We start from the raw sequence: 72,089 nt of genomic DNA, 5'->3' as shown, positions 1-72,089 counted from the left end.
TTCCCCAGTGGGTCATCCAGCACCAAACAAATTCTTCCCTGCCCTCATTTTATAACATTAGTGCCACCTTTTCTGGATGACCAAGACGAATTACCCCTGCCAGGCTGGTGACTCTGTTCTTTGTCTACTGGTCCTTTGGCACAAGGATATCAAAGAGATTGATAGGCAGCCACAGTGTAGAGTTTAATGGGATATTTACTGCCCCCAGTGGACAGCAATGGCTCCCCTTCCATGATTCAGAAATTTCAAAACCTACAGAGCCTAGAGTTGTAGGAGCAACAAATTCCCCAAGGGATCACTCACTGAATGTGGTAGTAGCAGGGCCACTCCTACCTCCACTCCTTGGCTCCTAGACCAAGTGTTCTTTCTCCCCGGGACACAGCACTACCTAACAGTCGACAATTCAGAGTGTGTACTGAAGCCTAGAAGAGAGCTCCCCTTCCCTTGTAGAGAATCATCTCTAATCTGGTACCTATCTTGGCCATCAAAAGATCATTCTGTCACTCTCTTAGGTTGTCAGGTTTGGGGTGGTATGGTTTATAATAGGATCAATGGGTTTCATGGTCGTTTGCTTACTTATACATCTCCTTTACTGTAGAGCAGCTGCCTCGGTCTGATGCAAGGTTTTGCAGGATTCAAGGCCACTGGTCCAAACTATCTAGCCCTCAATGGTGCTGACAGAAGCCCCATGGGCAGGACAGGCAAACCCATAACCCGAAATACCAGTCTATTTCCAGCAAAATAAATATCTGCCATTTTCAGAATGGAAGAGGTTGATCTAATCAAATTCCTACCAAGTAGCTGGTTGTTTTCCTCAAGGAATGATGCTTCTTCCCAAAATCTCTTGTCTCGAATCTCTTCCTTTCGGGCCCTGAACCAATGAGCCAAGCATTAAAAGTGCTTTCCCATGCTACATATACCTCTAGAGCCATAAGCTCTGCATGCATGTACTTTGATCACAGGCTGGACCTGCTGCAGTCCCCTGCCCTGACTGCTCTGTGTCACACTCAAAACTGCTAGCTTTTCATTTTTCTTGCTCGATCAATCAGAGCACATGATAAGAAACCAATGTGGAAGTTCTTCGGACTACCAAGTATGTCTGTGCCAATCCCCCATTCAGAAACCAAAGTTAGATGACTCCCTGCGAGCCAGAAGACCTGAGTCTAAATTCCCTTTATCGCTCGGTCTTTGTACGTTCCTACCCTATCCTGTCAACTTAGAGTCTATGCCCCAAAGTCCTCAAAATATCTTAGTATTTTTCTATTCCCATTATATGAGGCTTTGGATAAGTGATAGTGGTTGCCTTTAAAGGGACTTAGAGTAACCATTCCTGAACAGAATTGCCATGGGGTTACACGGTTCTTCTCTGTGAGGACTCAACATCTTCCTCTTTTGAATGGGTCTGGACATAACAACTGCCTCAGCTTGGGGAACTGGCCAACACCTCAAGTCTTTGGACTGGAGCACTTTGCCTGCTCTATGCTGATGCTCCAGCCTTGTTTTCTTTTGTTATTGGGTGATACCTTTCCTGGCTGACAAAGTACCCTGCCCCAGGGAACACCAATTTGATTCACCACAACCAAAGCTCAGATCCGGCTCCCTGGTTCCACTCGGCTATTGCCCCTCCTTATAATAAATGCACTCACTTTGTTTCTGCCAGGTAAGCACCATCAGCTGCATCTACTTTCATAGGACCGTATCTACATTATTATCAGGGAGCCCAATTCTATAACATTCTCTTTCTAAATCAGTGTTGGCCTACGAAGGACAGCCCTCTGTATGCTTCCTAAGAAGGCTATTGCCCTTCTCATTAGGACATTGCTTTTTGTTATAGTAACTGAAGTGTCCTGAGGCTCCCCATTGACTATGGCCAATTAGTGGGGCTGGGGCCACTCTACATACTGGATTTACAACTATAGAGTAAATATAGCAGGCCCAATTGCCTGAGGCTTTTGATCTCTTCCTCTACACAAAAGTTCTGGCATTTCTTCCTTACTTACTACGGGCCAACACTCTTTCACACTTTTAAGGGCCAACCCAGTGTTAGATTAACAGCATCTGACACCTTGCCATATTAAATCCTGGATCACAGGAGCATGTTCCTGTGGCAATCAACCCTATCTTCTAGAACTTTAAATTCTTTCATCCTGAGCCAGCACCGTCGAGATCCAGTTCTATCTATGCTCTTTCAAGCAAAAGGTTCACACTCTCCCTGGATATCTTAGCTTGGGATGCCATAACAAAATTCCCATACAGCTTAAATAACAGAAACTTATTTTCTCCCTCTTCTGGAAGCTAGAAAGTTCAAGATCAGGTGCCAGCAAATTCAGTTCCCGGTGAAGAGTTCTCTTCCTGTCTTGCAGATGGCTGCCTTCTCACTGTGTCCTCACAAGGTGGAGATAAAGAGCTCTGGCTAAGTTTCCTTCTATGAGGACACCAGCCCAATCCAAGTAGGGCCCACCCTTATGACCTCATTCAACATTTTTTTACCTCCTCAAGGCCCTATCTCCAAAAACAGTCACATTAGGGGTTAAGGTTCCAACATATGGATTTTAGGGAGACACATTAAGTATGTAACACTGGTTCTTGCCCAAGGATTAAGTACTGCCTTTGGGAAAGTATTGCGGTATCAATGACTATTATCCAAATTTATGTTCTAGCCCTGCTGTGATATACCATGAAATATATTTGGTCTTTGTGCCTGGTTCCTAGCACAGAGCCCCAAAAGCCCTTATAATTTCCTCAGTGATACGAATATCTTTGGTTATTAATAAGGAGCGTTTTTTGAGCAAACCTGAATTTATGCTAATAAAGTGACTTAGGGCGGGACCCCCAGATAGCTTCAAGATGGGGCTGTTCACCAGAAAGACCAAATGATTAAAGGATTAGAACTTTCAGCCCCACCCACCAACCTCTGGGCGGAGGAAAGGGGTGTGGGGGCTGATGATTAAGCTCTGTAAAACCTCTTGAACAATAAGATTTAATGAGCTTCTGGGTTAGTGAATGCATTAAGTTGCTGGGAGGGTAAGGAGCCCAGAGAAGGCATGAAAGCTTCACATTCCCTCCAGCCCCATACCTCGCCCCGCACATCTCTTTCATCTGGCTATGGCTGAAAAATTGGTAAATGTAAGTAAATGCTTCCCTAAGGTCTATGAGCCATTCTAGCAAATTATCAATTCCAGGGAGGGGGTTGTTGGAACCTCCAATTTATAGTTGGTCAGTCAGAAGTGCAGACAACAACTGGAATTTATGCTTGGCCTCTGGGGTGGGTGGAGCATCTAGTGAAACTGAGCTTTTAACATACGGGGTCTGTGTTAATGCCAGGTACTTAGTGTCAGAATTGAGTTAAATTTGTAGGACACCCAGGCAATGTCTGCTGAGAATTGGAGAATTGCTTGGCATGAGAAAAACCCCACATATCAGAAGAGGTAGAAGTAGAATGAGGAGTGGCTTATTGTCTTGCGGACAGAACCCTCTGGATCATCCTCAAGCAAGTGGGAAGAGATAGACTTTGCCAAGGAGGACCAGTCCACTTTTACAGGCTCATACTATTAATGGGAAACCTGAGATTTTTGTTAAATGTGTCAATGTAGATGCATTCATTCTGAGTCACAGAGTCCCACTTCTTCAAGTCAGAGCCCTGATGCTGCTGTAGGTCAGTCGCAGCTTAGAACCCAACCTTCTTTGCATCTCTGCTCGTCTTACAATAGGTCCTGAGACTTGTCTTCAAGTTTTAATGCCCTTGGTTATAGGAGATGAGACTCCTTTTAGGTTCCGCCCGTGGTTGGATTCAGTTGAATTGTGTCCCTTCAAAAATCATATACTGAAATCCTAAGCCCCAGTTTCTCAGAATAGTGATGATATTTGGACATAGGACCTTTAAAGAGTCCTTTTAAGTTAAAATAAGGTCACAAGAGTGGATCCTAATCTAATATGACTGACTGGTGCTCTTATAAGAAGGGAAATTTGGACACAGACTTGTATAAAGGGAAAATGCCACATGAGTAGCCATCTACGTGTCAAGGACAGAGGCCAGGATCAATTCTTCCCTCACTGAAGGAAGCAATCTTCCCAACACCTTGATTTTGTTGCCTTTTTTTTTTTTAAGACTTATTTATTTATTTTAGAGAGAGAGCAGGGGGCAGGGAGACACAGAGGGAAAGGGAGAGAGAGAATCCCAAGCAGACTCCTCGCTGAGCAAGGAACCGAATGCAGGGCTCAATCCCACAAGCCTGAGATCAAAATCAAGAGTTGAACACTTGACTGAGCCACCCAGGTGCCCCAACCAACATCCTGATTTCTGACTTCTAGCTTTTAGAACCATGAGAAAATAAATTTCTGTTGTTGAAGCTACCCAATCTGTGAGGCTTTGTTAGAGTATACCTAGCACAGGCCCTATGGTTTTCTTACTTCACCTTCTATTTGCTGTTAATCATTATTAACCTTTTATCATCCTTCTCCAGTGCATCAGTGGCTCCCAGAAAGCAATCATCCAATACCATACTCCCTATAATTATTATTTCCCCTAAACTTTACAAATGCAATTGCTCCTGCTGGTGAGTGACCAAGCTCCAAAATCTCATTTTATAGTCTTCCTAGGACTACTTCTATTGTCAACTGCTATAGATCAAGTTCAACGGGAAATTATAAAATTTGAAGATTTTTGCATGCAGGACATTTATTGACAAGTGCTCTTGGGATCCACACACCTGTGAGAATTAAGGAAAGACAATGAGTCAGAGAAAAACGTGTGATATGGTTGCAACAAGATCTTCTAAAACTGAAGAATTGCCTTCATTAAGGCAAAGAAACCAGACCTTTTATGCTTCTATTGACCAGGCATCAGATGCAGGTTCTTCCAAAGAGAAGTGGAACCTTGAGAGAAGCAACTTTACTCAGTCAAGGGTACTTCCTGGAAAGTGAGTAACTGTGATCAGTCAGCAGATCCAGTCCTGGAGCAGGGTGGGGAAAGTGAGGGTTCGGGGTGGCACCTTAATGGTACATTACTATATCTACCCATCTACCTCATGGGTCAATCCACTCTTCTTATCCCATTTACAAACAAAACCTCTCCATTCCACTGTTCTTTCCCATCATAGAGCCTTAAGGCTTATGGAAAATGCTTGATGATCCTGGGCATGAGGATCACAAGGCCTATGCATTCTTCCAAGAAAGGGAAAGTAAATACTACTACCTAAGGAGTCTACTCCTGCCTAAGGAGCCACATTGCCAACTCCAAGCTTCCAAAGGTGGTCATGGGAATCTTATGAAGAGAGAGGTGGGGATGGGGGGTGGGCAGAAAGGAAAGAAGGAGGAGGAAGAGGGGGAGGAAGAGATAAATTTTCAGTAGTTCACACCACTATTTCGGTATAGGTTATCAGGAGGAAATATGGCACTACATTTCTGATTTTCTTCTAAAACTACTGTAGTGTGCCTAGAGTATTGGTGTCTCAAGCATCTATCTGGCTTATGCATCCTGACCTGGATCTGCTTTCTCCACACAGGGAATGATGGTTCTGCTAGGAGTTTACCTTCTGATATCTGACTAGGTATTTCCTATACCTAGAGTTGCTTACTTTTTTCCTTTTCCACAGACCTCAAGAGAGCAACAAGTAGAAGTGAATAATATTAAAACTTGTTTCTACTTTTAGGAATTTAGAAGCATCAGAATTTTTTGAAGCACTCCACATTTTGAAGCACTTGGGAATTTTTTGTTCATTCCCAAGATAGGACACGATTCCCTTAATACTTGATAGAATTAGCATACTCTTCCCAATACTATTCTCCAAAGTTATTTCAAAGTAAAATCACTCATTTCTTCCAAGGTTTGACAACTTGCTAAATTTCTTCACATTACATGCCTTCCATGGATATAAAATAATATATAAAAATTAAAATCCAGTCATGTGCTGGCATCCAAAAGTCTTCTAGCCCTTGACCCAGTTCCATTACCTTTAACTCATTCAGTTTACCTCTAGTAAGCAGAATGTTAATTGTCTCAATATCTCAATTCTTCTGAAAAAATAAAGCATATGTTTGTATATGTTTCAGCAGGAAAAATGTACCACAAATACTTTCACTAGATCGTTAGACCTTAAAATCAGGGTCGGTTCTTCTAACTTAAGTAGAAACTATAAGAAATACACATTTTTTTAACATATTAACAGATAATTGATTGATTTTTATATTATAAAAATTATATCATTATGTTTTTGTGATCCTAATAGTATATGCTTAGTGTAAAAATAGTTCATTCCAACCCTTTTGGAGGCTGTAGCAAAATACAAAATGTTTCATACAATTATTTATAAAATCATTTAATCCATAATTTGTCAGGCAAACTACTTTATCATGTCTATTAGTGTTGGAAGCAAAGATGATTTTTTAAAGTCATATTGAAAATGTATTTCTTCTTAAGAAATATTACAAATATAAATATGAAATAAAGCTGCACCGAGTGGAGGAGAATGCACTGAATCATTTCATCAAACATTTAATAAACAGCAACACTGTTCCAGGCACAGAGTGGGAAGACATAAAAAGGTGCCAATGACTCATGTGCTGACTTCCAGAAGTTACCATCTAGTGCAGATAAAAGGTACATTTGATTTTACAAGAGAGTTCCTGATAGACATTAATACTATTTTAATTATGGACCTCTTGACAAGGACAGAAAAGATAAATATTATTACCATACCTTAAAAACTTTCTCATTTAAGTTTCCATCTAATCCTACAACAACCCCATGTGATGGGCACTGTTATTTTTATTAAGTTTACCTGAGATCATGTAGCTTATAAGTGGATTAAACCCAACTGTCTCCAACGTATCTGCTCTTTCTACTATCCCAGTAGTTGGCGCACTGAAACCCACAGGTCAAATATGGTCTGCTGCCTGGTTTTGTAAATAAAGTTTTATTGGAATTCAGCCATGACTTTTTTATTTTTTTGGACATATTGCTTGTGGCTGCTTTCACTCTATAATAGCAGATTTAAGCAGCCACAGAGACAGTATCACCTGAAAAGCTGAAAATATTTATTATCTGGCTCTTTACAGAAAGTATTTGCCAGCTCCTATACTATACTACTATACCATAGTGGTTCTCAGTCGGAGGTAATGTTGCTCCCAAGGTTATTTTTGGCAATGTCTGGGGACATTTTGGTTGTCCCAGTTACTGGCATCCTAGTGGGTGGACAGCACACAGAAGAATTTTCCACAAAAAGAATTATTTGGCCCAAAATGTCAGTAGTGCTGACGATGAGAAACATCATCATCTCAAATTCTCTATTTAATGAAATTTCCATAGTCCCATTAAATAACTTAATGAAATGTACAATTTTAATTCTGCAAGACTGTCTAAATAGTTGCATTTTTCAATTTTGGAAATATGAACAAGTTTAATTACCTGCTACACCATCTAGATGAAAATATGTAGTAAATGGATGGAAACAAGGTTCATAAACTTAGGATATATGCAGGCATTTTTTAGGCCACTTTAAGTTTAGACTCTAAATATTTGCATATTTAATATAGGTTATTACATCAGGGAGTATAATCCACTAGAATTTAAAAATACTTGTTTCTTCCAAAAAGTGAACTTTAAGCTATATGTTTGCTGTTATTGTGTTGTGCAAATATAATCCATAAAACAGACCATCTAAAGACTTCTGTGTAAAGGCAGATTGAACACAATAATCTATTTTTACATACTCTCAAAAGCCAACTAAAATGACAGTACAGAGATCTTTTTGAAGATATAACCCTACAAGGATGGGAATGATAGCAGGGGAGATTGTGGCAATACCTTGGAAGCTGGGGAACAAATGGAACAGTGGTAAATGATAACAGACCTAAAAAAACAAATCTTAAAATAGCAATGAGAAAAGCTGAGAACCAACCAGATTTCACCGAAGAATTCTCTAAAGCCTTGGGAATTCGCAAAACAAGTTTGTCTAGAAAAAAGGTTGAAGCTAATACTGAAAGTACGGAGTCTTGGTTGAAAGTTTGTTAAAGGAACAATCGCAGGCTGAGGTCTTCTCAGGATTTTGTGCAAATGGATCACTGTATCTCTCCCCTCCCTGCAGAGGTAAAAGCAGAGGCTCTTTGCAGGAGGATATACCAAACTGTCACCAGCAGGACCCCTAATAACCTCCCACTTTCTTCTTCACAGGAGTGTTAGCCTTATCATTCAGAAGCAAACACTGCAAGAGCTCCAGCAGGCCTAGACCAGTTGGATGGCTAACTCACACTTGCACAGATGGACCATGCAGTGACCACTTATACCTCCTTATAATACTAAAATTTCCCAAGAGGGGCACAAACCTCACTAACATAACATACAGTGTATGTATAGTCAGGTTTCCTTAAGATACACGCATGACCTTATGCTCACCTCTACATACTATGGACAAAACTCCCCTTTCTGAATTTTTATCCTAACTCTAAATAAAAGAAATCCATTCACCATTGGGCTGTAAATAAAGTTTCCTTTGTGTGACAGCCGCACCTGGTATAGTCTCTGTTTGTAATTCCCCAAAGAGCCAACTCACATTAGTTCCGTTACAAGGAACTACATAATCAGAAGGTAAATTTTGAACTGAGAACAAGGGTGTTAGGGGGACAGATGCATATGGGATGCTGACATCTCACCTGTAACTCCCTACTTCAGTCCCATTCAACCCTCAGAATGTTGGCAAAGGTCAGGAAAAAATATTACAAACAATAAATAAGAACATTTTTTTTTATTCAAGATAAAAGAGTTTTGAGAAATTTAAAATTTGGGAATAGAAATGAAAAATTCACTAGAAGATTTGAAAGATAAAACTGAAGAAATCTCCAGCATAGAGAGGGGGGAAAAAGACACGTAAGTCATAAGCAAATGAGAAAATAAATTTAGAAGATTCAATATCTGAATGGTAACATTTCCAGAGAGAACACAAAACAGGGATGGAAAAAAAAATCAACAATAAGATAATCCAAGAGTACTGAATTCTCAGTACAATAGCTGATAAGCCCACCAAAGCACAGTCATAATTTCAGATTGGGATAAAGAGATGATCCAGAAAGCCTCCAGAAAGGGTGCACACAAAAAATCAAGTTGCATGAGAGTCAGAAATAATTTTTAAATTTCTCTTCAGCTGGAAACCAGTAGGTAAAATCATGCCTTCGGGACTGTAAAGGAAAACTCTTTCCAACCTTGAATTCAGTGCAAAGGCAAATTCTTATCATCCTTGTTAAAATATTTTCAGAAATTACAAAGTTACAAAAAGCTTTACCCCCCAAAAAATGCTCTCTTAGGAAGCAGCCTTTCTCCAATAAAACAAAATAGGAACCCAAGAGAGTCGAAGGCATGGTATCTTAGCCTGGTTTGTCCAAAAGGCAGAGCCTGAGGCAAATCGTGTGCTATTAGGAAGTACAGTGCTAGGAGCAGGAGTGAGTGGTATGAGGAGCACATTCAGGAAAGATCCAGGGGTATTTTTCAGGATATCTACTCAGGGGAACAAATGGGGAAGCAGTTGTCATTAGTTCCTGCCCAGTGGAGGTCAAAGGTTTTGCTGAGGGTGCCAGTTCTTCTTCTACAGGGCACACGCATGAGCACCAAGTGTCAGAAGAGATCAAGACCAAATGCCATTGGTCTCATAATCAATTAAAGGCTCTTAAAGAAAACATTAGGGAGACAGTCATTCACAGTCAGGATAGTGAACAATCATTCAAAGAGCATGGGTGGGTAGGTGCAGGGCAAAGTAAATGGAATTTTCTGTCACTACCTCAAAAGCTTATTTTAGGGGCACCTGGGTGGCTCAGTCGGTAAAGCATCTGCCTTCAGCTCAGATCATGATCCTGGGGTCCTGGAATCGAGCCCTGCATTGCGCTCCCTGCTCAGAGCGGAGTCTGCTTCTCCCTCTCTTCCCCACTCATACTCTCTCTTGCTATCTCTGTCTCTCTCAAATAAATAAATATTTTTTTTAAATCTTGTTCTAATTTATCCCTCAAGTATTTTTGTTTTTCCCTCAAGCATTTTAAGTACTGAGAGGCACCAGGCAACATGCAAGATCAAAGATACATATGCCTAATCTTTGGCCTTATTGCTGCCTCTCTCAGCTCTTGCCAAAATTGTAATTTCATATTATTGATAAAGTTCTTTGTTTATTGGCAGGAATGGCCTCTGTTTTCATTCCTTACTCTATTTCCTGTATCCAGCAAGGCACTTGAAATACAGTAGTGGTCAAGTCATACTTAGTTAATGAATGAGCAGATGAATGAATAAATAAACAAGAGGATAAATGGTCAGCAATGAACTTGGGTGAGATGGACAATGTGTAAGATTGAGTGAGCGCCAATCAAACTACTTCCCATAGTTCCCACCTCCAGCTCTTTCCTGCAATGGTTTTCTACATATTCCAAAAGTCATTCTATGTTCCCTATGGCTAAATAATTAACTCTGGGGAGTAGTGACAATGTGTCAACCTTCTGAATCCCTCAGAATGCCTCAGAATACCTAGTGTAAGACTGGTCAGAGACCAGACATAGAGACCAAACGTAGACCACCTGCTGTGTGATGAGTACAGTCAATCCAGCAGCCCCTGCATACGCACTCCCACCCCTAGGCATGAACATTAAACTGCAATGCCTGACTGTGAGGGGGGATGAGGGTGTTCATGACATCCCTCTGACACTCTAAGCCCACTGACCTCACAAGGAAACCTGGAAAAGAGGAAAGATCTAAATTTAATTCTGCCACATTTATTCCAAAAGAATTCAAGAGGGACGCCTGGGTGGTTCAGCAATTGAGCGTCTGCCTTTGGCTCAGGCGTGACCCTGGGGTCCTGGGATCGAGTCCTTCATTGGGCACCCCGCATGGAGCCTGCTTCTCCCTCTGCCTGTGTCTCTGCCTCTCTCTCTGTGTCTCTCATGTATAAGTAAATAAAAATCCTTAAAAAATAATATAAAGAATGCAAGATGGGAAGAATTCTCCTGAATTCATTAATTCATTCATCCATCTCTTCATTGACTCAAAAAATACCCGTTTGGTATCTATGACTATAATATGTCAAGCACTATGTATGAGGTAGGCAGGACTGGAGTCATGTGTACTTCAAATACGATAACAGAGCAGATGAGTAATGTTGTACTTAGAAGGATATCTCTTAATAATAAAAGGATTCATCAAGAAGGAATCTTCTCCCATACTTACTTCCCCCTCCAAACAAAATTTATTTATTTATTTATTTATTTATTTATTTATCTATTTATTCATATAGCAGCACGTCACCAACACACATAAAGGTTCTAGAGAAAGGTCATCATTTATAATTCTTTTTCTGCTTTTTAAGATTGCCCAACAACAAGCAACTGCCGCATGTTGCGTCTAACTTGGCGTACTTATCTGTGGAACAACCAGCAGAATTTTTTTTTTTTTTTTTTTTTACCAGCAGAATTTTTAAAAATCTATTGTCTTTTCTCCAATTATATGAGAGCAGTAAGTAATCATTGGAAGGATTTTTTTTTTTCTGCTGTGATTGGCACTCATGAAGTCTTCGTGAGCCAATAGCACAACCAGATGTTTCCCTTGCAGTAGTAGGAATTACCAGAGATATTTCTACTGTCTGTAATTTTCCAACAAGCATTTGCTGAGTTACTACCATTGGTCAAACATTGTACTTGATGCTGGAGAAAAAAAAATGTCCCCCTCTTTTTTAAGAGCTTCCTCTCCAAGACAAAGAATTGACAGGTAAGCAATTCTTGTGGAAGATAAAATAGATGTAAGGATAAATTCCATATCGAAGCATCTACTCTGGTCTGAAAAGTTTACTGAAATGGCCTTGAAATACAAGAAAGGACTTCTCAGGAGAAGAAAAGTCTGAGCAGAGAGAGATTTCAAGCAGCAAAATTAGCATATGCAGAAGCCCAAAGTGTAACTGAAAACTTTGGGTATTACCAAATATGTGTGAGGAGTTAATAATGCTGGGAAGGAAAACTACAGCCAAACATGGAAGAGCTTCTTTTTCATTAAAAGAAATTTGGGACTTATGTAAAGGCGCTGCATGCTGAACCTATAGCAATTTTCCTTTTGTTAAAAAGATACCTTAAAATCCAACTCTCAAACAGTTACTATATCATAATGTTTCCATTTCTTTATGACTGTTCTAAAAGAAAGATACTAGGGTAAATTCCTTAGTTCCTCTCTAATAATTATTTTAAAAGCCAAAGTGATTCAAACTTTGAGAACACAAATGACATTATCTGTTGTCTTACCTCATATGAATCATATTACAGTTTAACTATTAGGAAAAAAATTCACTTGAGAGGACATAGTATTAAGTGTCTTTTATATATTTGCCATTGGGGACTTAGATAGCTGTCATACTGAGTTTCAACTGTAAGTTTTAACAAAACCTTCTGTTCTTCCATGTACTTAAAAATATAATGTATGTTTCTGAAGCAGACTAATAGAAACAAGCATGGATAACAACACGTTGCCTTTCTCTCCCAGACCCCTCAGTCAGAAGCTTCCTCTATTGAAAGGTTATCCCAACTCAATCATCATACTAGAAAACAATTAGTTTTAATTACACTTTTTATATTTCTCCTCTGCAAAAGACACTTTTAAGATAAGTAAAAGACAAGCCACACACTGTGACAAAATGTTTTCAAAACATATTATCTGGTAAAGGACAATAATTCAAAACATACAAACAACCTTTAAAACTCAACAGTAAGAAAATGAACAACTTGATTTAAATGTAGGCCAAAAATCTGAATAGACGCCTCAACAAAGAAGATATATAGATGACAAACATATGAGAGGATGTTGAACATTTTATGTCATTAGGGAACCGTGAATTCACATAATATTGAGATATCACTACACACTCATCAGAATGGCCCAAATCCAAAATATAGGCCACACCAAATGCTAAGGAAGATATAGAGCCACAAGAACTCTCACGTATGGCTGCTGGGAATGCAAAATGGTACAACCACTTTGGAAGAAAGTTTGGTAGTTTCTTAAAAAACTGAAATAGTCTTGCCATAAAATCCAGCAATCAAGTTCCTAGATATTTACCCAACTCTGGTGACACACAAAAGTGTGCACAGGAATGATTGTAGCAGTTTTATTCATAATGTACTTCAGCAGGTGAATGGATGAACCAGATGTGCTACATTCTTACAATGGAGTATTATCCAGCCATACAAAATATGAGCTATCAAGCCATAAAAAGACAGGGAGGAACCACGAATGCATATTGCTAAGCAAATAAAGCCAGTCTGAAAGGCTACATGCTGTGTTATTGTAACCATATAATATTCTGGAAAAGGAAAGCTATAGAGACAGTAAAAAGGTGAATAGTTGTCATGGGTTTTGGGAAGGTGAGGGATCAAGGGTAGGACATGGAATTTTTAACGGTGGTAAAACTATAGCGTGTGATACTCTAATGGTAGTACAGGATACAGGACATTGTACTTTGCTTAACTAATAATAATATATCAATGTTGACTCATCAATTGAAACCTATGTACTACATTAATGCAAAATGTTAATAAGAGAGGAAACTCTAGGGCTGGGGTGATTATGGGAGTTCTCTGTGCTATCTGTTTAATTCTTCCATAAAGCCGAAACCATTACAAAAAAAATAAAGTCTATTAATCTTTTTAAAGGCGATAGGAACTAAAATAATGATCTGATTAAGGAAAAAACACCTTTATCTCCAACACAACTCCTAGCTAACTCTTTAATATAAAGTAGAATTTGGCCTAAAAATAATTCTAGGGATCCCTGGGTGGCGCAGCGGTTTAGCGCCTGCCTTTGGCCCAGGGCGCGATCCTGGAGAGCTGGGATCGAATCCCACGTCGGGCTCCCGGTGCATGGAGCCTGCTTCTCCCTCTGCCTGTGTCTCTGCCTCTCTCTCTCTCTCTCTCTGTGACTATCATAAATAAATAAAAATTAAAAAAAAAATTTAAAAAAAAAAAAAAATAAAAAAAAAAAATAAATAAAAAAAAAAAAAATAAAAATAATTCTAACCAGCTCATGTGAGCCCACTTTAAAGACCTCCAACCCCCACAGCATGACTGAGGACATAGCAAAGAAGAAAGTAGACTTTTGGACCCTTGGAGCCATTGCCAGGTGAGTCCCACTCGCGTGCTATTGACTGTGCATATTAGATCTCTATGACTGTGTAACAAAATACCATAAACTTAATGCCTGAAAACTACTCACATTTGCTTATTATAGTTTCTGTGGGTTGGAATCCAGGCATGGCATAGGTGGGGCCTCTGCTCAGGTTCTTATAGGCTAGAATCAAGATGGCAGTTGGGCTGCATTTCATCCGAAGTCTTAACAGGGCAAGAATCTGCTTCCAAGCTCAATCGGTTTTCACGTGACTAAAGGCCTCGCTTGTTGCTGGCCCCTGACTGGAGGCCACCTCAGGTCCTAGAAGGAGTTTAGCTTCCTCAACATGGCCATTTACTCCACGAAGCCAGCCAGGAGAATGCAATCTGCTAAAAAAAGACTCACATAGCACACTATAATAATAGGAGTGATAATCCATCAATTTGTTATACACTATTGGTTACAGACAAGTCACAGTTCCCACATACACTCAGTAAGGGGGATTAATTGCACAAAGGTGTGGGCACCTAGAAGCAGGGACTCACAAGAAGTCCCTAAGGTCTCTCTGTCACATGTACTAACTGAAGAACTGCAGGAAGAGCAACCAAAACCAAAACACATTAGAATGTATGGCCTTGAAGAGAAACTTGAGATCCATGAAAGATAACATTTAGCCCATTGGCTAAAGTTTTTACTGAATGGATGGGATCTGTCCATATGTACTCTCGGGCTTTACGGAAGCATAATGACTATGCAAAGTATGAAGATGTTTGCACTTCCAAGCTGAACCACAGGGGTGTTATTTTTATTCTTTTCACTGAAGGATAATAATAGCATCAAACATGTATGTATCACTTATTATGTGTCAGACACTCTGCTATGGTTCAATTAATCGTGGTTTAAGTAACATTTTTATCATCCCTATTATACAAAAATAAATGGAAGCACAGGGTGATATCAGGGCTAGTAAGTGACAAAGCCAAGATTCAAACCAGGGAGGCCACTGTGCCCTTTCTTTCTATATGGATTATGTGAAATAGTGAAGTGAAGGCTGGGGGAAACCCTGAAAGGTCACAAAATTTGAAAAGAAACAAAAAGTTATCAGAAAATTATTGTTCTATTACATCTAAAGCCCACTCTCCCCAGTACAACTCTTTACCATCTGGTTCATGCACAGATTTTAATGAATGTTACCAGATCAAATTTTAGAGCGCTGTAGTCCATCTGCTATAACGGGGACTGTGGAAATATCACTCTTGCATTCTGCTAGTCAATAACCAAGACTTATTGTCCAATTCCTACCTCTAATCTACAAGTCATAATCATTGATGTCTCCATGACAACATAACTAATTTTATAAAGAGAGATATTGGCGATGTGTATACAGATCTGTATGTAGCATATTTCTGATGTGCATTTACTAAATATGTGGGACTAGAAGGCCTTGTACTAGATGTAAATGTGATAGGGGAATAAAAATGATTATGGATTCTCTCCACCCTCTAAGAGTTTATAATCCAGTTGGAGAGGCAGGCTTATAACAAATATAATGGAAGACAGAATGAAATATGTGCTACTAATAGGGAATAAACAAGATGGTACGGGAGCCCAGAGGAAGCAGGGATGGGTATTTCAGAATGAGTCAGATGTCAAACTTGCTCCCAATCCTTACCTGTGACCTTCTCTGTGATCTAAAAATGTCAACTTTTAAGAAATGTGTTGTCAACCTAAAGAACAAAAAAAAATCACTAGAGGGGCCATAAAAGACCTTGGCAATCACTTGCTGGAGCCACATGAAGAAGGGCCTGACAGAGAACACTCTGGTTCTCTGGATTTGTTCGTGACTTACCTCAACAAAGATTCCTGGTACCAAGAGATTTCTTTCTTCATGTTGAAAACTGGTGAGAAAGGAGAAAAGACCAACATTTCAAGGGAAAAGGAAATTAGCCAGAATTCACAAAGCTTTCAATATGATAATAATAATCATAATAGGTTCAGATCTCTGGGATAAATTTTATGCTATGTTCCAACAATAAGATGACCACATTTATCTAAATTATAAGAAATAATTAATTTACGGGGATCCCTGGGTGGCGCAGCGGTTTGGCGCCTGCCTTTGGCCCAGGGCGCGATCCTGGAGACCCGGGATCGAATCCCACGTCGGGCTCCCGGTGCATGGAGCCTGCTTCTCCCTCCGCCTGTGTCTCTGCCTCTCTCTCTCTCTCTGTGACTATCATGAATAAATAAAAAATTAAAAAAAAAATTTAATAAAAAAAAAAGAAAAAGAAATAATTAATTTACAATTATTCTATGTCCCTCAAAAATGCAGCAGGCATTTAGACAAACGCTTGATGTGTATAAGAAACACCTGGAGATCTTGTTACAAAGCAGATCTGGAGTTGAGAGTATCTGAATCTCTAATAGGTTCCCAGGCAAAGCTGGATGTTGCTGGTTTTTGGACTATACTTTGAATACAAGGATTTAAAGAAAACACTAAGTATATATGTGTACAACCTGTTCACTAGAAAGGTACGGTTGCGGGGGTCCCTGGGTGGCTCAGTCATTTAAGCATCTACTTTTGGCTCAAGTCATGATCCTGCAGTCCTGGGATTGAGCCCATGTGGGGCTCCCCGCTCAGAGGGGAGCCACATCTCCCCCTCTCTCTGCCCCACCTCCCTGCTAATGCTCTCTTTCAAATAAATAAATACATCCTTAAAAAATAAAATGTACAGTTGTGGCTCAGGTTGCAGACGAGATGAATACAGAATGAATTAGGAAGAAGATAAAAATTTTAACATAGGTCTTTCTTTTATTTTTTTGAGATTTACTTATTTATTTTATATATTTGTATATCTTATATATTTATTTATTTGAGAGAGAGAGAGAGTGTGTGTGAGCGGGGTGGGGGGAATCCTCAAGCAGACTCCATGCTGAGCAGAGAGCCTGATGCGAGGCTCTATCCTAGGACCTTGAGATCATGACCTGAGCCAAGATCAAGAGTCAGATGCTTAACCAGCTGAGCCACCCAGGTGCCCCTAAAAGTCAGTCTTAACTGATGACTTATCATAAAGAGGACTATACTCTGCTCTACTACATGGCATAAGATATTTTTATGATTTAAAATATTCTTCAAGAAATATGTATACCTTTGTGTTCAGTTTGTCAGCATATTTTAAAAGAATTATTTAGTTTTAATTCTTTATTAAATAAATTCATATTAAACCCCTGCTTTAATATGAACTTTACCAATCAGTGCTTTAATATTTTTTTAAATCTAGTTCTTGATTTAATTAGAGTAGATCAAGATTCTGAGAAATGTGAATCTTATAAAAATGTGGATAATTCTTTAAGAAAAAAGAATATCCTTTGGAGAATACAAAAATTAGGTATGAAAGTGAATATTTATTTAGGAAAAAAATGCTCAGGGACTCCCCAGAGTCAATGTCCATGAGGAGACACGCCATGGAGGGAATGTTACAGTGGATGTGGATAGTGGACATTTAACCAACTATGGTTAAAATATTATTATATTTTAAATATTAAAATATTATTTATCCTCTTTACACTCCCATGGCCTTGGATGAGCCCTGAAAGTGAAGCTTTAATAGCTTCACAGTAAATTTGTCCTTAGTTTTAGTTCAATCCTTGATTAGCTAGAGTATGTCCATTAATATCTTTTTCAAGATGCACAAATTGGTAATATAATCACAAATCTAAAATACTCAACTAATTAAAAAAGAAAATACTATTTTTTCCCAAAAAAATATACAGACAAAGCATATTAGAAAATATAATCATTTTTATTATCTTTTTTAAATGTATTATTTTGCCTATCACAGACAGCCTCTGATTTAAAAATGGTTCCTTTCCGGAAAGCCAGCTGTTTAGAACTCAGTGTGGTGCATCTGTTACATAATCAGCTTCTCAGGGAAGCCCACAAAAAATCTGTTTATTCTACAACATGTGTCCCATAGTAATATAGAATCTAAAATCTATATTAACAGCTTCCTAGTATCATGATGTATGAGAATTTCTCTGTCCTGGAACATCCAGAATGTTTCTGATGGGTTATGGGGCTTCCAGGTCCCCAGAGACCAACCAGCCCTCATGTTCCCTGAAAAGAAGGTGATGGCAACACCCGAGCCTCAACAGCAGGGCAGCAGTAACCTCAGATGAAGGGAAGGAAAAAAAGTGCAGTAAAGGTTGTAAGAGGGTGAGAACTTTCTATACCTCCCTGAGAATATCCTCAGCCCACCCCCCAAGTGTCCTTTTCTTCCCTAAGGAAGTCCCAGAATGTAGTCTGTCTCTTTCCCCTCTTGTCATCTACTACTGCTAGCACAGGCTCCCCTCCTCCAGGGGCCAGGGGGAGACAAGACATATTTTCCCAGCTTCTCTCTTTTTCACTCATTCCCCGCATAATAGCAATCTTTGCAATTTTCAAACGTGGTAATGCTGGAACTTCAAAGGAAAAGAATTGGAAGTTTCTTTTTCTCCCACAGAGACCCTAGGTAGGATATATAAACAGAGGAAGAATTTTTTTTTCTCACTTTATAAGAAAAATGCAGTCTTAGACCTAGTTTGCCAATATATAATCATAGATGTCAAGGCCAAGTGCTAGGATGGGCATGGATAGGGGTCTTCACGTAGGAGCAGAAGGGATAAATTGATGGATGGGACTGGCAAAAGCTGCTGAGAATACCTAGCTTAGGGATGGAGTAGTGATAGCAAGGGGAAGAGGGGACACGGGGTCCCCCTTCTTTAACTCCTCACCGCTAACCAGTTCCACCACACCAGACACTTCCAGATCCTTGTGGATCACATGGGGAAGAAGTGGAGAATGAGAGTCAAGACCAGGGGTATAGGCAGCCCTCCAGGTGTCAACAATAGAAATCAAACACAAAGAACAGACAAAGCAATAGTAGCAGGGAAGAAAGGGGGTTTGTGCAACTACCTAATGAAGGAGGCTTTCACCAGCAGCTAGTCCAGCTTCTGAATGTAGATGGTAACTGTTTAGAAAGTCACATCAGAGAGGCTGGAGCAAGAAAGTTGGGAAGATCAACCTCTCTTCTGCTACTTGAGCCTAGGGAGGCCCTCATACATACCTTTCTTTTCCCAATGAAGTATGATACCTTTGAAATCTCTATCTTCTTTCTTGATTCTATCCCCTTGTGCATAGAACAAAAGAAAATTGCTGCTTTCCACAAACACAGTTATCTAGTCAGATAAAAATCTTGACTCCCAGTCAGAATCCAACCAGAGGAAAACTTTTGCCAAAAAAAAGGAGCATCCAAACGGCCCTGATCTACCAAGCAAGATGTGTTTGTTTTTAAAGAACACCAAGTGAGAACCCCAGGGAAAGTGCAATTCTCACAGGCTCTAGAACTCACACTCTGACCCCATGATCTGACACTTCTGTTTCATTTCCTATGCACCCTTTCACTCACTTTAATTGAGGGAAAGCAATTTCTCAACTTTTATTAAGATAAACTTGATGTATTTCCCAGAACTGTAGTTGGGTCAATTAAATTCTCCTTCATTGCAGGCTACGTATTTTGGTAGCCAGTAAGTCACATGACCGAGGTGTCCCTTACACTGCTGCCATGTTTCCATCCTAGCACACACAGACCAGAAACACAAACACATGCATCCAAAACCCAAGGTTCTCTGGGCTTCGTGGTCAGGACAATTTTTTTTTAATTTTTTATTTTGTGTCTTTGCCACCTCCAAACACACACCCTACACAACCTTGTAAATTGGTGAATAGGTTTATTGTCCCTAGGCTATTTGTCTTTACATATAATCAAGTGATCTTTATATCTTCAGGCAGCACCAGCCTAGGTGTAAAAGGGATAAAAAATATTCACCTAACTCTGCTTTGATCTGTTGACCTATTAAAACAGGATGCTCAATGTCTTCATCTCTCCAAACTTCTGGGAATCCTTAGAAGATATACTTTGTGTAATCCAAACACAGTCCAATTTGCTAGAACCTAGAATCTACCCTTTTCTTCCTCCAATTCCATCTTCCTGCCTTAATGGCCACCAACAATGTCTCCAGGCCCATAAAGTACAGCTAAAGTGCCTCCTTATGGGACCCCTGGGTGGCACAGTGGTTAAGTGTCTGGCTCTTGGTTTTGGTTCAGGTCTTGATCTCAAGGTCACAAGATCAAGCCCCACATCAGGCTCCAGGGTCAGCACAGAGTCTGCTTGAGATTCTCTCTCCCTCTCCCTCTGCTCCTTCTGCTCGTGCTCTCTCTCTCTTTCTCTCTCAAATAAATAAATAAATCTTAAAAAAAAGAAAAAAAGAAAAAAAGAGTGCCTCCTTACTCCAGGAATCCTGGGAAGGATCACGGTACCATAAGCCATGCCTTGGTACCACGTCACCTGAACTGGTGAAGTCTTGACATTATTTGTATAGCAACACTGGGATTTAATCCAATGGTCTAGTAACAGTCCTGAGGGGATATACTATTGCCCTTGCTTCTGGTGCCAGTATGGTGGTCCTGAGTCCCTCCAGTACAAGAGTCACTAGTAGCATAGGGACCATAATAATCACAGTATCCAAGAGGCTGCGTGTACCTTCTGACTTCTCTACCTTGGAATCAACTACAATTACATCAAGAATTTCTAAGGAGCAACCCCCCTTTCTCCTGCTCCCCAGGTCTCATGTTCCTTCTGCTTTTTTCATATGTCTCACCTTGCAGGGCTCAAGCACAGCTGTGCAGCAAGGAAGAGACTAAAGATATTTTGAACTAGAGACACAAGGCTTTCCTTATTCATTTTTTTGTTCATTTGACACTTATTAAGAACCCACTATCTGGGGATCCCTGGGTGGCGCAGCGGTTTGGCGCCTGCCTTTGGCCCGGGGCGCGATCCTGGAGACCCGGGATCGAATCCCACATCGGGCTCCCGGTGCATGGAGCCTGCTTCTCCCTCTGCCTGTGTCTCTGCCTCTCTCTCTCTCTCTCTCTCTCTCTCTCTCTGTGACTATCATAAATAAATTAAAAAATTTAAAAAAAATAAATAAATAACAGAACCATCCAGGCACCCCGTGGTGGTTCTTTTAAAAAAAAAAAAAAAAAAAGAACCCACTATCTGCTCATCCCAATTCCATGCACTGGATTTACAGGGCTGGGGAGGACGAGCTCTTGCCTGCAGAGCTGGCAATCTAGTGTCAAGTCAGCTGAGCAACGAGGGCAGTGTGAACAGTGTTAGGGTCCAAGAGACCCACAGAGAGATAACTGCTCAACACAGGGCCACAAGCGAGGCTCTGTGGTCAGACTCTCTAAGACTCAACTTTGGTCCCATCATTCAGTAGCTATATGGCCCAGGTAACTTACTTAATCTCCTTGCAGCTCAGTTTTCTCATCTGAAAAATTCTATTGACAGCTGGGCTATTGGAAGTTTGGATAGGGTCAACATGCATAAGAATTAATACTGACTTATTAACCTTGTTAAGTGACTTTAGCCCATCTGTGTTACTTACAAATTAGTACTGTTTAAATTTCTATAATAAACATATTAATAAGTAATTATTATTAATGTGTAAGGTCCAAAATATGTATGATTATCTTTAGTTTCTGGAAATCATGAAAAACAAAGCTATTATAAAATAAGTATTAAAACCATAACCCTATTTGGGAGGTGATTAGAAATTCAAAAAATTATTATCTTAAAAAAAAAAAAAAGGAGGAACACTTAGATGGCGCAGTCAGTTAAGCATCCAACTTTTGATTTCAGTTCAGGTCATGATCTCATGAGATCCAGCCCCACATCAGGCTTCTGGCTCAGTTTGAAGTCTGCCTGGGATTCTCTCTCCACCCCCTCTTCTCTAAAATAAACAAATAAACATTTTAAAAAATGATACACGCCTCCAGGAAAGTTTAAAGCAAAGAGAGTCTGACCTCAGCCCTTTGTTAGTTCTATGCAGTACAAAGGACTGGATAGGTTTGAGATAATGGGTAGAGAATAATTCAATCTGATTTTTTGTTTTGTGTATATCAACACAACTGTTTGATTGCCTGCTTTTTTGGCTGTCCAGACAGCTGTGGTGCTTATTGGGTAGACCTAGGAATTCTATGATGACAAAGTAATTACAACTCCTATAACTGTAGAAATACACATTTTATAGCAACTCATTTACTCCACACCAATGATTTATTACATTTGTATGTGTGCACATATAAGTTTGCCATGACAAGATGATGCTCGGTAATTAATTTGCCAACATAGTTTTATGTAATGGAATCCAGCCATGCTCAACGCACCACATTTAATAAAAGAAAGTGCTTAAACAGAACTCTGTTCTGAAAAGCCATTTGGTGTGATGGTGAAACATCAGGAAACCAAAGCAGAAATGTGAAGCAGGAAGCCGAAATCTAAAACAGTGCTACAAATCCCAAAGAGCCAGCCTGTTTGAGCCGTGAAGACTTCCCACCCCAAACGGCAGTGTTCTTGCATTACATAAAAGTGAGTGGTCTTCTGGGAGCCCAAAGAGAAAGAAACGAACAGGATTTCTTATTCTTTCAGCTGGCCTGCAAATTCATACATGAACTATTAGAGGACATCACTCGGAATGGAGACATTTGAAGTTCTGGGAGTGTTTTTATTTTGAGTTTCGCTTCTCAGAAGTGACATCATTGTTGATATAGCTTACCTTTACACAGGAGCCGGCAGTTAGCATCTCAGCTCATGAGTGAAATTGTTTTTGTTTAGTTTGGAAAGAAAAATTGATTCCTTTTTTTGTCTTTCAAAATAATATTAGTGATATGCTCTCTGGAGTGGAACATCCCAGAACAGACCATTTTTCTCCCTATAATTAATTGCTGCTGAATTTTTTATTACCTAGATACATTCTTTTTTTTTTTTTTAATGACATTTGAGATCAAAAAGAATCAAAGCACTGTCTGTATATGGAACAAACAGTTGCATCTAAAATAGTCCTGCCTGAAGATCCTCTCATGATTAAAAGTGCTCCAGCTAGGGGCACCTGGGTGGCTAAGTCGGGAAAGTGTCTGCCTTCAGCCCAGGTCAAAATCCCAGGGTCCTGGGATCAAGCCCTGAGTCAGGCTCCCTGCTCATTGGAGAGCTTGCTTCTCCCTCTCCCTCTGCCAGTTGCTCCCCCTGCTTGTGCTCTGTGTGTGTGTGTGTGTATGTGTGTGTGAAATAAATAAATCAGATAAAAATCTTTAATAAAAAAAAGTCCTTCAAAAAAAAAAAAGTCCTCCAGATAAAGATAGACAAATGCTCACCTCTCCTTGCACACTGCCTGCCTACACACACAGTCCGTACACAACTCAACCCACCCACCCTCCACCTATGTGTCCTCCCTTCTGCAAGAAGTAACAGCATAACAGTGTGGAAGATGATCTGCGATCCCTTCTGATATTTGGCACCTACTTCCCCAGGACTGTCCAGAGACGAGCCTACATAAATTAGTCTGGGAAAAGAGCAACAAATTCCACCTCCTTATGAATGTCACTGCCTAGCTCCTAGAGAAGTGTTTTTATGATTTATGTCCCTCCTCTGCCCTTATTGACTTCTCTTGTCCTTTGCTAATTTTCATTCCTTCCTATGTTGATCTGAAAATACTTGTTTTCTGTCTTCATTGCCTCCAAGTCATTCCGCACATTGTTCAGAAGGCCTCGTGTCCGGTACCCCATCCCTAATGCTAACCAAGATAGTTTTGCCCTTCATTATATTCCACCACAGTTACCGAAATTTAAAATCTGAATAGCTATGCAGATTATTACATTCCATTGCTGCCCAAACCATGCTTTTGTCATCAGAAAAACATAAAATTGCAAGCAAACATGTTTACATCAGGAAATTTGAGAACTTAGAAGTATTGGTGGAGTGTCACTGTAAAGATATTGGTGTGTTTCCAGTCTTCTTTTTCTAAAAGAGGTGGATAAACAGATCATGTCATCAGGTTTCTACACCAATCAAACACAACCCCACGCAATGAGCTGAAATTGTGACCATTCTACAATTACATTTGGATGCATTTTGCACACTTAAAATATTCAGTCTTTCCACATAGAAATATGTCTCTGTGCTTTTTTAAGTCCCTCCGTGAAATTCTATCATTCTCTTACTAAAATTTAAAAGTTCCCATACTCTTCTTTTCAAAATATTTTTCTAAGTATTGTTATATTTTTGCTCTTGTGAATGGAATCTGGTCTTTCCATTTTCCGAACTAGTTATGGCTGGTGTGTTGGAAAGTTATTATGTTTTATCTATTAATTTCTTACTAAACTATAATTAGTCCTAAGAGCTCCTCAGTCAGATCCACAGTTTTACAAGATGAGAATGAGCATGGATACTTGAATACCAAAAAAAAAAAAAAAAAAAATTAAAAATGCAAGAGAAAACAGAAGAAAAGAAAACATTGGATATGGTTGGACAGCCTCCTTGGGATGTGCGCATACGTGTGTGTGTGTGTGTGTGTGTGTGTGTGTGTGTGTAGAGAAAAGAAAAAGCTGAATGATATCCTTGACCTTCTCCTTTGGCGTGTTTTTGGATGCCTAGTTGCTGTTGCTAGTGCAATGCCAGATAATAAGTTCTCAATTAATGCTTGTTAAAGGAATAAACACAAATTATAAAGCAGAATTGGAATAAATAAGAAGTAATATCCTTCTTGTATTCACAGAAGCACCAGTGTTTTATGTGTACAAAAGAGTGATGGAGGGGAATATACCCCCATAAAATGCAAAGGAATGCCAGATTGATCAAAGTGGGGCATAAATCCATGGATTCTATTTGGTGCTGACAGAATTGGGATCTTCAGTGGTGATATACATCAATTCAGGTCTCAAAGGTAAGTTAAATTCACATTTTGAATCAAGAACTTCAACTCAAACAAATCTGCCAAAAATGTGTGTTCTGGGACAAGAGGTTACTAGGAAACAGGGTAAAGCTCTTTGACGTGGCCACAGAAGCACCGGGAGGCAGCGGGCACCACTTGGATCAGAGCACACTCCCCTTCTCCTATGGGTAAGGCTAATCCAACTGACCTTTTAAAGATGGTTAAAACTAATAATTTGTTGACATAAAATTACATTCCTCTATGTGAGGGTTACCCGTAAATGGCAATACGAGCATTCTGGGGTACTTTAAAATAATAAATAAACATGGATTGAAAAGATATCATTATTATAAGGCATCAGAAATTAATTAAGCCACTCTGGTCTGCTCGTTCTACAGAAGTTTGCAGCCCAAGGAAGTGAAGTTCTGAATAAACTCTTGGCTGTTAATCCTTCTAAATACCATAAGAAGGTGAAAACCTCTCAAATTCAACTAAAGCATTTTGTTTCCTCGGGAAAAATTCCTAATTCCCAGGTTCATTAAGCTCGTGGCAATCGTGGGCAAAACGTACGCGTGCATGCATGTGAACGTGTGCGTGTGTGTTTTGCAAGCTCAAAGAAAAGTCCCCATGAACCTGTTTCAAATTAATTTGTGCATTAATCTGTGCAGGAAGATTTCTTTATTTGATCAAAGAAGAGGGGGGAAAAGGCATCACAGTGACTTAAAAGTTTTGACTAATTTCTGACTGTGCCTGAGGAGTTTCCACTATGTCTTCCAATCAACAAAGGATTTGAGACTCTTTTCAGTGTGCCTGAGATTACACAGACAAATTACTTAAGAGCCCGAGGAGATTATCTCTAATTGGCATAAAAGGGATGTGGCATTAAAAACAAAACTCTCTGAAACTCTGACAGTGTTTGGTGCCCTTTGGGTAAGGCAGTGCCCCAAGTGGAAACACCATGGAAATAAGTACATCAGCTGTGATAGGTGGCCTTTTGAGGTCTTATTTAGACCAGAGGAGAATTTCTTTCCTTGCACTGCTCCACAGAGTTGTCACACTCGCTGAATGAGGGCAAATGATAGACTCATCCCGGCAGGCCCTCTTCCTGATGGTCGCCTTTGTTATCACTGACTCATTCTCCTCACTTACGAAACACCAACACCAATGCCCACTGAGAGGCAATATGAGACACTTCTGGGTGATGTAGAGACCAGAGATTGAAGACAATTGGGGGCACAGTGGCAGGGGCAGGGAGATGAGGTTCACAGGAGCAGACGGGTAGGAATGAATATGAAGCAGCGAATTTCACCAAATATTTAGTTAATGCCTACAATCATGAGTCATCGGGTTAGGTAATGGGGCCTTATCAGGGCTTAAAATCCCAAGGAGAAAATAAGAGGGATTTATTGTAAAACTGAATCAGATCACACGGAAAAGGCAACAGAAAAGTCCTGGGACAAAAATTAACAACGTGGGAAGCCACTAGCCATCAATCCATCCGAAATGTTTGTTGTGCAGTTGTGGACACTAAGGCCCAGAGAAACCAAACATCTTACCTGGGGCCACGTAAATGGCCAGGTGGTCTGGCTGAGAACTCAGATCCTATATTCCTACCGGTATACCACACTGCCTCACAGGACGGACTGTCAAATAATATAAAAGATAAGTAGATGAGTTTAGGAGAGAGAGAGACGTCTATATAACACAGTACGCTCAAAAAGTTTTACAGACACAAACACTTAAAAAAAAAAATAGCAAGCAAATAAATGACAAAATCAGTCCTTGAAGAAGAGGTCAAATTTCAAAGAGCAGCATGGAAGGGAAGAGAGTGGGCCAGGGGAAGAGCACGAGCTCCGACTTGGAGAGCGGGACACAACCACGCTTAGGACACCGTGGAGACGCAGGGGGGCTGAGCTAAAGGAACCTCATGTTCCTTTAGGATGATGGGAGTGAAAAGATGCAGCAAATGTCTTCCCCCTGGAATCCTCCAGGGTGAGCTTTGGTCTTGGAATTCTCCGCAGGAGTTAAGGCCAACATTGTCCAATCAATCCGATCCCCTCATTAGCCCCCAGGCTCCCGTGTTCCTTCCTAAACTCTTGCTTTTGCTCACCCAAGTCCTCCTAGGACAAAACTTACTTCATGTTCAAGGTCAGATGGAAAGCCTGCTTCTGTGAAAATGTCCCAGATCCTTGGACCCATGTAAGAGTCTGTTTTCCAAACCATGTTGAGTGCTGGCTAAATTACACCATCTTGTAGACTATAAGCTTTGAACAGACAGATGTCATACCTTGCACTTCCTGCTCACAACCATCCTAGGCATGCTGTGGGCCCTCAATGGTTCCTTGGCCAAATAATGAAAAGAAGCAGCCCTTCCAATGGACCTGTCATCAAGTCCTTGTCATTTATTCACAGGTTTTCACCTCAAGTGAAAAATGATGATGGTGATGATGATAATGATAAGGATGAGGACACTGCTGGTGGTGTGGTGGTGACGATAATGACAGTAATGACAATAGCCGCTAACATTTCTTGAGTACTTTTGATACGCCAGACACGCTTCAAAGCACTAATTTGTGTACCTCCATTTCACACTTGACACAATCTTGTGAGACGTATACAGTTATTATCACCGTTTTATAGTAGAGTAAAATTAGGCACCAAATTCTGATCATAAAAAACCAAACCAAGGGAGATCCCTGGGTGGCTCAATGGTTTAGCACCTGCCTTCAGCCCGGGGCGTGATCCTGGAGTCCCGGGATCGAGTCCCACATCAGGCTCCCTGCATGGAGCCTGCTTCTCTCTCTGCCTGTGTCTCTGCCTCTCTCTCTCTCTCTCTCTCTCTCTCTCTCTCTCTCTCTGTGTCTCTCATGAATAAATAAATAAAATCTTTAAAAAAAAGCAAACAAAATTCCTATGCAGAAAGTTTCCTTTCATGACTGTGACAGATAGACTGATTTTTATTTTAAATCAGATTTCTATAAGATAAGTGGGTTTAAATATCTCTTTCTTTACTTAAAGATTATGCCACACACCTCTCATGTCCTTCCCCATGAAAGCAGGTAGGATACTTAAAATTTTTAAGCACCCAGATGGCAGAAATATCAGCCTTTAACCATAGATATTTGACTATCGGCTCTGTGGAAGGAGATTCTATTGGGTCATCACCCTGTCTTATCCGTCACCACCACCCCTGCCCCCAGAGTAGGAAGAGCGATGCATCTAAATGAAAGATTTAAGAGAAGGATCCGAGCATGTGTGGCTTGGCACCTTCCTCTTCCTTTTCATAACACTGTGTCTGCAAACTGTGCATTTTGCTCAGCTCGTCGGCCCTCCGTTTAGCAGAGCAGACCCAGTTGCTGAGCTGCAGTCGGAGCTGCCTAATTTTGAAGTTCAGTATGAAGCAGCTCTGTGTTGCCACATATTCGAACCAAGATTCCAGCAGCTCTTCTGGATGTGCAGCTGACATTTTGGTCACTATGTGCCTGACTCCTTGTCTCGCTTTCAATGGTTCTGACTGGTCATGGCAGACTGGTGCTTTCTGAAAACTGAGCCATGAACCAAAAGATGTTGCTACATGAAAGAGAATTTGCATTAAGAATGCAAATTCCTACATAAGAATTGCATTCTTAATGCAAATTGGTACGTAAGTACAAAAAGTTTTAATTCTGTATTGAGCATATAATACTGCGAAGCAATATTTGATTTAATCCTTGCAGTCCAGGAATAGGATTCTCATTGAATTGATCACATCAGAAGCTTTCAAACAAGTCATATTGTTGAGGAAGTAGTTTGGACTCTCTAGCAATGAATGCATCCACACCTGTTGGTACAGTTCTTTCTTTTCCGGTAGGACGCATATGCTACTAGGATGATCCTAGTACCAAACAAATACTTCGTGGCAACATGAAATGACACACCTAGCACAAGAAAAGACTCCCCCTTAATGAGGAAATAATGTCATTCTTACATGTTTCCGCATTAAGAAGTCACACTAGAATCTATTATAATAGTATGTATTGTAATATTATGCTATGTCAACCATACCTATATCGCACACTTGGGGGCAGGTTTTTTTTAAAAAAAATTAATAATAATCCCTAGTTCTTTCACTTAAGAGAGACATTAGCAAAATGTAACAATGTTATGTTTGGGGATGCTTTTAACATTTTTAAGCCCCAGACTGACAAGAACAAAGAATCACTTTGCTAACTAATGTATTAAATATGTTGTCTATTTATATAGTAATTGTTTGATGGAAAATTCATCTCTTTTGTTCCTTCTTATCTTTTCTTTCCTCTTGTCCATGCAGTGTATTTATGAATTATGCATGTGAACATAATTAAAAGTAACAATTGGTGAATTGTATTCCATGGACATTGTTCCATGTTTCAAGTCTTATTTAGGCTGAACCAAATTTATGCAAAGAGAAGAGCTTATAATTAAATTCATAGCCATCCTTCCTGGGAAGGTTTCTTTTATGTAAAATGCATTGCTTGCTAGAGGCTGTTTTTCTGACCAAAAGCTTTGCATAGCATCTTAAAAAAAAAAAAAATCAGTGGACAATTTAACAGCAGCCCCCACCCCTTCCTACAAGCGAAGGTTTTCCTATAACTGGTTATCCATCTTCCTCAGTCTTCTCCAGCTTGGTTAGTCTGCCCACCATGTAGAACTGTTAAGAATCAGCTCCCACAGTGGTTTGGTTATTTGCAAATTAGGAACAGATACAATAATGGCAAATGGTTGGATGAGATCAATTCCTAAAATGTGCTCCTTTGATTATTCTCAGGCGCTCCCATAGCAATTTTTCATCTTTTGTTTGCTTGTTTGTTTTTATGTTTCAGTACAAGAATCCTGGAACAGGAAAAAGACAACTGAGACACTGAGAAGGATAGCGCTGTATCCACAGGAATATTTATTCTGCGAGGAAAAAAAAAAAAAGATTACTGCAAACATTAGCCCAACTCCATCCTTCTTTCTTCCTCATTTACATTTCTCAAAGAATTCTTTCTTTAGGAGAATACTTTTTATTAAGTGATTCTATTTTTTTAAGCTATGATCCAAACTCCCAGTTTAATGTCATGAGCACACTTGACCAAAAATCACCTGCACTCCATCATCTATTAAAGCTGAGAATATTCCTCGTAGAATCTGTCCCCGTATTTTACTAGCACATACCTAGATAGTCTTTCTCTTTCTTGACCCAGGTCATCCTTAGCAATTTCCTTCTCTGCCCTTATTATTTTCCTGAAACAGAAAATCCCTCTGTAAAGATACCACATGATGAATTTGTAGTAAGGAACGAATGGACTATTTCCTTTCACTGTCAACAAACAATCATTTCTGATTCAAAGTCAATTTCTCTGCAGTGTGACAATATCACGGGATGGCTAGACCTGGAGAAACGTCAGATTTGCTCTTGGATTCAGGGAAGAATGTAAGGTGCAAGCACTACAGCCTGGCCTGATGTTTTTAAATGTAGTTTGATATTCTCTCCTCTTCCTTCCTCAGCTCTTCTCTTCTCCCATGATTTGAAAAATGTCACATTTAAAAGCTTTGGCTGGCCCACGGTGTCACCTCAGATCCATCATCATCTTCTCAGCTCATCCTTCTCTCTATTAAAAATAAGATATTTATACTTCTAGATGAAATAGGAGAAACCTAGGCCTGACGAATGACTTCCTGTTGTCATCATTACTGGGCAGCATATGATTGGAGAGAGCTCGGCCATGATCTAGTGTTATTGCCTTCTGTGGTGCTGACTGGAAACAATCACTCATAACCACATACTCCAAAGTTTATTTTTAAGAATTAAACTGTTAATTAAAGAGACGAATAATGAAGATAGGAAGCATGCATGGAAAGGTGGTGACAGATGTCACAGGCTGCAGGTGTTAACGTCTATTGAGAAGATACATGAATTCCTTAAATTATCTCATATCTCTGAATAGTTGAATGAAATCAGTTATTATAGGTCTTGAGGGACAGAAACAGTTGTTTGAAATAAGCACTGCTCCTACTTACAACAGAACCCCCTTACAGATGGAGAAGGCCCAGCAGAGCCTGGAGCGTGGCCATATTGTTCCAACAGGTTCAGGAGGTGACCTTAGGAGATACCCAAAAGTGGCATTAAATACCCTGAATCACATAGTGAGAAGTGCATTATGGTTTTTTTAGTCTTTCTTCTTTTATCCAAGAGTAAGTCTCAGGTGGTTTAAGTATTTCTTTCACATCACCCATCATGGGCGGGTGTCTTTTAACATGTCTTTTAACAGACAGAAGAGACTTTGAATCTTCTGACAGTACCTGGATTGAATTTAGGAATATTGTTTACATTTTATTTGTTTTTGTCATTACCTTCTTTTTTTTTTTATTACCTTCTATTTATTATAAGCAAAACTTATTTCATTTATGGTAGTCATTGATGTTTCCTTTTAAAATAAACTAGTTTAAGAGAAGAGAGAGAGGGAGGGAGGAAGGAAGGAAGGAAGGAAGGAAGGAAGGAAGGAAGGAAGGAAGGAAAAGGAAAGAAAAAAATAAAGGAGGAAAAGAGAAGAAAAAAAGAAAGAAAGAAAGAAAGAAAGAAAGAAAGAAAGAAAGAAAGAAAGAGAAAGAAAGAAAGAAAGAAAGAAAGAAAGAAAGAAAGAAAGAAAGAAAGAAAAAGAAAGAAAGAATCACTTTAAATAAAATATATAGGTAGTAGTAGACATGATACCCATATATAACAAAATAATTGAAGAAAAGACATAATGTGAGTATGTGGAAAAAATTGTGAAGGTTTTACACAAAGGACTAAAGTTTGGCAAACACTGGCATAGCAGGGATTTGTGTCAAAAACCACAGAAAGGACTTAAGTACGTCCCAAGTGTGATGACAAAGATATCAGAGAAAAATATGGAAATAAAATCAGTATTAAGCCTATAAGGAAAAGTCACCTGATGTTTCAAGAGCTATTTTTAGAGTGTCTGAGATCTGTTGTTTATTAAAGACATTGGTTTTCTTCATTCTAAGGAAAAAAAGAAAGAACAAAAGGTATTCAGCAAGATTTAGTAAAAAGAAGTTAACAGCGTTTGATTCCTTGCCTCTCATACATTCCATTCAAAATGACTCACCCTAAAACTTATAAAAATAAGTGAATTTTGACTGGAGATAGAAGGTCATAAGTCAGAGATGCATTTTCCCCTCACTGGACGCTTTATGAAGGGCTGTATGAGCCTCTCTGTTAGGACGGGAGCCTGCTTTGAAAGACACTGATTTGGGGAGTTAGTTTTTCTTTTATCTAAGAGTCTTAGGTGGCAAGTAGTTCTTCTTCTTCTTCTTTTATTTTTTTTTTTACATTTGCAATGACTTTATTCTTAAATTTTCAATGAGGAGACATTCATAACCTCAGTGTAGTTCTGATAAATTTGACCTGCTCCCAGACAGTTGGATAATTTGGAGTAGAAAGGGTTCGACTACCGGCACAAATAGTTCTTTAGCATCACTCACCATGGGGCGCCTGGGTGGCTCAGTCAGTTAAGCATCTGCTGTAGGCTCAGGTCCTGATCTTAGGGTCCTGGGATCCAGCTCAGCAGGGAGTCTGCTTCTTCCTCTCCCTCAGCTCCTCTCCTACTCACGCTCATACTGCTTCATAAATCCATCCATCCATCCATCCATCCATCCATCCATCACCATTATGGGCTAATATTCCCTTTTTGGGGTGATTTGGTTGCAGGATTTTCTCTTTCCTTATGGAGCCACCTCCCTCCCTAGGTTCCTCAGCCTCTAAGACCTCAGAGGTTGTGTTAACCACTGTATCCAGGGACTTCACGTCTTGCCCTTAGCTGGCACTCAGGCGTCTGGAAGGAGTGAATGAATGAACAAATGCATTGGGTCTTCACGTAGGACCCAATCCAGTGAAATATAATGAGAAGAAAAAGACTACCTCCTCTTCCAGAAAACAGGAACCAAACTCCTCAAGTCCACGGTTTGTTTTTTTTTTCTCCCCACTGTTCACCTTAAAAGTGAAGGTCATAATCAACGCGGTGCAGCCATCCGCTTTACACCCGGTGCATCTTTCTGTGAAGCTGAAAAGATTATAATGAAAATGCCCAAAGAAAGAAGGGAGGGACAATTGTAAATAGTTTTCTCTTGACAACTGGTATCAGCATTTTCTCATAGCCTCGCATTTATTCAGACAAAAATGACAAATGTATTACAATGAATAGAGGAGATCTTTCTGTCTGGATATGGCATAAAAATAAAACAATACTGTACTGATTTTTCTCTCTGAGTATTGTCCTCCTCGCACAATTGCTGAACATTGGCAGAGCTGTTAACACCATTGATAGGAAACAAAGCAAAACTTGGGAGAGATTCTACAGCCCAGGACTTGTGAATGTCTGGGATTTGCAGCGCAGCTTGATGCCACGGTCAGGCTCTTCTGCCTTCAATATTCCACCAGCGACCATGGGGGCTTTTCTCTCCTCATGAGAGTACACCTCTTCCTCCTCAAGGTCACACATTTGCAGTTTCTTAAAGAGATTCCTACTGGTCATGGGACCAGTCTGAGGAGCCTGGTGGGTGCTCTGAAGCCTCCTGGCTTCTTGAACGCTGCCCCCGGGCCCCCAGGATGGAGTAAGGATACAGGGAAAGGGACAGTTCCCAATGACAGGACACCCAGCATCCCACCATGGGGACCCCTCCTACCCTCCTCCCAGAGCCCCACCGTCTAGTCGACCACTTTCGCAAAGACATCAACCCAACCTCGTGAAAGTCCCATGCATGCTTAAATGTACCCCAAGCAGGCATGAGGGCAATTCAATCAAGTCTGTATCATGGGCACTCTGGATAGACAGCGAGCTTCAAATATTCCTCGGCCCGTGCCCTACATTTGAGTTTTTAATGTGAGCAAAGTAACTTCTCCCATTCTGGGAGTGATCGGCAAGAGTCCAATCATCCCCTGCTGCTCCACAAACCACTGGCAAGGAGGGAGCTTCATTTCCTGATGAATCATCCAAACCGACCCTGGAGGGCTTTCCAGGCCAAATGAGCCAAGGCCAAATTCTCTCTGCGCTCTGGGCCTGCAATCAGTCACATCGTGGAAGAGGAAGCGAGGGCCTTGTTCTGCAGACGATTTGGGGATGTGCTCCGGTTATCTTTCTCCTGTCTTTCCTTCGTCTCTTGTCCTACAGTCCTTGGCCCACAGTGCGGGGAGACTGCAACTTTCAGGGTCTGTGATGTCTTTTCAAAGAAGCCTGAGAAAGGGAACTCTTACAAGGGCAGTGGGCGGAACTGAAGGTGAACCGGCTAAAACACCCACGGGAAGTGACCCAGTAATGCAAGATTCCAATGACAGAGGCGGCCCAGTGTCCTGAGAAGAACACAGGCATCACCAGCAAACAGTTTTGGATGCGATTCAAAGCCTTCCTCGCCTTGGCTAAACAGCATAATGTGAACCTCTATTTTCGCAGTTCTAAGTGGGAGGAAGGGACATGATGTACACAGAGTCTCTTGTATATAGATGTCAAGTGTGACCAAGGTGCTGTACTGATCTTTTATTCATGAGAAAGAGTATTTTTTGAAGAGGTATTTTTTTTTTTTGGAAGAGGTATATTTTGTCCTACTCTGTTTTCAAAATTTCTCCTGCTTGATTCCGCCTTTAGAATACCAGGTTCTAGCTGTTCAATTAAATCCTCTGGCATTAGATTTCATGAGAGCGGGTCACTGGTTTTGTTTTGGTTTGTTTAGGTCTGAGGTCACGGTTTTCCTAGTCGCTGTGTTATCAGCTACCAGCACGTGCCTTTACACACAGTGGTAGCTCCATAAATAGCTGTTGGCAGGCCCAGTTAATACTCGACATTTTGAGCAATAGTAAGAACACTAGCACCATTCCTTCCTACAGACTGAGCTCTTTATTTACACCTCCCCAGAGTTCTACAGGCTCATCCTTGAGACTCCTCATCTCTTTCAGGCTGTGTCCAGTATCTCCAATTAGATTGGAGTCTTTTGACAGCAAGGTCTCGTGTTTCTTTAGTTACCTCCTAGCTCAGCACCATCATACGCAGCAAAGGATACGTTAATGCTTACCCTGGCAAACGCTTCTTAGGAGAAACTGCTGTGGCTTTGGTAAATACCTCCTCCAAGGCTTTTTTCTGCCAAGGCACTTGGTTTTTCTTATTTGCCATTAATCACAGTCTATACGTTTTCATTCTAATCTTTCCACTTATTGAATACCGTATAAAATTTCCAATTCAGTCGATAAACACACACACACATACCCACAAAGCTAAAATGGACTTTTTTAATCGGGATTCTTTTAAAAAAGGCAAATAGTAGTCTACCTTTAACCCCCTGTTTAGATTTTAAGAGTAACTAGCAGTATTTTTATTTTTTGCAAGGTATACCAATTACCCTCAACACTCCCCAAAAAACATCAGTGCTTCCGAAAACTCAACTCCCATCCTTCTGACTTCATCGGGAGACCTCTTAATAATCAGAATTGCTATTTAAAGTGTACATGCTCCCATAATTCATCTTTCTCCTACTGCTGCAGAGTAAAGCTGTGATGATCAATCACTTAAAGATGAATCCACCTTTTCCCTCCTTGACTGAATATGAGGAAATAGCAATGAGCATGCATCAAATATTGACTACAGAGATAAGAACTGTGTTCTGTGGGAAAAAAATGCTTTTTCAATATTATGCTCATGACATATTTAGGACATCTATTTTATCATTTTTTTGGCCGTACAAATCCCTTTCTAAAACATGCTTAGAATATCAAGGAACGATTTTATGTATCTATCACCAAGTATATCTGGATAATCTATTCATGCCCATTTCCCATGGCTTTTGAGACAGTCTCTCATGTGGAGAAGCCAGCATTTCTAACATCTTTCTTCCCACAAGGATGAAAAATAAAGCCAGAGGAATCTTGTCAGAATATTCTCAGCTTTCTTCCACACATTTCCTTTCCTATCCTAGCCCCTTTCAACCTGAATTCAAGGACAAACACTGGCATTCCTCAGAAACGTGGGGGACAAACACTGGGGACATTGCTTTGAGTGGAAGGTGCTGTTGGATGGACCAAGGGGGCCATTGTTTTTATCTTCCTTAAGAAATGTTCTCTTTCCTCTTCTGTGGTTGGAATAGAGAAACGTTTGCTATATTTTCACTTCAATATAGGACATGTTCAGGGGATCCCTGGGTGGCTTAGCGGTTTAGCGCCTGCCTTTGGCCCAGGGCACGATCCTGGAGTCCTGGGATCGAGTCCCATGTCGGGCTCCCGGCATGGAGCCTGCTTCTCCCTCCTCCTGTGTCTCTGCCTCTCTCTCTCTCTCTCTATGTCTATCATAAATAAGTAAATAAATAAATCTTTAAAAATATATATATACAGGACATGTTCAACTCACAAAAGGCAAGTGGGACAGAATAACAAGTGAGAAGGGCCCACTGACATAGTATCAGGCAATAGGCAAACCTTTTCAAGAGTCAAAAACTTAAAGTGATAGTGGTTACATTTGAATTAAAATCTATGGAGAACTTCTGCTTCTGGATAAAATTAAATAACAGGAGTTAAATTTATCTTCCCACCTGAAACAACCAAGGAAAATGGACAAAATATATGAAACAACGTTTTTCAAGACACTGAGCATTTGCCAACAAAAGATAGTGATTCCTAGAAACACGATATAAATAAGTGAGCCCTAAGGTTGCCCTAGCTTACTGCTTTAGAGAGGTTCCAGGCTGTGGTATAGAGAAGGAGAACCTGGGTGGATCCCAGCAGATTCTTTAAGTTGAGGGAAAAGAGCTGAGAGTTTAGGGATACCAAGGTAGCCAGAATTTACATTCTGGAGAAGAGAGAGTTACAGAGAGAGAACTCTAGAGATCTGCAAAGGATTCTCCTTGAGTATTCAGAAAAAAAGATGATCAGTGCATGCATGTGAAAAGCTACTCAGGACCCGGGAAAGAACCACTTGAAATATTCAGAAGTAACAGTACTCTGTATTCATAAAGGCCTGGGAACAGTCTGGTCTCACCAGTCAGCCTGGAAACCGTATAATTCACAGATCATTGGATAGAGCATCCAGAAGATATTTTTGTCTCTGTAGTGGGGAATAATTAGTCCTAAACTGAATAATACACTGGTACTAGCATGTGCATAAAGCAAGACTCAGACTGTTACCAAGTCACTTATCTGTGTCCCACAACAAAGCTCAAAAATAATTATAGATACACAAAAGCATTTAGCACACAATTCACAATATCATCACCCCATAAAAGAAGACCAGGCAGTGAGTGGTTCAATCAGTTGAACGTCTGCCTTCTCCTCCAGTAATGATCTCAGAGCCCCATGTTTGGGTCCCTGCTCAGCAAGGTGTTTGCTTCTTCCTCTATCTCTGCCCCTCTCCCCACTGGTGCTCGCTCTCTTGCTCTCTTTCTCTCTCGCTCTCCCTCTCTCTCAAATAACTAAAAAAAAAAAAGACCAGGCATGCAAAGAAGCAGAAAATAAGACTCATGATAGGAGAAAAATCAACCAAAACAAAGCCAAAATTGATGTGGATGTTAAAATTAGCAGACAAGCTCTTCTGAAGAAGCTAGGGCTATGTTGGGGTAAGGCCCTCACTTCATCCTGTGGCAGCTAGCACCATCCTTGGTGAGGCCTGCTCAGAACTCACCCGAACCAGGATGGTCCAGGAGCTCACTTGCATCTACTCTACATAGTGCGTGGCAATGGGGTGGTGGTCACAGATGATAAGATCAATGCCCTTGTGAAAGCAGTGGATGTAAATGTTGAACCTTTGTGGCCAGGCTTGTTTGCAAAGGCCCCGTTACAGTGTCAACATCGAGAGCCTCTTCTGCAATATAGGGCCTGGAGGACCCATCTCAGTAGCTGGTACTGCATCAGTAGGAGGCCCTGCTCCCTCTACCATGGCTACCCCAGTTGAAGAGAAGAAAGTGAAAGAAAAGAAAAAAGAATCTGAGAAGGCTGACGATGACATAGGCTTTGGTCTTTTTAACTAAGCTTCTTTTGTAACCTGTTCAATAAAAAGCTGAACTTTAATAAAAAATTAGCAGACATTAAAATAGCTATTATAACAGTATATTTCATGTTCTAAAAAATAAGTAGAAAAAGGGAGATACTTTTTAAAGTCCCAAACTGAATTTCCACAGGTGAAAATTAAAATTTCTGAGATGAAAAATGTGCTGGTGAGATTAATGGAAGAGATTAGTGAATTGGAAGACAATAGGGGAAAAAAGTTTAATCAGAGAGAAAAACAATTTTTAAAATAAATAATGACTCCGTGAACTTGGGACAATTTCAACCAAGCTATCTAATATATGTTTAACTGGATTCATTGAAGGAAAAGAGAGAGACATGTGGATAGAAAAAATACTTGAATAAGAAATGGCCAAAATTTCCTCAAATATGAAAACTATAAACCCACAGATCCAAGAAAGCCAATAACTCTAAGTACAAAAATATGAAGAAAATAATACTAAGACACATAATATTTAAGTTACGCAAACCAAGTGATAAAGAAAAAAGTCTTAAAAGCATCTTGGGGAGAAAAGACATGTTACATGGAAAGGAACAAGGATGAGGATGCAAGATTTCTCATTACAGCATAATGCGGGGAGACACATCTTTAGAGCACTGAAATAAAATCTCAGTCTAGAATTCTTTTTTTTTTTTTTTTAAGATTTTATTCTATTTATTCATGAGAGACACAGAGACACAGGCAGAGGGAGAAGCAGGCTCCATGCAGGGAGCCTGATGTGGGACTCGATCCTGGGTCTCCAGGATCACGGCCCAGGCTGAAGGCAGCACTAAACTGCTGAGCCACCAGGGCTGCCCTAGAATTCTTTATCCAACAATATCATCTTTCAACAATCAAGGTAAAATAAAAATATTTCCAGACATACAGAAGCTGAAAAAAATCATCTCTAGTGGATTCTCAATAAAAGAAATATTAAAGGAAGGCAGAAGGTAAGATATTCCAGGTGGAAATATGGATCTACACAAAGAAAGAGTAATGGAAATGGTAAAGACATGAATAAATTTGTAAGAATCGTTTCCTCATTTTTTAAGTCTCTTCAGAAGACAAATTACTTTTTGGTGCTTGGGTGGCTTAGTCAGTTAAGTGCCAACTCTTGATTTTGGCTCAGGTCATGATCTCAAGTTTGTAAAACCAAGGCCTGTGTTAGGCTCCACACTGGGCATGGAGCTTGCTTAAGATTCTCTCTCTCTCTCACCCTTTCCCCTTATCACTTCCCCCCTAAAAAGGAGACTTTTTAACCAAAAATTATAAAAATGTAGTGTAACATAAAAGAATAAAATATATGGCAATAAAAGCATAAAGTCCAAGAAGCCCCTCATGCTTAAGATTCTCTCTCTCCCTCTGGCTCTCTTAAAAAAAAAGAAAAAGCAAAGCACACAAACCAACAAACAAATCAACAAACAAAAAACAAAACAAAACAAAACAAAACGAAACAAAACCCACAATTACCAAAGCTCAAATAAGGAGAAATAGACAGCATGAGTAGCCCTATATCTATTTTAAAATTTGAACATAAAGTTAAAAACCTTTCCATATAGAAAACCTCAGGCTCAGATGCTTTATTGGTGACTTCTACTAAAACTTTAATGAAGAAATAATACGAATTCTACACAAACTCTTCTACACGATTATAAAGAAGGTAATGCTTTCTGCTCATTCTAGAACATGACCTTAATACCAAAACTAGACACACATGTTAAAGAAAACTACATGGTGATATTCCTAACAAACATAGATGAAAAAATTCTAAGTAAAATTGTAGCAACTTTATACCAAAGATATATTCACAGGATAATACATTATGATTTATTCCAGGAATGAAAGGTTGGTACATTTAAAAATCAATTAATGTAATTTACCACATTAACAAACTAAAAAATAAATAAAGGTATGCTATTTCAGAAAAAGCATTTAAAAATCCAATATTCATACTTAATGGTGAAATATTGAATATTTTCTTCTCAAGAAAATATTATTATTATTCAGGAATAAGGCTAGGATAACTGCTCTTATCACTTCCAGTAACATTGTACTGGAGGCTTTAGCCAATGCAATCAAGTAAGAAAAATAAATGAACAGTATCCAGATTGGAAAGAAGTAAAATGATCTTCATTCACAGATGACATGATTATCTATACAGAAAATCTGATGATATACACACATACACACACACAAAGCTACTAGAATTAGTAAAAAACTAATAAAAACTATTAAAACTAATTGAATTTGACAAGGTAACAAGATATTCAATAAATATAGAAAATCAATAATATTCCTTCATGCTACCAATTAAAAAATCATAAGTGCCATTTATAATGCCATTAAAAATATGAAATTCCTAGGGACAAATCTGACAAAAGATGTGCAGGATCTATATACTGAAAACTATAAAGCATTGCTGAGTTAAGGTAAAGAAAATCTAAATAAATGGGAAATATCCCATGTTCATGCCTCAAAAGATTCCATACTGTTAAGATATTGATTTTCCTCAATATAATCTGTAGAGTCAAAGGAATCTCAATTATCACAGCAAGCTTTCTGAAAATCTTGACAATTTGACCCTAAAACCCAAATGGAAAGGCTAAGAACTATAATAATACAAAAAGTCTGAAAATAATAAGAAAAGTTAAAAAGCTAACACTTCCCAATTTAAAGACTTATTTTAATGCTACAGTAATCAAGATAATGTGGCATTGGCATAAGGACAGAAAAATCACAGAAAATAGAGAAACAATAGTTCAAAAATAGATCTCCCTGTACACAAACAACTAATTTGCAATGAAAGCACAAAGGCAATGCAGAGAGTAAAGGATATTTTTCAACAAATGGTGTGGAAACAATTGGATGGTACGTGCCAAAAAAAGGAACTTTAACCAGTACCTCACACCTTAAATCAAAATTAAACTCAAAATGAGTCCTAGACTGAATATAAATCCTAAAACAGTAAACCTTCTAGAAAAAAAAAAAAAAAAGGTAAGAAACCTTTATAACCTATTTAGGGACATCTGGGTGGCTCAGTGGTTGAGCCTCTGCCTTTGGCACTAGTTGTGATCCTAGGGTCCTGGGATTGAGTTCCACATTGGGCTCCCCGCAGGGAGCCTGCTTCTCCCTCTGCCCATGTCTCTGCCTCTCTCTGTGTGTCTCTCATGAATAAATAAATAAAATCTTAAAAAAAAAAAACCCTTGGATTCAGCAAAGATCTTTCAGAATTACACAAAAATCATGCTTCTGTCAAACTGACACATAAAAATTAAGCATTACACAGTCCTTCAGCAATCTCTCTCTCCCACATGAAGACCCTAAGAGGTCTATATGCACAGAAGACCAGATTAAGGAAATGGGAGACTCTTTACAATATTGGGGTTGTATTTGAGCTTTGAATCCAGTAGTGGGAACCCGAAGAGCCCCTTCTGCCCAGGCTGAAGGCAGGCCTAAGACCAAGGAATAACCTGAACAGCTGCCTCTGCCCCTTTCTCAGTAATATGACCTTAAAACAATCATATAGTTTTCCATCTCATTACACTCACCCCACAGTAACCCTCCTTTAAAAAAAATTTTTTTTTGTTCTATTTCTAGGGGTTTTATAAACACACAGTAATTGTCAACTCTAATGTCCATCACTGATCAATGAGAATCATTGATATTCATGGATTTACCAGATGAATGAATGAAACAAATGCATTGCTAATACATAATAATATACTCTGGCAATTACATATTTGAACATGGCATGGGCAAGAAAGAGCATAGTAAATGTTACTGGGGTTCCACTCTTCTCTTTGCCCAGTTCCCACTATTTGCTAATATTTTCTCTCTAAAAGTTGCCCAGCCCTTCACCCCTTTTCTTCTTGTCTTCAAAGTCCTAGATCTGCAGGGTTGAACTAAGGGGCACCAAGACTCTGTTACCAGTGTGTCCCCACTGACGGTCTTGGCTTTGTCTGCAATTACTCACTCTACTTTCTATACTGCAGAAACCACACAAAAAGCTATCCATGTGTTTAGAAACATTAAGTAAGGGCAATTATAGGGAGAATGAAATATAAGGAACATTCTTGAACAATTACAACCACAGTGGTTTTATCTATTCTTCTTTACAAATTGTTTCTTAACCACATCTCTGATTCTCAGACCAAATGGATTATGGCCAACCCAAGATTCTTAATGTTCAATCCTTGGCCTAAATCACCTGTCTTCCCCTGCTTGGGCTTGTTTTTGTCATGTTCACCAGCCAGTTCTAGCCAATTCTCCTTCTCAGGGGAATATTCAGTGCTAACACAGAGGTCCAGATTCCTGGTACTCACACAAATCCGATATACTGGCCTCCCTCGTTTGTAGCTTCATTCTTGATTACTTGTGGGATACTGCCTTTAATTCCTACTATTAGCCTCATAGACCACCCTGCTTTCCCACAACAACTAATTCCATTACTAGTAAGCATATTTTTCTCATTCTTGATGTTTAATTTAATGGGTACTAATCACTCCTAGTTCATAACCACCAGCTCACCAAAGGAGAGACGTTCTGACATGCCCAAGGATTTTCTTTCCTTCTTTTTATATAGAAAATTGCACTCTCCCTATAAAAAGTTTGGAAAACTACCTGGCCATAAGCACACGGCTAAATAAATACATGTACTAGGATCGAGTCTTTCACCTCCTAGATATAGACCCATCAGAAATGCTCATACATGCTCATCAAAAGAAATAATAAAAATAGTTTATAGTTATATATATATTTTTAGGAATTTATTTGTTTATTCACAAGAGACACAGAGAGGGGCAGAGATACAGGCAGAGGGAGGAGAAGCAGGTTTCATGTGGGGACCCCGATGTGGGACTGGATCTCAGGACTCTGGGATCACGCCCTGAGCCAAAGGCAGACGCTCAACCACTGAGCCACTCAGGCATCTCCCTGTTTTTAGTTATAAACACTATTTTCATTATTACTTTATACTTTGGTGAATAATTTACATAAATTTATACAAATTAGTGATTATAAATTTATTGACGGCACTATATCAGATATCCAAATACATATCATTTTCTTTTTTTAAAGATTTTATTTATTTATTCATGAGAGACACAGAGAGAGAGGTGGAGACACAGGCAGAGGGAGAAGAAGGCTCCATGCAGGGATTGACGTGGGAGTCAATCCCGGGTCTCCAGGGTCATGCCCTGGGCTGAAGGTGGCACTAAACCACTGAGCCACCCGGGCTGCCCACATCTCATTCTCATAAAGGAAAGAAGGTTGAGGATTACAGTCTACCTTTTCCAAATGTCACCTATTAACTTGGTTTTACAAAGGAATCCCGGAATCCAGATCCCGAACAGATTTAAAAAATGGCTTTCACAAGGTTAACCATCTACATGTTAGTAGAATTCAATGAGAAACCAAACATCGTGACTCATTCTGGCATTCTTTGACCCTATAACATTCTTTTAGATAAGAAAACATTCTGAGATTCTCCATATAATAGTTTTTAAGCTTTTTTTTTTTACTTTATTATTTTTTTAATTATTTATTTATTCATGATAGAGAGCGAGAGAGAGAGAGGCAGAGACACAGGAGGAGGGAGAAGCAGGCCCCATGCCAGGAGCCCGATGTGGGACTCGATCCCGGGACTCCAGGATTGTGCCCAGGGCCAAAGGCAGGCGCTAAACCGCTGAGCCACCCAGGGACCCCCAGTTTTTAAGTTTTTAAATCACACTTATTATTCTTCTACAAGGGATATAAAAATTCAAAAATTTTTACATAATGACCAAGCTCCTGGTTGTGGTACTTCCAGACTGTGGGTTTTCCAGTGCCCAGGCTTCTAGGCTGCCTACGGAGACAGTAGTCAGTCCCGGCTGGGAAATCCAAAGCTTCTATCCATTCACTGCTCCTCACACCCACACACTCTTTCTCAGTCTCCATTTGCTATCCACACTACATGTATCAATCACCTAAACATACATTCGATGTAGTCATTCAATACAATTACCATCTGTCTACTGGAACCAAGCAACATTTCCATCATTTTGTTCTGACCATAGTATTGGATTTGCCGCAAACTTTCCTTACAACCAAAAGTTGATTAATTTGCAAGACTGATAACTGAAATCACTGAAATGAGCCTTGCTTCCTGTCCCAAGACTTGTTCATTTATTCAGCAGATAAATCTACATCACTCCACATAGAGACTGAGTCAGACATAGTCTGACTGGGATGGGGGTTGGCAGTAGAGAGATAAAGATGAATAGTCTTAAAATTTAACATTCAACTCTTAGGATGCCGTATTGGTCCTACTGACGTCCCTCTAAAGCCTCACTTCATATTTTTAGCCATAAAATCTTGAACAGTTTGCTTCATATCTCTAAGCCTCAACTTTTTTTCAGCTGTAAAATGGAGGTGATAATAATACCTACCCCATGTGACTCTTGAAAAAATTCAAGGAAAAGTTGTACGTAAAACAATTAGTACCATACGTGGAAAACAGTGAGGATCACTCATGTTTAGCTACTGTTATCACAATCACTATCCTTGCTCTGCTAACCCTATTGTCTTGCTATTGGTTTCCTGTCTGAGGGCAGGTTTTTCCCAGAAACTGACTCTGAGCCAAGGATTCCAATGCAAGTGATTTATTAAGGGACTGTTCTTAGGAGAAACTGGTGTTGTTGTTGGCGGGGAGCAGTATAAGACAGGGAAGGAAGTCAAGGAATGACATAAAGTCCAGCTTCAGCCTTATCTCAAAAAGATCTGTAAAATATAAGGTTTGCCTCGGATTTTGTCCAGTATTAAGGCAAAGCCTCTGGGCTTTTTATACTCCTTGTAAGGGGCAAGCAAGATGGATATGTAACTGCCCCTGGGAGGTGTACCTCCTGAGAACATTAGGCTCTCCATCGGAGTGAAGCAAGAGCCTAAGGGCAATCCTCTGAAGGTTTCAGCACAGAGCATGGGGCCATGAAACTGGTAAAGGAGTGGCTGCTACAACCTTCTATGACTAAATTGTGCAATCTGTTGTCTACTTTCCATGTGTCCACACTCACTCGCTGCCTATTTGAATTTCTCTAACCGACCGACCACATTTTACCTCTTCCTAGCCCCTTTTGGCTTGAGACCCAGATAGGTCTTCCAGCCCAGACCTCAACACGCCAGTCTCCGTGAGAATGGCTCCCAGGCTGCTAAATTGAAAATCCCTAAATAAATTGAAAACGTTGATAATCCACATGGTTTAGTCCAGCCAGGATCTATTCCTGCTCTTCTTTCAAGTTGCACAAGGGAAACCAATAGCACATCTCTCAATTTTGAAGTGCTGAATTCTTCAAGTTACCTAAGAACCCCTCTTAGAGTCCATTTGTTTTTATTAGCTCTATATTTTATTTACAGATGTATATGTTGTATTTTACTTATTAAGTATAGATGTGCTTGGTTTGAGAACATGAGAAGTCACAAGAATAGAAGAATTGAGGACTAAATGCCAGTATTTGTAGAACCAGGGAAATAACTTGTAAACTAAATAAATACACTAGGAGAAAATGCGCAATATCAAACTTGGCACATACAAACAATGAAAAATGAATCAGACCTATATAAAAAATCAACTCTCTCCCCTATAATTTATGTCAGTATTTTACATATAATAAAATCATCCCTAAGCAAATAACTGATAAAGCAATAAAGCTGTCAGATGCGATAAACGGACCGTTTGCCCGGACTATCTAGAAACACTGCCATTCAGAGGCAGATACCCTGTTATATTAAGCTACATGAAGAAAACATTTATCTGTTGTGTGATAAACCTGACAAGTGCCTAAATCAGCTGCCTAAGAAGACTCTCTGGTAATGCACCTTTACAAAGGCTGATATTTAATTATATCACCGTGAGTGTGAGATATAATTGTGCCTATTATGTGATAGGAGCAGAAAAGGGGGGAGTAGAAATTAAGTTCCATTGAACAACAGAGTAATTATCCATTACTGGAGATAAGGTAGGACATCTCCATTGTATTTTGCTGCTGGATTCATTCATCAGTGTTTTCTGTTGCTGTCTCTCTATCTACACGACCTAAAAAGAAGGTCAACGCAGCCGCGAGAACGCACTGCACAGGAGAAACATTCTGACATCTGGAAATGTACACCCAGCGTGAGTTCCAAATACCTCAACCTCAAGATGTTACCCTTGTCCTGGCTATTCCTCCTGTGTTCACCACCTCCACTGCGACAGCTGCCCAAGCTACAGTCCTTGGAATTATTCTCAGCTACGCTTTCATCCCTTACATCTATTTGAACATCAGTCCCTAACAATTCTATGTTCCCAAACCCCTGTCAGCCCTCAGCCCTCTTCTCCATTCTGTTTGCACTGTGTTTCTTTAGGTCCTGGCTATTTCTTGCCAAGCCTGTTGTATTTGACTCTTGCCAGTTCTCACCAACCCCAGCCTTTGGGCTCCCCGGGCTACTGGCTGAACACTGATGTCGAGGTCAACTTCTAAAATACAGATCTAGTCATGTCGCTTGCCTGCCTTAAAAATGGCCTAAGTTCAGAAGAAGCAGCCAGACAAGAAAGAACACTTACAGAAAGTTTAAAAATACGTGGTGTTTAGATGCACACTCAGGTGGTATATTAGCATCCTATCGCTGCTGTAACAAATTATCAGAAACTCGGAGGCTTAATGCAACACAAGTTTATTATCTTATAGTTCTAGAGTCAAAAGTTTAAAAAAGGATCTCACAGAGCCGAGGTCAAGGTATCAATAGAGTTGTGTTTTTTTCTCTGGATGCAGGGAAAATTTGTTCTTTCTTTTTCCAGCATTTAGAAACTACCTATATTCCTTTGATTACGGCCCCTTCCAGGAATCAGATCGCTCTGACCTCTACTTCTGTCCTTACATCCCATTCTCTGACTGCCCTACCCACCTGCCTTCACTTCTAAGAACACATAGGGCCCACCCAGATAATCCAAGACAATCTACCTCAAGATCCTTATGTTAATCACATCTGCAAAGTCCCTTCTGCCATGTAAGGTGAACCTTTTTTTTTTTTTTTTTAACAGGTTCTGAAGATTAGGATATGAACAGCCCCAAATGGGGGAAGGGGCATTATTCTGACCACCATAGGTGATGAGATCATAAGGAAACCCAAGGAAGTAATGACTATGAAAGTCAAAACAGAGTTTACCTCAATGAGGAAGGAAGGGGTAGCAATTAAAAAGAAGTATGCAGAACAGGCTTCTAGGCGGCTGGGAATTTTCTGTTTCCTCAACCAGGTGGTGGTTTTGTGAGTATTTACTTCAAAGAATGTTGTAAGCCATACATTTACATTTAATGTGTTTTTAATATAGGTGTTTATTTCACATTTACAAAAAAATGATTGTAAAACCTGCCTGAAGGTCTGTATTATATTATTCTAGAGAGCTGTCCTCTTAAAACAGACCCAGCTTCTCTTGCCAGCCTCATCTCTAAGCACTCCCCGTACCTCCTCCTTCTGGTTTCCCCTCCCTTCTTCAACTCAGATTCTGCTCTCAGCCTCCCTGACCATAGGGATGCTCTTGAATACCTTTGTGTATTTGGACACAACATTCTCTCTGCTTGTTCTGGTGTTATCTGGTTTGCTTGGGTGAATATCATCGCCCTCATTAAGCCCAGGCCAAACAGTACGTACCATGTCCAGCCCTCCCTGACTATTGTACCACCCACCTTCTCTTCCACAGAGAATCAGCTGATCCAGCCCCTGTGCTGCCACTGCATTTTGTTTATAATCCATCATAGCACCAGCCATGTCTATGCTGAATTGATATTTATGCCTCTATTTTCCCAGAAAATCTCCAAACAACTTTAGAGCACCTATTTCTTAGCAAAGTGTTTGGCATACATTTTATACTTCACAAATGTGTTTGGTTTTTTTTGTTTTGTTTTGTTTTTTTAAGTATGATCCATTCTACCGTGTGAGAAAAGCTACAGGATAGGGTTAGGGCCATCAGAGGTTGATAACATGGGATGAAGTCAGGTTCACACAATCACATTCTAGGTCCACCAAGTTGGATGTAAGGAATTGCAGTTTTGAAAATAGGTTTAAATGTGCAGCATACAGACACTTTATATATTATTGATCATTCGCAGTAATAGTCTAGAAAGTCACTGGGAATACAGAACCAATGTCTCAAGCAAGAGAAGCTCCAGAATAATATAATAGAGACTTTTAGGTAAGTTTAAAAAAATATTTTTTGGTGAAATAAACACCTATGTTAAAAACGTATGAGGCATCCAAATCAGAAAAAGAGTAAAACTGTCTCTATTTGCAGATGACATGATATTATTTATAGATAACCATAAAGTCACCACTAAAAAACTGTTAGAACTAATAAACAAATTCAATAAGGTTGCAGGATACAAATCAATATACAAAAATTAGTTGCATTTCTATGTACAAATAACTATCAGAAAGAGAAATTAAGAAAACAACCCTGTTTACAACTGCATCAAAGAGAATAAAATATCTAGAAATAAATTTAATCAAGGAGGTGAAAGACCTAAAAACTATAAACTATAAGACATAAATGAAAGAAACTCAAGGAGACATAAATAAATGGCAAGATACCTCATGCTCATAGATTGCAAGAATTAACGTTGTTAAAATGTCCATATTACCCAAAGCAATATATAGATCTAATGCAATCCTTATCAAAATTCCAATGGCATTTTTTACAGAAATAAAACAAGTAATCCTAAAACTTGCATGGGACCACAAAAGGCCCCAAATAGCCAAAGAAATCTTGAGAAAGAAGAACCAACCTAGAAGCATCAGGCTACTTGATTTCAAGCTATATCGCAAGGCTATAGTCTTCAAAACAGTGTGATATCAGCATAAAAACAGACACATAGGTCCATGGAATAAAAAGCCCAGAAATAAATGCACATGTAAGTGGTCAATTAATTTACAGCAAAGAAGCCAAGAATATGCAATGGGGACAAACAGTCTCTTCAATAATTGGTGCTGGGGAAACTGGACAGCCATAGGCAAAAGAATGAAATTGTACCCATACCTTTTACCATACAAAAAATCAACTCAAAGTGGGAATGTAATAACTGAAACCATAAAATCCCACAAAAAAAGCATAAGTAATAATCTCCTTGGCATTAATCTTATCAATGATTTTTAAAATATGACACCAAAAGCAAATATAAACAAGTGTGACTACATCAAACTTAAAAGCTTCTGTATAGCAAAGGAACCCATTACCAAAATTAAGAGGCAACCTATGGGATGCAAGAAAATATTTACAAATCATTTAGCAGATAAGAGGTTAGTATCCAAAGTATATGAAGAACTTATACAAGTCAATAACGAAAACACAAGCAATATGGTTTAAAAATGGGCAAAGGGTCCGAATAGACATTGTTCCAAAGAAGATATATAAATGGCCAACAAGTACAGGAAAAGATGCTCAACATCACTCATCATTAGGGAAATGCAAATCAAAACCACAAGGGTAAGTCACCTCACACCTGTTAGAACGGCTAGCTATTATTAAATACACAAGAGATAACAAATGCTGGCAAGAATGTGGAAAAGAATTAAACACTGTACACTGTTGGTGGGAATGTGAACTGGTGCAGCCACCATGGAAAATAGCATAGAGGTTCTTGAAAAAATTAAAACGAGAACCACTACATGATTCATCGATTCCACCTCTGGGTATTTATCCAAAGGATACAAAAACACTAACTCAAAAAGATATCTGCACCCTTATGTTCATAGAAGCACCCTCATTATTTACAATAGCCAAGACATGGAGACAACTCAAGTAACATAGTGTCCACTGATGGATATACAGATAAGGAAAATGTCATGCACACACACATACATGCATGTGTATGCATATGTGCAGGGTGGTGAAATATTACTTGGCCATGAAAAAGAAGGAGATCTTACCATGTGGACTTTGAGTACATTATGCTGAGTGAAAGAAGTCAGCCAGAGAAAGACAAACAAATACTGTATGATCTCACTTATATGTGAAATCTAAACAAACAAAATTCATACGTAGAGCAGATTGTTGGTTGCCAGAGGCAGGGGTGGGTATGGGTAAAATAGATAAAGGGGTCAAAAGGTACAAAGTTTTGGTTATAACATAAATAAATCCTAGATATAATGTACAACATGGTGACTATAGTTAATGACGCTATATTGCATAAAGGAAAGTTATAAAGATAGTAAATCTTAGAACTTTTCACCACAAGGGGCACCTGGGTGGCTCAGTGGTTGAGCATCTGCCTTTGACTCGGGTCATGATCCTGGGGTCCTGGGATTGAATCCCACATGAGGCTTCCCACGGGGATCCTGCCTCTCCCTCTGCCTGTGTCTCTGCCTCTCTCTGTGTGTGTCTCTCATGAATAAATACATAAAATCTTTTTAAAAAGTTTTCACTAAAAGGAAAAAAATGTATAATTCTATGTGGTGATAGATGCTAACCAGATTGATTATAGCAATCATTCGTTGAGCAATATATACATGTATTGAATCACTGTGGTTTACACTCGAAACTAAGATTATGTTATATATCAATTGTATTCCGATTAAAGAAAAGAAAGAAAGAAAGATGCAAGGCTTGTGATCTCTATCATACGCCTCATTGAATTCACCAGTCTGGGGAAAAATGCTTAAAATGGTACTGGACCACTGGTCCTAGGGGAAATACAGGCTTAGGTACTTGTGAGCCTCTGGTAGCAACATTTTCCCGCAGCCAATCAATATATAACCTTGTTTTGGGTGTGTTTCTGTAAATAAAGGTACCTTATTTAATATATATTGTTGATTCACTCACCTTGAACTCAGCCAATGGCACTCTAACTCATGCCTGAACAAAGCTTCTGTAGCAGACATATCCTCTCCATAAGGTGCAGCATAGGCTTCTTGTGCTGAGGAACTCTTAGCTAACCCTTCAGCACTACGTTTGGGGCTATTTTCAACAGAAAAATCATCAACAACAACAAAAAACACAAAAAATGAAACAATGTGGAACTCAATATGCTGCTAAAAAGACACTGGTTTGGTTACATGGTTACAGCATGAGGACCAAAACAAGAGCGCAGAGTGTCTGGTCACCCTGTTCAATATCAACTGGGAATATGTGCATCTGGAGACCAACATTTTTTGCCACTCAGTGCATGTCCACATCCACAAATGACCACTCCCATGCGACTGAGTACTGATTTGGGGATTACAAACAACTTCTATCAAGTAGGTGATTTTGCAAATATAGAATTAACAAATAGTGAGGATTGACTGTACATTATTTTAATTTTACTATCCCCCCCACTACCTAAGAGTGGAAACTAAAACTTAGAGTATTGACTAACCTACAATCACATTGCAGACACTTGTGAGAGGCAGGATTCAAACCTCTGCAGCTCTGCCTGCAGGCCAAGCTCTCGCCTTGCAAAGTAGCTTCTGGAGAATGAATGAGTCTTTAGGGCCAACAGGTATGAGGTCTGATTTTTATGGCTTCTTTTTGTTCAGTCATTCTGTGACATCATAGCATATTTAGCTTGCTTTATTCTTAATTTTTTAAAGTTCATTTATTTTATTTTACTCTTTTAGTGATCTCTACACCCAGTGTGGGGCTTGAACTCATGACCCTGAGATCAAGACTTGCATACTCTTCTGACAGGGCCAGCCAGGCAACCCTAGCTTGCTTAACTCTTAAAAGAATTTATACCATCACTGCATTTACCTACCTTTGCTGATTTTTAGTTCACATTTATGTCATTAATAGATTATTTAAAGGAACTACTCTTTCTTACTCACCGTCCGATGTTCCAAAAAGATAAATGTAATTTGAAAATATTCACAAACCTGACACTTGAGAGTTTATTAATCATTCTTTATTATTAATTAATAGAAACTCAGTTAAGATTTACTGCTCTTCTTCAGGAGAGTCTATTGACTTTATTGAACTTGGATCTTTACAAATTATAAAAGTTTATGCTTTTTTTGAGCGTGTCTCACACTTCCAGAGAGAGGAGAACCCCAGGAGAGGGAGAGAACTAGTGCCCAGAAACCATTCTGTGTTAACAGCCAGCCCACAGAACACGGGAAGCTTCTTCTATGTGCATGTCTCCAGCTCTGGCCCACTTTCCATTTAGCCACAGATCAATGGGAATTAAGCAATTTCACTACTGATTTATGATGCAAAAAAAAAATATTTTCCATAATATATATCCCAGTGTAAATGTTCATCATAAGCAAATGTTCCTAGATAGTCATTTTATGAAATGCAACAGTCTTAAGCCAAGATGACCACAGATCACAACTCCTGGCTAAGCAATCATTTGACCAAAAATCCTGGTTTGAACTCAATTTCCAATAAATATTATGCTGTCAACCTCTCTTTATTAATGTTCTCTTTAATGTGATTATGATTATGATCTTCATATGATCAAATTCTAGAATTACACATAATGGCAACCAAATAATTCTGTAATGACTACTAAGAACAAGGTTGTTTCAAGATGTTGAAATAAAGTTGAATGTACATCAGCTCTATCCATCCTCAAACCCCTCTCATGTTACACCTTAGTCCCTTCACTTCCTTCTTAAGGAGTAGAAATGAAAAGGGAAATAAATATTTAACAGCTAGTTAGTGAAACATTCGGCTTAAATCTTTGACATTTTTTACAGCAAGTTTTTGCTTGTATTGTGATTATTATATTGATCATTAGCTACTGCTCACCCTGGGTGAGGTATATCTCGAAAGTCAACCCATAAGACAACAAACAGGTCAATATTTTACTTCATTCCTGTTGGAATGAAAACCATTTTCTGTACCTGACACTTACCAGGCAAAATTCCCCCCTGGCCTGATTGATTCAAGAATTCCAAAGCAATCTTAAATTGTTCTGGTGAGTCAGTATCTGAGTTTCTACAATTTGATTATAATTCTAAAAATGACAAACATCGTTTTACTCTGGATGCCAGCTTAGGTTAAGAAAATATTTATGTAATCAGCAACAAGCACAGAGAATACAAGAAGTCATTAATGACAAGTTATTTTATGTGAGGGATTGCAGGAGGGTCAGATTCAGAGCTTAAGCAAAAGTATTTTCCTGTAACTTTTCTCCAAATGAGCACATTAAAGTCAGAGAAAGAACAATGCTTTCACCATAATTCATAGTTTTCTGAAAGCTAAATGACCTTTTTAAAAGATTCTTGGCCTCAAGATGTGATAAAAATGGAAAGGATATGAATACCTACAATGCAGTAATGAATTGTAAATGGCTTAGTAATCCACTTCCAGTGCTCAAAGATCCTGTCCCAAAAGCATCTATTCATATATATAAACCATCCAACAATAGCTCCTTCTACTGGTATCTGAATTCCATATCAAATTGAAAAATTATTCTAGTTATTAAAAGAAAAGCCCTTCCTAGAACGATCTTGGTACATTTCTTTGCTGTTTACTGTAGCTAATTTAAAATTCATTCTAACATTTCAAACAGTATGTTATAGATCAAAATAAATAACATTATATTAGTCAGGCTGCTCCATTAGCCTCGTATTTTAAGAAAAAATATCAAACACTGTAGTCTCTTTCCTCTTTCCCATCAGGAGTGTATGAAGGCCTCACATTGTGTTCAGAATGGGGAACCCACACCCTTCCAGCTCATAAGATCGGTCCTGTGTCACTCGGAGCCCCACTCCACAACAGACACATGCAGGAGATCAAATCCATACTGGAAGAGCGGTGGAAGTCAGCAGTGTTCTACTGCTTGAACTTCAAGTCTCACTGCAAAAGAAAAAAAAAAAAAGGGAATAGTACAATATAGCAAGGGGCCTTTAAGAGGGGACCTGGGTTTTAACTCAGGGGCTTTTAAGTTCTTCATCCCTGTCCCTCTCCAGTTATTGCAATCATTAAATGAAATTACCTTGAGATGTTTTCATACATAGCCCAATTAGATTTGGATCTCCAGAGGCCAGGCCTGGGTAACAACATTAGATGAAGCTCCCCTGGTGATTCAGTGTTGGGGACCAGGGAGTTGAAGCATCTCCTGCTATTCTTTCTTATAGAAGCTTGATCTACAAATAAACCGTCACGGCACATTGTGTGGTTGGATGGTAAGCTCTTCCTAATCAGTCACTGAGACACAGTAAATCCTCTTCAGGAGCAAGAGCTGAGTCTGTGAAGAGAGTCCTGAGCCTGCACACCTACGTGGGCAACAATGGGAGTGGGTCACATGCCTTGCTAACATGCGTGTGGCCCAGACAGCCTTTGATCTAGTCAAGGCGTCCCTGTAATTATAAGCAAGTGAGATTAGACAGCAAGGAGCTACCTGATTGAACAATGACTCTGCGGAGCGACGACTGAAGCAAGGTCAGGAAAGACAGGATTCTACTAGTGCACTGACCATACACCCCGGCTTCTTCTCAAGGTTGCATCTGGGAACAGATCAGCCTCCTTTTAAACTGAGCAAATCTCATGGTGCTTGGCCAACTAAGGAGCTGAGCCAGGGAGGAGGAGAAGGAGTGATAAACCCAAAAGACATACTGGATTTCCTCTATGTTAGCCCTTTTTAGGCCCATTGCATAACATTTTACTTTATGTTACATAATCTGTGAATTATGATGTCTATAATCATTACGTATTCAATCTCAAAGAGCGTGATGGAAAAACTTGACTCTGGACACTTCTATCCCTAAATGATACAAAGAACATCTCTGTAGATCTTCTTCCATTTAGCAAAACACATTGTTGGACGTTTGGATTATAAAAAGAAAAGCCCCAAAACATCAGCTGCATGACAAATGGGTGACTAAAAGAAAAATATTGTTCTACCTTATGACTGCACTATGATTTATTTATCCATTACTTACCAGGGGATATTTCTGCTGTTTCTAATTTTTTTGCTATTAAATAAAAAAATAAGGATATCTATTACAAATAGACATATATTTATTTATTTATTTATTTATTTATTTATGCATATGTGTTAGTATCTCTGTAGACTAAACCCCAGCAAGTGAAATTGCAGTGTTATGGGACAATGCTTCTTAACTTTAATGGGCATGTCAATCATGTTGCTAAAATACAGATTCTTATTCAATACATCCAGGATGTGGCCTAAGATTCTGCATTTCTGTCACGTTGTTAGGATACCAACACTGCTGAGCTTATAGGATATATAATTTATTTAATTTTGATAGTTATTAAAATGAGGATGAGAGGTAAATATTAAAAGTGAAAAATGTAAAGAACAATATTTTTTGACTCCATACACTTATGTCTTGTTGGAATTTGTTTCAATGCAAATATTACTTTAGCAATTAAAAAAATGGAAATGAGTGGTTCAGTCAGTTAAGCATCTGCCTTCAGCTCAGGTCATGATCCCAGGATCCTGGGATCCAGACCCAGGTCAGGCATCCTACTCAGCGGGGAGTTTGCTTCTCCCTCCCTTCTCCGTCTCCCCGACTCATGATCATTCTCTTTCTCTCTCTCTCTCTCAAATAAATAAATAAAACTTTTTTTTAAAGAAATGGAAATTTGACACAAGCAACCAGATAGTTTTAATAAATTAGCAAGCCCTAACGAGATAATAACCAGGTAGGTCTCTCCCATTCTCTCCAATACAAATGAGTTTTTCCAACATCACTGTAAAATTTCTAGAGATTCTTATTGTTATGTTTTCCTGCCTCTACTTTAAACTGACCTCTTTCAGATATTTTTCTAACCACCTGTCTAGTGGCCCCACAGCTTCCACCTCTTTGTAAAATGCAAATATCTCAAAAGGTCATGGGTTTTGAGGAAGGTGAATACTGGAATTTCCTGCTCAAGACAATGCAACCACTTATAAGACATCTGAGAGTCAGGTATGCCATGAAGTAACCCCAGGATGGCCAAGTCCATTTTTCTGTAAAACCCTTTCATGACCTAGCCTGCAGAGAGTAGGTCCAAGCAAATTCCAGATGTTAAATTCATCTTAGATAACTGACTAACCTTTATTCCATGGTAACTTTTTTTTGATAAATCTTTTTCTTTGAGGTTTTTTGTTGTTGTTGTTGTAGGTTTTGGAAACCAGAGAAGATTTCAAATAGTTGGGAAAAGTTTCACTCCTTAGATGGGTAAAAGTAGCATCTGTTTTTTAGAAAGAAAAGTCTACAAGAAATATAAGAACCTAATTAGGGGGATCCCTGGGTGGCGCAGCGGTTTAGCGCCTGCCTTTGGCCCAGGGCGCGATCCTGGAGACCCGGGATCGAATCCCACATCGGGCTCCCAGTGCATGGAGCCTGCTTCTCCCTCTGCCTATGTCTCTGCCTCTCTCTCTCCCTCTCTCTGTGACTATCATAAATAAATAAAAATTAAAAAAAAAAAGAACCTAATTAGGAATTTGAAATCATTTTGATATTATAGGAAATCCAGGCTTACCTCAATAACCATAGAAATATAGGGGTCAGCAGCTAATTTGATGATCTAATTAATGTACTGACTGGTGTTAGATAACACAGAGAGGATAATTTTAACTAGTTTTTTTATTTAGTTTCATCATCGTGTTCCTGAACACTTGGAAACCTGCCAGTCAAAATCATCTTTGCCAGCTTATTCATCAGTCAGTCCAAGTGAATGATACAATTGCTCCCCCAGTCCCTAGCAAGCAAAAAAGGAGATGAAGTTGTCTATACTAAACCCTCCGCAATGTAAAGTCTTGAGTTTAACTGTTTTATTTCAAGACAGGTTGGCATTTTATTGGTTGAAACTCAGAAGACCGCAAGGAGGGTCAACATTTATAAACTACAAACTAAAACATAGGAATTTATTGGAACCATAGATCACACTTTAGATCTTTTGCAAAGACAACACCCTCGCATTTCTTCAGGCTAAGAATCGGGATCATTTCCCTGGTTATAAAGACACACATACTGAAGCAAAAGCAGGGTAGATTTGTCACTATAAGCAGAGAAGATGGCAAATGCTAAAGGAGAGGGGGGTGTGTGGGTGTATGTTAAAAGCATTTGAAATGTCTTGCAGGTGTTTTAAACCTAAAGTCATCAGAGCTGAGTTTATCTATTGTTTCTCCTCAGGCTTTCTAAATAATGTTGTGTAACATGCCGGCATCCAAACCCAGAGAGGGGCAATAGCACAGGACTCTAAGGTGCCATTGTGACTGGGACTGACATTTGATTCGGTGGCTTTAGTGAGACAAGTCTTAAGTATTCATATAGCATGTGTTACCCTATTTTATTCCTATTTTACCTTCTCATCACTCTGGCAATGTGATCGCTGTTGAACAATTATTCCATAAAAGAAATATAAACGGCAACCTTTCCAGATTGTTACCAGCACTACCTTTCTTAATACAAGTGCCTTTTGCAAAGAAATAATGCAGACTCTGAAATTGGAAATTGTGTTCCAACCGAAGATGTTGTATACCGGAGTAGCTGCAATAAACTTAGACCATTAGGGCTATTTGCAAACTAAGTGGAAGTGTCTTTGTTAAAATTTGATGTTTATTTTTAATATGGTTGCCTGCCCTTCTCTATTTGAACAGCTCATTACACCTTAAATATAAACCACATGCGCACTAGAGCATTTATGTAATTTTCTGGGGCAAAGAATTTGGGCTATGATCCAACGCTAAAATATATTACTTTAATATTTATTTGCATCTGTTTGGTATTGTCATGATCCATACAAGACCGAATTATTTTGCTTTCCTTTATAAAAAAATTAAAAAGGAAGAAAACTCTCTGTTTACAGACTATAGTCAAGTGGATTTAAAAGGCTTCATTTAAGATTCAGTTCCCCTTTGCAGATATTAGTATTATAAGCATTGATGAAGAATAATGTAACGAATGATGAGTTTTGAACAATACTATGGCTGATTTGGTAAAGCTATGTTTTTGGCTTAAACAATAGGATGTTTGATCAAATCAACCACAGGGAAGGAAATGGTATTGCAAAAGATGAGCTTCTAATTGAGATAGACAATAAACTGTGTATCAGAAACAGCTGCAGGGAAATGGATCCCATTGCATTTTTACATGTTAATATGTTGAATTTCCACATTAGACGGTCACAATTTTGATTCTAGCACATCCAGGTGCCTTTACATCTGTGTAGTATATTTAGAAAGGAAGAAAAATCAGATGGAAAATATGTTATATTCATAGCATTCCCTTTTTTGGCTTTTCCTTATTAATTTCATTACCATTATAAGCTACGAAGATGAGAACAAATCCTTCAGAAATGATATTACTATAAGTTCAGACGTCATGGTCCTTTTCCATGCAAAAGGACATGCCCCTGATTCAATGGTAGATCCCTACATTTAACTACAGGCAGTATGCTAAAAGAAGTCCATCAACAAAGTGCCTGGGTTGCTCAGTTGGTTAAGTATTTGCCTTCAGTTCAGGTTGTGATCTTAGAGTGTTAGGATTGATTCCTGCATTGGGCTCCCTGCTCAGCGAGGAGTCTGTTTTTCCCTGTCCTTTTGCCACTCTTGTGTGCTCATGCTCTCGCTCTCTCTCTCTCTCTCTCAAAAAATAAATAAGTAAAATCTTTAAAGAAAATCAGGCAAAGAGCATTATTTCTTTGCAAAAGGCACTTGTATTAAGAAAGGTAGTGCAAGGTAACAAATTCACCCAAATCTCAGTGACTCCACGCTGTAAAGGTTTATATATTGTTGATATGAATGCCTGTGTTCCCCCAAAATCTATATATACATTGAAGCTTTAACCCCCAATATGTATGTGGTGCTGAGGAGGCAATTAGGTCATGAAGATGGGGTTGCCATCAAAAGGATTACTGCCCTTATAAGATGAGATACATGAAGATGATCCCTCTCAACCAAGTGCAGATGTAGTTAGAATATGACCATCTATAAACTGAGAAGAGAACACTCACCAGGCCAAGATCTGCCAGTACCTTCATCTTGAATTTCCAGGCTTTTTGGAACTGTGAGAAATAATTTTTCATGTTGTCTAAGCCACCCAGTCTATGGTATTTGTTACGGCAGCCCAAACTAAGACAATTGCTCATACTACACATCAGCATAGGTGGCAAGAGGCTTTGTTTCACATTCATTCATCAAGGGCCCTGGATTGGTGACTCTCACCATCATATATTGTCATCATGTCAACAGATGGTGTTCAAGGTTGTCACATCAGGGGAAGAGAACACAGAGAACTCACCCTTAGTCCCTTAAATCTGCAATGACAAGGATCACTTTCACTCAAGGACATTGGCCGGCACTGGCCATATGACCCCTTACCAGCTATAACAGAGGCTAGGAAATAGAAGGGAGCGATTGAATATTTAGTGAACTTTATTGTCACTATCATAGTGCTTTCTCTCATCTGTGATCAGAGGGCTAAAAAGCCCAAATCAATTATCACTTTCAACAGGATATATTGTGTTGGGAGCCAATGTCATCTCTTTACACATTACCAAATATTGTGTATCTATTAAATCCAGTTTTTAACTTGCTATGAAACCATTGCAATTTATGAGACACACTAATGTAAATTTACATATAATTCACAAAAAATGATTATTTTTCTACTGGATAATTCTCTTGGATTTTTGTGATTTATTTCTTTTTTCAAATTCCTTTTAGATACATATTCAGTAAGCCTCTGGGTATAGAAAGAGACAAATCATAAAATTAGTGAAAGCATTGACAATTTCTGTGAATGGCCTCCAAAGACACAGAACTTATTATGAGCCATCTTCATAACATGAAGTAATGCATGCACTGATATCAACTCCCACTTTGAAAATAACTAATTAAACTCATTCTCTTTATACAGAGCAGAAAATACGTTTTAAGCCAGCATTTATTAGTGGGCTTGGTGGGAATGGATCAACAAATCCCAAAGGTAAGTTTCCTGCACATTGATCTCAGGAAAGGCCTGAGCTCCAGCAGAAGCTTGAGAAATTTAGGCTGAAATGAGATGAAGGGGAAAAAACCTGTCTGAAATGTGCCCGTGGAAAGAACATGGGAAATAAACCAATAAAACTAAAAGTATTAACCTCTGCTCAAAATGTTCCTTAAACAGAAAAAATGAAACATAGATTAATGGGGGAACTTATATTAAAACAGAAAGAATAAAGAGATGAGATGAGTTGTTGACCTGTAGGCCAGAGATACACATGTCATGGCTTAAACTACAAATGTCCACACTCATCTACACAGGAAAGAACAGTTTAGAATAAGAATTCGGCTCGCACATCACTTCTTTAGGCAAATGACTCGTTGTTTTAAGGGAAAGGATTTTCTTGTCTTCAAAAATGTTTTAGTGCCATGGAGAAAATGTAAACTGTGCTTAAATTTCCATAACCTCTACATTTTATGGCAGGAACCCAGATCCTATTAACAGTTTTCTGTTTCAACACCTGTTATCAAATCATAACATTTTAGTTAAACTGGCAAGTGATTCTCTCTCACAATGAGAGTGTAAATGAACTCTGATTTAGAATCATTTCATTAATTATTTTTCCATACTGTGGACATTAATAGCTGCTTAGTCTTCTGACACGACCTAAACACACACATCAGATCTTTATGCAGTATGTTAAAGTAAGTTGTGTATATTTCTACCTCTGCCACTGGAACTTAAGTGTTTTGAGGACAAGGTCAACGTTATTCTTCTCTAAATTAGCTCAGCACCTATTACTGCACCTTGAATAAAAATTGTCCTCAATAGGAGATCCCTGGGTGGCGCGGCGGTTTGGTGCCTGCCTTTGGCCCAGGGCGCGATCCTGGAGACCCGGGATCGAGTCCCACGTCAGGCTCCCGGTGCATGGAGCCTGCTTCTCGCCTGCCTTCAGCCCAGGGCCTGATCCTGGAGACTCGGGATCCAGTCCCACGTTGGGCTCCCTGCAGGGAGCCTGCTTCTCCCTCTGCCTGTGTCTCTGCCTCTCTCTCTCTCTGTGACTATCATAAAAAAAATTAAAAAAAAAATAAATGCTGGTTATGGAGATAGTTTATAGAGGAAAATGACCCAGAAAGCAGAACATCTGGGATCTTTAAAAACAAAACAAAAACCAGGACGCGAGTCCTGAGTTTTAGAAAGAAAAAAAAAAATTGTCCTCAATAAATGTTTACCAAGTGCATTGTACACATAGTCCTAAAGTGAATAAAGATGGATGGATGTTTGATGGATGTACCATGGCTGAGGTTTGGTTCAGAATTTCTTGGTGACATAGGACTTTCTGTCCATCTTTGGTAAGAAAAAAAAAAAAAATGCCTCAAGCCAAAGATCATTAAACAAATTCCTGAATTTTAATGTGAACTGTTCCTTAGAGATTTCTCAGTAAAATGGTGATATAATGCCTACCTTCTCAGATTAACATGATCATTAAATGCTATTTTAAAAATTTATAGCTCAGTACTTGATTTTCTATGGGTTCCCCATAAAGAAAGATAATATCTAATAAGAGAATACATTTTCCTTACCAAAAGATATAAAAGTCACAAAACCTTAGGGGAAATGGCCATAAAATAATCCCTAAAGAGAAATAATCACTAAAAAAATGTTAAAGTTCAGGACTCTAAATTTCAACAATTCTTAACTATCTAAACAAAATTAAGAAAAGATAAAAGCCAACCATGCCACCTGCTGAGATATTTAGATGTAAATGGAAAAAAAAAAGAATTTAAATGAAAAGGAGACCACTTAGGAGACTTTGCAGCAATCTGGAACAGAGCTGATGTTCTCATTGATCACAGGGATCACAGTGCACTAGTGACAAGTGAGTGGACTCAAGATATCCTGGAAGGTAGACCCAAGTGAGTAGAATGCGGGATGCAAGAGAAGGGAGGGAGGTGAGGCATTTAACTTGATGAAGTTTCCATTCACTCAGATGGAAAGACTCTACGGGAAGTAGGTTTGCAGAGTAAATCAGGAATTTAGTTGGAATGTGTTAAATGTAAGAGTTGAGATGCCTACTAGAGATGTTCATTCAAGCAGAGATATTCACTAGGCAAAAATCACCAAGGTACATTTTACAAAATTATCATTTTAACCATAGTAAACTGAAAAGAGAACCTAATTTTTTAGGTGAATAAATGTTCAGTGAAATAAAACAACAATTTTATTCCCACTTACATGGGAATCAGAAAACTAGAGCGTGATCTCCTCACAACCTGTGAATTTCACCATGTAATTCCCCCATCCTTAAAAAGATAAATAAAAAATAAAAACCTGGGACTCCATTTCCCCATCTGCAGTTCTGTGAAATCTGGCCTTTGAGGCTCCATTCTAGAGCTGTGCTGCCCAAAACACCTCTTGAACACTTGAAATGTGGCTAGCACAACTGAAGGATGCACTGAACCTCTTAATCTTTTAAAATTTTAATTAAGTTAAGTTTATAGTCACCTGAGGCTAGTGGCCACCATACCAGATGGTACAGATATAAAACATTTCCATCAATGCAGAATTTCTATCGAACAGTGTTATTGCAGAGACCATGTGTTCAGAATGTGGGGAAGAGCTCTTACCTCCTGGGCAGCTGCTGACTATGCTTTTTAAGGAAATGGGATAGCCAGCTTAAATTGAATATATATGTTCTGTTTCAGATACTTAAAAAAAAAAAAAAAAAACACCGACAGTTTAATTAAGACAAACAAAGCAAAAACATTTATATGTGGTGACAGCTTGAATAAGAATAAGAGACTGTAACCTGAATGGGCTTCTGAAGGTCATTAACACCAAAAGGACCAAAGGCACCGATTATTCCAAAAACTATCACGTGGAATTTAGGAAAATAATATAACGAAATGTGGTATAGTTAAAAAAAAGAAGAAGAAGAAGAACAAGAAGAAGAAGAACAAGAAGTAGAAGAACAAGAAGAACAAGAACAAGAAGAACAAGAACAAGAAGAACAAGAACAAGAACAAGAAGAAGAACAAGAAAGAAAGAGAAGGACCCAGAGAAAAACAAATGTTCTTGTACAGTATTTCCCTACATTAAATCACGTGATGTTCAGACCATTAACATCTACGTAACTATATTATCTTTTGGCTTCTAGGTGAAATTTTAGAAAACATCTAGCAAGAAAATAGTTTTGAAAGTTTTTTTCTTTTAAGTTCTTTGGTACAATTTGGTTATTTTGATAGTCATCAATCCATTACATAAGTAGTTTAGTGTATCGACAAAAATGCAACAAGAAGCACAAATGTTTAGAAAACCATGATTGAAGAATAAATCATATTTTTGACCTCATGGGAAACAGAAATAAATACATATCTCTGCCTCTGATATACATGTATATGTGAATCTCTATAAACCCTTCTCCAGTCACATTTCTCTCCCTCCTTCCCAAGAAGTAACCACCATCTTGACTTGGTGTTTATCATTTCCAGTCATGCTTTTAACTTTTACTATATATGTATCTATAAACAAAGACAGAATTCTCCGAGTGGGCCAAAGCCCATAATGTGCTCCTTGGATGACTAGATTCTTAACTGGGAGAGAGTTTACATGCATATAAAACATGGATGTTTCCCAAAACCAGATGACTTCTGAGACATGTTTCCAAGTAGCCCACTGAGCCAGGGATCGTAAAGTCTGTCTCTGGAGGAAACAGCAAAACGTGTATTTATTTAAACTCCCATATGAAGATCATTCTGAGGTAGGGCAGAGGACTGGAAGGACATAGTTTCCAGCAAGGAGTACCATGGCTGTCTTCACAAGAGAAACAAATCAAAGAACTGAGGGAATCATCCGACCACTTAAAGATTGTCTCCAGGTGAACCCGTAACATGGCTCAGTCCTTCCTTTGGATACTCAAGTTCCGTAATAAGGACTTAGTTCTCCCTTTTCTACCCCATTCCCTCTTGGATTTAGTCTTAGCCAGCTCAAGTGCTCAGGACCCGTTGGTTCTCTTCCCCATCTCTGAAAATATCCAATAAATCATCCACCTATTCTGTCCAAATCCCCAGAAGCAAGTGCTGAGATAAAGATGTCAGCACAAGTGGCCTATTAAGGAAATGCTCTTCCTCGAGAAACCACTAAAGGTGTAGGGAAACCAGGACAGGAACAAGGGAGAGGCCTGATCCCATGGATGAATTCTGGAGAGTAAGCTACTCCTCAGAATCATCCCAATCCTATTTGAAGCTGGGAGTTGGCCTTTCAAGTCCCACTGTGATTGGCAGAGGGCCACCAGGGAGAAGGACAAGAGCAGGACCTCAACCTCAAAGCTCAGGCAGTCTAGCTCTCTGGACACTCAAGGGGGCAACATGGATCCCAAAGGTTCTGGTTCAGGTTATTGGAAGTGAAAACACATCACAGCCAGGAGAGGGAGGCATAGAAAGGGTAAAAGTGACCCAAGGAGGACAGGACAGAGCCCTGGTCATGTCCACCACACAGTACCCGGTGGAGTTAATGAGTCATTGCATTTATTAGTGATCAAATCCTTGAGTTAATGGGTGAATTTAGATTTCAGGAATCAGCATTGTAAGTTGAAAGAGCTTTTTAACACCTGTACTTCCAAAAGCTCCCCAAATCAAACTATCAAAATAGACTTTAAACAACTAGTGAGTATGTCCAACTTTGACTGAAAACGCACCGTGAGCTACATAGCTTAAGTAAAAACATTTCTTTCCTCTTTTTTACATATAACTGCACATGGTTTCATTTTATTTCTCAAGTCACTATTTGTCCAATTATATACTGAACTAAATGTGGCATTAGACTTGACTTTGTACTTTGGGGCCATTTCCCCGAGACAGAACAGTAGACATACAGTCCCGTGCCCCTTCCTCCGTGGACAAAAGAGAGCAGCTCAGTTCAGGCCTGCTTTAATATTCTTCACATGTTACAACAAACTCAGCTTCCCTGTGGCATCAGGAGCCCAGTGGCCTAGTAATGTGCAAATTTAATCTGTGTAAAGAACAAACCCCCCAAGGAAAGCCAGGGTTCTAGGCAAAGGGACCTGAGATAATAAAAATGAATTGGTAGAATGAGGCCCTCACCCAGTTGCCATCCATGGGATGTGTGGGGTGGCAGGTCTGGGCAACTGCAAAATAGGGTGAGGCCCAGTGGGAGGGCCACACAGCCAGGAAGCTGCACCCACGCCATTCTGGGAATTGCTTGTGTAAATTCACGGACTAGGTGACCACTGAAGGTGACCACTGAATGGGCACCTTCAACATGCAGGAGTAAACTGGCCTGCTGTGTGGGCCATCTCATGGAAGAGGTGTCTGCCTACCCCAGAGGAGGTACTTTGTCACAGATCCAATAAATACTTTATGATGTACCATGGGTGGGGGGAGATCCCTCCAGGAGCTTAAAGCAGAGAGACCTCTTAGTCATCATTGTGTCTACTGTCAGCCGCAAATACGCTCAACGTGGTTGTTGTATTGTGTCCTGGACTGAACGAGAAAGAGGGTGGACGCAAGTACTTACAAGTAGTGTACATACTCCTGCAGCTGGCTGGAGGGGAGGGAATAAAAGGTTGGAAGACTAGTTTATCATTTTCAGTTCTATTGCCCAATTCTGTATTCTATATTCCCTGGAATATCTTTAGTCTGTATTGTTTTTAATTTTTAATTGAGTCTTTTCAAACATTTAAAGTATACAGAAAATTAAATAACAGCTAGGTACTCATTGTCACTATTAAATCAGGGTCTCTGTTCCTTGTTTGTGATGTAATTGATTAGAATTATCGGTTCAAATGTCATCTGATTTTTAATGGAGTGATTTTTTTTGTAGGTTAAGAAAGCTTCCCTATCACAAAGGGATAAAAATACTTTTCTGTATCTCTTTCTAAATGTTTAATTGTTTCTCTTCTTTGCTGTTTAATGCATCTGGAATTTACTTTTGTAAATTCTGGGATCTAACTTTATTTTTTCAATATAAATGGCATCTTTTTTCTTTCTTTCTTCTTTCTTTCTTTCTTTCTTTCTTTCTTTCTTTCTTTCTTTTTTTTTTTGAGAGTAGCATATCACCTGCACTGATTTGTTCATGCCACCTGTGTCATAAACCTTATCCCATGTATGAGTAAATCTGTTACTGGGTACTCTCCTTCTGTCTCTAATCTGCTTGTCTATTTCTGTGTCATTACCACACTTTTTATATTTCTACGTTTCAATGTAAGCTTTGTGTCAGTTAAGTCAAATTCTTTCCTTATCTTCCTCTTAAGATTCTGATGGTTATTTTGGCTATTTACTCTTTCAAAGAAACATTTTATGAGTGTGAAGTTCTACCATGAATCAGATTGGGGTTTCATAGTTATTACAGATTAAAGTGGAAAAGAATTGCTGTCTTTATAGCATTGATTCCATATCCAAAGAAATGAGTTATATATTTTTTACATTTATTCAAGTATTCTTTTATGTTTCTCAAATATAAAACTTCAGGTTCCGGGATCCCTGGGTGGCGCAGCGGTTTGGCGCCTGCCTTTGGCCCAGGGCACGGTCCTGGAGACCCGGGATCGAATCCCACATCAGGCTCCCGGTGCATGGAGCCTGCTTCTCCCTCTGCCTGTGTCTCTGCCTCTCTCTCTCTCTGTGACTATCATAAATAAATAAAAAAAAAAAAAAAAAAAAAACTTCAGGTTCCTAATTTTCTCCATCTTTTCTTAGATTTATTCAGAGCCACATTATTTTGTTTTTGCTGTTTTTAGTGGCACCTTCTTTTTAATTTACATTTTCAGCTTATTTGTTGTTGTTACATAGAATACCATTATTTTTTTTGTATATTGACCATGTATCCAGCAACTTTATTGAACTCTTTTATCAGCTCTATTCATTTGTTAACTGTTCTTGATATCCTATACAAATAATAGTATTAAAAGTGAAGAAAAATAACTCTGCTTCTTCCTTTCCAACATTTATCTATTTTGCCTTTCTTATCACACTGCTTAGAACCTATCAGTTGACATAGATTAGAAACAATGATAGTGACTTTAATGAGATACTACTAACAATTCACTGTTAACAATTATATTTGCTATAGATATATGATAGGTGCCCTTAACCAATTTAAGAAGTTCCACTCTTACTCACAATTTACTAACAGTATTTTCTAATAAATTCAGGTTAGATTTTTATCAAATGCTCTATTAAATTCATATATTGGAGTGATCATAAAGTTTTTCTCCTTTAAAGTGTTATTGTGTATCATATTGTTATTGTGTATTGCAATGATAGATCATGTTGAAATCAAAACCTTCTTGTATTCATTGGATAAAATCTTCTTTATTGTTATGGTTAATTTTTGGCATACATTGCTAAATTTATCAGATTATATTTATTATTTTTGTAACTATATTCTCAATAAGATCCGTCTATATTTTTTCTTATATTGTTCTTGACTGGTTTTGTAATAAAGTAAAATGACTTCTTAAATAAGTTGGGAAGTTTTTCCTCTTTCTCTGTTTTCTGAGAGTTTGTGCAATTATTGCTTTTCCTGGTTAAAGAAAAAAAATTCACCTGAAAAACGTCTGGGCCTAATGGGATTGCGTCTTGAATTTTTGCTATCATGCTTTTCACATTTTCTGATTTCTAATTTTATTTTTCAGTCACAAATTATTTAGAAGTGTGTTGTTTTTCTTTTATTTCCAAAAACATAGGGAAAAGAATTGATTTTCTATCTCTGTTTAATACTGTTTTTGTTTCGTGTGATCAGAGTAAATGGTCTATGAAATGACTGTTTGATATTTTTGATCTGGTATGTGATCAGTTTTCATACAATTTCCATATGTGTTTCTTAAGAATGTACATTCTTAAACACAGAATACCAAGTCCCATATGTATTGCCCATTCCATCAAGCCTGTTAATTGCATTGTTTAAAATTTCTATGCTTTTCCTAAATGGTACTGACTAAACATACCAGTCCTTCATTTTTTCTAATGTATTCAAATCCTGTGTATTGAAATATTTGTCAAATTCTACTTGTAGCTCTGCTGACTTTTCGCCTATATACCAACCTCAAGCAACTAGGCTCCTACACATAAAATTTACTATTGCTGGCAATTACATAAATATTTCCCTTACTTCTTGAGCACTCAACTTACATATTTATAATATGTTGCAATTTTTTTCCTAACTTTTCTAAGTGGTTGTACTAAAAGATTTTTTCAACACTTTTTTGTTTCTTTAAATTTGCCATACTTCAGAAGCAGAATGTAATTGGAAAGATGGAAGAGGAAAGAAGGAAGGAAGGAAGGAAGGAAGGAAGGAAGGAAGGAAGGAAGGAAGGAAGGAAAAAAGACATCCTAAAAGATGGTAGGTTTCTGTATATTCCTCTGGATTCTCCTTTGTCTAGGTATTTTTAAAGTTCCAGTGTCAGCCTATACAAATAGGGGAGAATGTATCTGAGCGTAGGGAGCCTCCCCCTGCCATATATGTCACTGCTCCCCTTTTATTGGAATAAGGAGCTATCCTCCCATAGGACTGGGAGAGGAACAATTTCTACTATACAATAAGAACAACTAGACTTACAGGCAGTGTTTTGATGTAGTACATGTTAGGGACCATCTCCTATACCTTCTAACCTAATTAGTTCATATTTGAAGCTTTCAAAGAAAGATCACTCTTAGGAGGCTTCTGCTGGGTTTTTCTTTTCATGTGTGCTAATTATTATACCTACAATCACATAATCAACCTCTCGGGTTGCAAAGAAAAAAAGGGTGTGAGTGGTTAATTGCAAATGCAAGTGGCCCATTGCTTGTGCAATCAGTAGGCCTCCAGCGTATTAAATTTGGTGCCCGGTTATAGCAAAACATTACAAGTGGCACAGGTTGTACTTTTAAAACTGCCTTCATATATTCACTTGCAATTTTCTCGAACTCTTCAACCCTTTCCAACACTCTTTTAAAAAGCACAAACAAAAACAGAAAGAAACAGATTACTCTCATGGCAAGCTCAATGATCTCACTCCCCTCCCCCCTTTTCAAGTTGTTCCCATTGGGTCCTCCAAACCAGAAGCTTTAAAATGAAAAGGAACTGGTAACAGATAAAGTTTGTATCTAGTTGTAATATTTTAAAGCTATCTTGCAATTCAATTACATCTTTCAAGCAAGTAAGAGCTGTTTTCAGTGTCGTTTGCTAAATTTATCGCACCAAATCTAAAATGGAAAACAGTAGTTAGCTGTAAGCACTGAGCTAATGGTGTTCTTTCTACTCTGAATCTAATGAGGCTCAAACCCTCACAATGGGAAATAATTTAACAACAATATTTATTTAGATGATGAGTCTTGTTCTCTGACCCATATGCTGATGTACAGCAATGTTGTAAAGTAGATATCTTCCAGATGGACATTAAAGCCCCAGCTCCATTCAGTCCAGCAGTGGAACTGACAAATTGAGAGGGCAGGTCTGGTTTATTTTTAAACTGACCTCAATAGTACTTAGGTTAGTTAAATCAGTTTTGACCTCCTCTAAAAGAACCGTTAGAAGATACCTCTAGGAAATAATTTTCAAGAAGACAACACACCATGACAATGTTTAATTTGGTTCACACTAATTTAAAAATTAGTGTCTTTAGAAAATTTACATATAAGCCTGGCTTCTCCTGCATGACTTTGAGAAAGAACTCAGTCTCATGAAGCCTTAGTTTCTCCATCTGCAAAATGGAGACAGTAATCCCCTAAACGAACTCCCCAGAAAGGATGAACGAATGCTTTATAAATCTCAAGTGCCAGAAAGAGTAAGTTACTATTTTTATTATTTGTGGGGATTCTTTAACACAGAAACAAATTGTGGGTTGTTATGAAACCATGCCTCAGATGTGCGATTGCACGTTTGTGATGAACTTTTGGCCTATGACTTGCCTTGACCCTTTGGTTAACGACTCCAACAGCCGCACGTGAAGGGTCTACTTTTGAGTGGTATGTGGGTGTGTTTTCCTTATATTTTCTGCAGATGTTTCAACTGGGTGTCAAAGTCAGGGGTCTGGGCTCTGGTCACGTGGGAATAAGCTGTCACTTTACATGACCCAAGATCTAATCCACCCCCTTCCTTTTCCTACCCAACTTCAATTTCCAGGTAAAGTTCAGAGTTTCATTTAGAGTGAAGTGGCTTGCCCAAGGGCAAGAAGGTATTAAATAGCCCATGAAGGATCCCACTCATTAATCCTGTCTTATTGCGAGGCCAATATTTTCTTTGAGCTGGAAGGCATCTTTAATTTCACATTGTCTCCAGAAGTTTCATGCGATCATATTCATCAGACATATCCCAAATGATTAGGGCTGACAGTTCAAATGTTACTTTTAGGAATCAATGTCCAAAGTAACTTCATTTTAAGATAAAATTGTAATTTACTTATTCAATTTTCTGTCCTTTTTCATTTTACGACCACACACATAAAGCCTATAAGCCCTTGTATTAGAAACAAAATCCCTTAATAAACTAAGTCAGAGACTAAGGAATTAATGGCTTTCAAGAGATGTTTCCAAACTGGTCACATAAAGAGATTAACTCCAAAGACATGAGCCATTGATACTGCAGGCTCAGGTATCATAAGAGGCAGGATCATCCTACTGTCCCTGGAATCATACCAGGTAGGAGATGGAGCCTCCATTTACTGTGCCACTAGGTATTGGGCCCAAGATAAATCTACCAGCATGCCAACTGCTCCTTCTCCAGCATACAGTGCTAGTGAAAATGCAGGTCTTGTGTGGAGACAGCCTTTGGGAAATCACATGAAATGGTACAGAAACAATATGATGAATTCATTTTCATATTCTCACCTCTATATTCCACTTTTAGCCCGTAAACACTAGCTTGTAAACATCGCAGCATGATTTAAGCCTGTTTTTGTAGTTTTTATCAGGTAATCTACTAAATCAGTGATCCTGTCCCAGCTCCCTGCAAAAATTCATGCTCTGATAAATTCAAAAGAGTTTATGGCAGTTAATCCTGTGGCTTTGTTTGCCCTTTGATATTTCTGTCGTGATTCTCCTCCTGTTAATGGGAAAATTACCCATTTTATTGTGCTTACTGCCATATGATCAATTTACAGAATCAGTTTCTAACCAAGTACATCGCATTTTAGTTATTTCCTCCAAAGCTCTCCTACTTTCAACATAATAGGATGATACATAAAGAGAGAACTTTTTCTTTTTTTTTTTTTTTACTTCCTATATCACGAAGCAAAAATAGAAGTAAAGGGATGTTTACCTTATTGCCTTATATAGTAGGCTGACTGAAGTTACTGTTTGATGTTTTGAGGAAGGTAGAGACCAAATGACATGTGCCGTGTCCCCAACAACCCACCATGCTCAGTGAGCACTGAACTGAGGGAAAAGATCCATCAGATGGAGTCTAGAAAATGCAGAGTGGAAGAAGTAGTTTCTCTTCTCTGGGAGGGACCAATTGAGAGGGCATGTTAAGTTAAGCTAAAGTTCAACACAGACCCACACCAGTGAGCAAGGGGTCTTCTCTGAAGGTAACTGGGAAGAGCATGTTCTCAGTAGTTGTAGGTAGAGGCATCCGGCTTGGTCAGATGAAAATCTGGTCATAGTGAAGTCCAAGCAGCAGACTGAAAGTGGTTTCCAGAGACCAAATCCAGGGCAAACAGGAAACAAATGAGAAAAGACTGGGCTTCCAATGCTGTGATCTGGGGTTTTTAGAGGAGATAACAGAAAGGGGCCTCATCACCAACAGTGCAATTCATGTTACCCAGAGGGGATGGGAAAGATAGTTAATCTGGGGAGGCAGGTACATTGAGATGTGGTTTAAGGATGGCTCCTTGAGCTAGATGGAAAGAAAACTGACTGAAAGTTTTCTAAAAATTCTTTATGAATTCTCTCTTACCATCTCCCAAATATCTTTTTTTCAGCAAATGTCTCAATCCCTTCTCTTCCAGAATTCGTGTAGCTCCTCCTCTGTTGTCCCCCTTTCTCCATGTGCTTCCTCTGCTCTACTCTTCCCCACAGTCTCCTGGTGCATCTCCATTCTTTATCTAGAAAACTGAGCTTATGCCAGTTAACCCTCTTAACTTACTCCATTGCAAATGCTTGTGTAAACTTGAACTTTTTTCAACAAAATGGAATACAAACTAGCTAGCCAAAACCTATTGTCTCTCAATTACACTCTCAGGAACTTCAATTTATTCTACTATATTACTTCTTTTTAATAACCTTTCTATCATTTATTCATTCATTCACTCGTTCTCTCAATAATTCATTTGATGAATATTAAGGTTTTATTTTCAGAGA

The 72,089-nt window shown here is 39.0% G+C and overlaps 1 pseudogene; it reads left to right on the top strand.

Moving 5' to 3' along the window:
* The first annotated feature begins 37,582 nt into the window (after window positions 1-37,582).
* On the top strand, window positions 37,583-37,918 carry LOC121480568 (annotated as a pseudogene).
* Window positions 37,919-72,089: the final 34,171 nt, after the last annotated feature.

Source organism: Vulpes lagopus, chromosome 22, assembly GCF_018345385.1.
Source record: "Vulpes lagopus strain Blue_001 chromosome 22, ASM1834538v1, whole genome shotgun sequence".
Taxonomy (NCBI): Eukaryota; Metazoa; Chordata; class Mammalia; order Carnivora; family Canidae; genus Vulpes; species Vulpes lagopus.
The sequence above is the reverse complement of the archived record's forward strand: the minus strand, read 5'-3'. Positions and strand labels throughout refer to the sequence as shown.